This window comes from Megalobrama amblycephala, linkage group LG17 (genome assembly GCF_018812025.1).
Source record: "Megalobrama amblycephala isolate DHTTF-2021 linkage group LG17, ASM1881202v1, whole genome shotgun sequence".
NCBI classification, from domain to species: domain Eukaryota; kingdom Metazoa; phylum Chordata; class Actinopteri; order Cypriniformes; family Xenocyprididae; genus Megalobrama; species Megalobrama amblycephala.
In genome coordinates, this window is record NC_063060.1 from 6,584,788 (window position 1) to 6,647,340 (window position 62,553).

At 36.5% G+C, this 62,553-nt stretch overlaps 2 protein-coding genes across 3 annotated transcripts; both read left to right on the plus strand.

Moving 5' to 3' along the window:
* The first annotated feature begins 7,401 nt into the window (after positions 1-7,401).
* On the plus strand, positions 7,402-27,743 carry rorcb (RAR-related orphan receptor C b). The gene is made up of 10 exons (XM_048162981.1): positions 7,402-7,688; positions 14,771-14,856; positions 15,158-15,299; positions 15,569-16,045; positions 17,663-17,784; positions 17,880-18,012; positions 19,073-19,180; positions 20,588-20,698; positions 20,886-20,998; positions 24,643-27,743. The coding sequence occupies exons 1-10, from the start codon at positions 7,682-7,684 to the stop codon at positions 24,802-24,804; spliced, it is 1,461 nt and encodes a 486-aa protein (XP_048018938.1). The 5' UTR covers positions 7,402-7,681; the 3' UTR covers positions 24,805-27,743.
* Positions 27,744-29,354: 1,611 nt separating this feature from the next.
* sh3gl1a (SH3-domain GRB2-like 1a) lies at positions 29,355-59,730 on the plus strand. 2 transcript variants are annotated; one of them, XM_048163354.1, is made up of 10 exons: positions 29,357-29,589; positions 39,405-39,473; positions 43,022-43,094; positions 43,717-43,860; positions 44,199-44,332; positions 45,712-45,870; positions 51,347-51,450; positions 52,202-52,335; positions 55,015-55,059; positions 57,549-59,730. In XM_048163354.1, exons 1-10 carry the CDS (start codon positions 29,545-29,547, stop codon positions 57,740-57,742), a joined length of 1,101 nt encoding a protein of 366 aa, XP_048019311.1. In that variant the 5' UTR covers positions 29,357-29,544; the 3' UTR covers positions 57,743-59,730. The 2 variants fall into 2 exon arrangements, with proteins under 2 accessions (XP_048019312.1, XP_048019311.1); XM_048163355.1 differs by lacking the exon at positions 55,015-55,059 and having other exon boundaries at positions 29,355-29,589.
* Positions 59,731-62,553: the final 2,823 nt, after the last annotated feature.

A 62,553-nucleotide genomic window follows, 5' to 3' on the forward strand; every position in this document is an offset into this window, starting at 1 on the left:
TGTTTCTGATAAGTAGGTGTAGTTTTGTTTAAAGATCTTTCCTCAAAGGTGTGTCAAAGCTACATTGCTATGACTTTGTGTATGGACCAGTGTTGTTATTGATGACTAAATCTAAAAAATATTCAAATGGTTTTCATTAATTGAAATCAAATCAAATATAAATATTAGATTAAAAAAAAAACAATAAGATTTCTCCATAGGCTTTTGGATTATTGCAAAAAACAAGCTCTCTGATCAACAAAAGTTTATGATAATTACATGTTTTGTCCATCAAGATCATTTTAACAGATGAACACAACTTTTATGAATTTTGAAGCCTAAATGCAGTTGCCAGAAGTAAAAAGCTAAAGGTAGGCTATAAACTACACCACGGTCCCACAAGTTCAACATCACCACCACTAAGCTTCCGAAAACACTTTCAGTTTTTATATAAAAACATCTTTCCCAGAGACTTTGAGTTACAATAGTTTATAAGTGCACAATTAGAGGCTGTAAAAGCAGACTGACTTTACCTGATGGCGTGATGACATTTAATGTCTCCAACAGCCTCTGTAGTCCCATTTAGCTGCTTGTTAGCAGCCGCCTTTTTCAAGACGCATAACAGCTTAAAAAAAACATGAGTGGGATAATACTGATGTATTTTATGTCAAATAAGATGCATTTTGCTTTATCGGACCACAAATGGATGACGCTAAATACAGGTATACACGGGTCTAAAACGTTTTGAGTTTGTCTACTTTCAACCGCTTCCAGAGGTAGTCGAAAACGCATTTGACACGATTGCTTTCATAGTGGAAAGAATCATGTTGTCGAATGCATTCAAAGCAAAAGCCCGCCTATTCTCCACTGATATTATGAAAAGCGACGGGGTTTGAACTTTTTGTCGCTGAAGATTTTGGTTTGAAAAACGTATCAAGCACAATGTTCTCTCACTATTTCTTATTTCTAACACACACTCGCAGCGTTCAGTGTGGTCTTGTGGTTATCAGCGCAGAAACGAAAGCTGCTTTTTGTTTTTCCATCGTCTCTGTGGCCGTTCGTATGTAAATGACGTGAGCTTATTTTGTCCATTAGATTGAAAGATCTGAAAAAGCCCATACATTTACCCACCCACAGACCCTCCCCTCGAAGAAATCAGGACAGAAGTGGTCGAAAGTGGACAGAAGAGACGGATTAAAACACCAGGGCCCTAAATTCGTGTCGAGTCCCACAGGGTCGTGTACTTGGCCCTCTTTTGTTTTTATTATACAGTATACAGGTGCTGGTCATGTAATTAGAATATCATCAAAAAGTTCATTTTTTTTATTGTAAATTATTTTTAAAAATGAAACTTTCACATATTCTAGATTCCCTACATGTAAAGTAAAACATTTCAAAAGTTTTTTTTTTTGTTTTTTTTTAATTTTGATGATTAGAGCGTACAGCTCATGAAAGTCCAAAATCCAGTATCTCAAAATATTAGAATATTTCCTAAGATCAATCAAAAAATGGATTTTCAAAACAGAAAAGTTCAAGTTCTTTAAAGTATGTTCATTTGTGCACTCAATACTTGGTCGGCAGCACATATTACAGCAAATGACTTGCTCCTAGCACAAATTACAGCATCAGTGAAGTGTGGCATGGAAGTGATCAGCCTGTGGCACTGCTGAGGCACTATTGAGCCTTCAGATCATCTGTATATTGTTGTATCAACTGATTCTCATCTTTCTCTTAAAATGTTCCCATAGATTCAGGGGTCAGGCATGTTGGCTGGCCAATAAAGCACAGTAATATCATGGTCAGCAAACCACTTGAAAGTGGTTTTTGCACTGTGGGCAGGTGCTAAAGTCCTGCTGGAAAAGGAAATCGGCATCTCCATAAAGCTTGTCAGCAGATGGAAGCATAAAGTGCTCCAAAATCTCCTGGAAGATGGCTGCATTGACTTTGCACTTGATAAAACACAATGGACCAACACCAGCAGACGTCACGGCCCCCCAAATCATTACTGACTTCAGAAACTTCCCACTAGACTTCAAGCAACTTGGATTCTGTGCCTGTCCAGTCTTCCTTCAGACTCTGGGACCATGATTTCAACATGAAATGCAAAATTTACTTTTATCTGAAAAGAGGACTTTCGACCACTGTTCACTGTCCAGTTCTTTTTCTCCTTAGCCCAGGTAAGAAGCTTCTGACGTTGTTTCTGTTTCAGAAGTGGCTTGGTAGTCCTTTTCCTGAAGATGTCTGAGTGTGGTGACTCTTGATGCGCTGACTCTGGCTTCATTCTACTCATTGTGAAGCTCTCCCAAGTGTTTGAATTGGATTTACTTGACAGTATTCTCAAGCTTGTGGTCATCCCTGTTGCTTGTGCACCTTTGCCTACCCAATTTCTTCCTTCTAGTCAACTTTGCATTTAATATGCTTTGATACATCACTCTGTAAACAGCCATCCCATTCAGTAATGACCTTTTGTGACTTACTCTCTTTGTGGAGGGTGTCAATGATTGTCTCCTGGACCATTGCCAAGTCAGCAGTCTTCCCCATTAGTGTGGTTTCAAAGAACAAGAGATACCCGTAATTTATACTGTAGGGATGGTCATTTAATGAAACTCAAATGTAAATATTCTAATATTTTGAGATACTGGATTTTGGACTTTCATTAGCTGTACGCTCTGTAAACCCCTCCTTTTGGAGAGCCTGCTCTGCTCTGACTGGTCAGATGGCCCATTCTGTTGTGATTGGTCTACCGCTTACAGTGTAAGTGGGAACTGAACTTCCCATTACCATATCTGAATATCCAGAGGCTTCCTTAGCACAAAGAGATACGAACAATGTCATTTTTTCCATATCAATTCCAGTGCGATTCCTCATCATTTGGAAGTGCATGCAAAATGGATTCGCTGTCACAAAACAAACTCCTTCAGGCGTCGGTTATATACAAGGGTGGGTCAAAGTAGACGCCATTCGCAGGCAGCCAATGAAGATCATAGGCTGGCATTATGCAAATTTGTTCCATTGTTACATAGGTATGTAACAGGAAGTGAGACTTGAATTGCTGACGACCCTTTTCAGCAGTTCAGAACCGATTCTTTCTTTTAGGAGACAATAACCACTGATCTTTAAAACTTTGCAGACCTTTTACATTTACAAATGGCTATATTACACGCTGCATGAAAGGTAATATTTGAAAAAGCATAATAGGGGCATTTTAAATTAAGGAATAGATTCTGATAGAAATATCTAAAGATACATTTAAATGTGGCCCAAGAGACAAAGAATGGGAGACGAGGGAGGGGGAGGAAGAGAGGAATAAGGACGAGAGAGAGAATGGAAGGTGAGAACAAGTAGGGAGGAGAGAACATAAGGTGAGAGTGTGTTTTCACTGACACACTGACCTGTAGTGTGTTGCCTGGAGTCACATCAGATAACCAGGCTCAAGCCAGTGGAGATTAGAGAGCTTTTGAAATCGCAGAAAAGCAAGGATTAGAGGGAGAGATGGAGGGAGGGAGGAAGGCATGGGATTATGGCGCCATGCGAACACAGGATCAAACATAATCCCTGTGAATGCTGAAACCTCCATCTTGGTTACTGGGAGAGCGAGAGTGAGGATTTATCCATCAGTCACCTCAACAGTCCATCATTCCCCAGTACAATGAGTTTATGATCGGTCCGTTCACTCTATTCATCAATGCTTCGGTTGCTATGTGTGTGTGTGTTTTTTAAATGCATTAATATTATTTACTTTAGTATGACATTATTAAACTAGTTTTTAAATGTGTTTTCAGGCCCAAATCAAAACAGCCCACCTCCACATCTCACATGATCGCAGCTCAAAGTGAATAAGCTTGCTAACCTCTAAGCCACACATGTGAATCGTTATGTTTAAGACCGGACCATTCACACTTTTCTTCAGTGGCTCTGTTGCAATGTGTTTTTTTTTAATGCAGTAATATTATTTGTGTTATTATAGCCTACTAGATTTTTCTCAAGAAAATATAAATGGTTGGCCATGTCAAACTCACTGCCACCAGCATGTTGCTATATGGTTGCTATGGTGTTCTGGGTGGTTGCTAGGTGACTGCTTACAGGCCCATGTCAAAATAGTTTACCTCCACATCTCTGTGGTATTCTGGTTCCTAAATGTGGGGTCCCTCCTTCAATGTAAGAGGCCGGGACACACCAAGCTGACAGTCGGCCGTCTGTCAATGTCGGGCTATTTTTGAACATCGGTCGGCTTAGTTTGTTTGGTGTGTTCCGCTATGGTGAGAAGTCTCCTTTAGGACCCCAAGTGATCCCATTGGTTAAACAGGCTTTTAATGGGTAATATTTTTAGCGCCTGATTATAATTCCTGCAAAATCAGCTCTTCATATTATACACACAGTACATCATTTCTGTAAGGTGTCCAACTGTGCAAGAACAAGCCCTGCTTTCATTGACCTTTTTTTAACCAAAATAGATTTTAATACATTGTTCATTTGCAGCCTCACATCTTTATTCATCTTGTTTTTTTTTTAAGTGTTTCATCCTCTAGACATTTTATTATTCTTAATATCCATCTGTCATGAATCATAACTGTATTCTCTCTCACTGTTTCTACAGATAAAACCTGATTTGCTCAGCCCTGCCCCCAACCCCTTTTGATTACTGCGTTTACGTAGGTTTAGGGTCAGAATGTCATGGCTGTTGCTATTAGTTACCGAACACGCATGAGGAAACACAGGAAAGGTTGAATGTAGAAAATCGAACGAGCTCAACAACAAGACAAAGGATGTAACAATGGCGTTTTATACACCTTTATAGTGTTTAATCAGAAAACAAAACTCTTCGATTTGTACTGAGACCGTATGGCTGGATTAGCTTCTGCAACCACGATGTTTATCGCATGAGAGAGACAGACAGATGAGCGGATGAGTGGAGAGATGAAAGACAGAGAGTAGCAGGGAGCGCAGCAGGCCAGTCTGCTGAACGAATGGAAATAAACAGATTGAGTCAGAAAAAAGGCAACAAGAAGAAAAGGAGAGGAGCAGATCCCCCAGGGCCGCAAGCCTCGAGATGGACGCGAGAAGCGGACAGGCATGAAACGGTCAGGAAGGAGGGATAGAGCGACAAGAGCAGCGGATGGGGGTGGAGGAGGCCAAACAGGGAGCCGCTTTGAGCGCAGCACTCTGTGTGCTCTCTGGTTGTTCCACTAACCTACTTACTGTAATCTTCTCTGTGTGTTTCATAAGAGCCCCTGCCAGAGAATTGCATCACCGAGCTTTCCACATGCAGTCAATGCTCGTCATTGTCATTTAGGAAGGTGCACAAATCATATGGAGGCACATGTGTATCTTTTTGTCTTACATATTGGCTCATCATTTGGTGCCCAGATGCTTGAAATGTGTTGATAGAGCATGGAACACAAAGATGTGTCAGGAATGAGTTTGTGCTCATCTCTACGCAACTATATTTCTTCTAAGAAGCTAACTATATATATATATATATATATATATATATATATATAGGGTTAATGTCCCCCCTCCCTGAATAAATAAATTAATGAATGATGAATAATTAGTCTGTTCAAGCCTCCAGCAGGCCTTCAAGGATTACATAACCATCTGCCATAACTACAGGACCAATTATTATTTATGACTGACGGATTTCTTTATCCTAGTATGATTAATAAAAGGGCCATTTTGCAGAACAATCCTCAAATGTCTCTTTAAAGGGTGTTTGGGGGTGTGCGCATAGGAAAGAACTGGCATTAAACACATCCACCATTTAAATGTGACATTTAGAATGTTTCCAGTTGTACACTGTAAAAGGACTCAGTGTAAAATACTTATATTACTTCATTCACATATAATTGACTGAAATATAAAAGAAAACATATCCTTTTGGATAGAATTTACCAAATTAATTATTTGTTGGTCCGCCAACATATTTTTTAAAACTCTAAATGCATATTTTAAAGGTGCCCTAGAATTGAAAATTGAATTTATAGTTAAATAATTAGAGTTCTGTACATTGAAATGACATACAGTGAGTCTCAAACACCATTGTTTCCTCCTTCTTATGTAAATTTGATTTGTGCAAAAGTCCTCCGAAGAACAGGCGAATCTCAACATAACACTGACTTAATATGTACGCCCCCAATATTTGCATATGCCAGCCCATGTTCAAGGCATTAGACAAGGGCAGCCAGTATTAACGTCTGGAGTTGCACAGCCGAATCAACAGACTTTATGCAGGTAAGCAAGCAAGGACAATAGCGAAAAATGGCAGATGGAGCAATAATAACTGACATGATCCATGATAACATGATATTTTTAGTGATATTTGTAAACTCTTTTTCTAAATGTTTCATTAGCATGTTGCTAATGTACTGTTAAATGTGGTTAAAGTTACCATCGTTTCTTACTGTATTCATGGAAACAAGAGCCGTCGTTATTTTCATTATTAAACACTTGCAGTCTGTATAATTCATAAACACAACTTCATTCTTTATAAATCTCTCCAACAGTGTGTAATGTTAGCTTTAGCCCGTTAGCCACACATAGGCTCAAACTCATTCAGAATCAAATGTAAACATCAAAATAAATACTATACTTACGAGATCTGATATGCTGCATCACGCACACTTTGTAAAGATCCATTTTGAAGATTATGTTAGCTATGTGAACTTTGTTTATGCAGTGTATTATGGAGTCGCGAGCTTGGGGGTGGGGAGCGTGAGCATTTAAAGGGGACATGCGCTGAATCTGCGCCTTTATAATGATGCCCCAAAATAGGCAGTTAAAAAACGGAATAAAAAAAATCTAGGGGGTATTTTAAGCTGAAACTTCACAGACACATTCAGGGGACACCTTAGATTTATATTACATCTTGTGAAAAAGCATTCTATGGCACCTTTAAATCCCATTTTCTTCCTGTTTAAAAATGTACTGTCAACATGAAGAGCTTTGTATTATGCATTTAAACTTTCATAATAAATAATGTTTTTGAATAAAACTAATTACCACATGATGCATATTTTTAGATAACCTCTGGGGAAAACATTTGATAGTGTAACCAGATCACACTCCATTGTGAAATCTTACAAAGTACAGTAGAAATACCCATAAGCCCTTGCACTTGCATAAATGAATTAAAAGTTTGGACAATGTATCAAGGACTTGTGTGGAGACGTGTACGAAAGTTGTTAATCTTTAAAGATCTTTTTAGCTCTGTTTACTATTGGATACCACGATTTTCAGAGTTTAACTGGATTATTTGAAACTTTTTTTACAGTGCAGTTGTTATTTGTACTTTGGGACCTTGTTTACTTTAAATTCATTCCATTAATTAGTATGCTGTTCAGAATTAAGTGTGAATTCTAGTCCCACCTTAAGCGCTGACTGGGTGCGCGTCCCCGTGAGTAGTGCGCGGCAGTGAGATCATGTGAGAGTCCACGCTTCTGAAAGTAGGTTAGCAGGGTAGAGTGAGAGAAGAGGGAGGAGGACGACGTTTCATACCGCGCCATAACACACATCGAATACGACTTGAATTTTTTTGTTGAAAGTGAAGACCTTTAGAGACGCAAATTTACTTCTGTTTTATTTTCTTAATAATGCTCACAGTCGGAGCTGAAAAGTTTAATTCGGGTAGCTGTCTCAAGTTAGCTATTTCGACAATATTGCTTCGCACCCAGTGAACTTTGGAGAATCAAGAAACTGCATCAAAATGAGAGGTAAGATGTTTGTAGCACTGTATGACTAGTACGTTGACATTGCATATTACTTCTAAATGGTCTCTAAACATTTAGCCATATAATAATGCACGTATGTTTTCATGCACATATTTTTGCTCTGCGTTCCTGTGACATTTGCCACGCGGGCACTTGTTACTTTGTAACGCGTTTAAATGTTCTTTGGCGTTCCATTCTTTCTCAGATGTTACGATGATTCTTATTAGTCAGATGTCAAAAATGAGTCTGGAATTCTGACGCAGAATGATGAAGCTTTCAGCGGCAGTTCGTGATGCTGGCTTGTGTGACAGGTTTTTATTACATAACGAGTGTTAAAAAAAAAAAAAAAAAATCCCTGTATGAGCTTTAATAATATCCTCTAAAAATATAGATACAACTTGAATTTGGTGAATAAAATGTCTCCAACACATTTATTCTCTGAAAACAAAAATATTTCTGCTGAACACACTTTGTTATTTCTGTCAGTTTTATCCTCGCCTTATTTGGTTATCGTGATACTGTTGTGTGTAAATGCTGGAGATAGAGTTTTCTATCTCTTGCATGTCGGCTGCGTGTTGTTGTTTTCGCAGGGCAGCATGGCCGGCTGTGTGAGCAGCGCACAAACCTGCTGTTCTACTGACCTAGTTATGTCACTGAGCATTACACAGCATTCACAGGAGGGAATGAGGGAAAGATAGAGCGCGAGAGAGGGGGAGGCGCTTTGCAGGAGTCGTGCAGACCCATGCGGTCTGTTAAGAGATAGATGGCCACGGCACCGCGCCTTTATCTCCATCATGAACTTGAGTTGAACTTGAACTCCGATCTTGATGTAGACAATGAACATTTATTAGAGCAGTCTCACCAATTTATGTAACATGCATGCTTGAGGGTGACATACTGTTATTTCTTATTGATCAACATCAGTTGAAAACATGAAAAATTTAATTAATTAATTAATTTAAATTAATTAATATTTTATTTACAATCTGTTTCGCATGTATATACTTACTGTAGTAATTACAATAACTAGGTACTAACCCTGAATCTACCCCTAAACCTAATCTTAATCCACCTTTTGTTATTCAGTACTTTCTTGGTAAGTACACTGTAAGTACTTACCAAGAACATACTGTAAAATAAATAAAATAACTGTAAAATACCTGCTTTCTCACATTTAAAATATATAAACTAAAAATATAAAACTAAAAAATAATGTGTTGGCTCCACAACAACAACAAAAACTTAACAGTTTGCATCATTTTTTTTTTTTTTTTTTTTTTTTTGAGTTATGACAACTGAGTGAATTTACATTCAGCCAACAAGCTACACTGAGTTAGAGGAACTTAATAATTTGTAGCATAAACACAATTTTTTTTAGTTGATTACTCAAAAAAATTAAGTCACTCCAACTACCAGATTTGTAGCCCTGAAAGCAATTAATCTTATCTATTTCAGTTAAAATCAACAGCTATCATAGCACATGCTATTTAACATGTATAATTAGTGAAAAAGTAAGATATTACTTGTCACTGGCATTAGCGCATAGAGAAAAATGTAGTTTACCTTCATGTATCTACTCTTCTGCACAATAGTAACCACAAAAACTTCACCAATTAAAGAAACTGTTTCAAATGTCTTTCCCTTCATTAAACATTTATTCTCCTTATCCAGTTTCATTAAGTTGCTAAAACCTAATTTTAAAAAAAACAACATAAATTTGAGTTTAAATTACAGACGATATTAAGTTGATGTAATTATGTCATCAGAACTCAAAAACATAATGTTTGCAACTTAAAAGGTTTAATCAAAACAATAAATTAGAATTTTTAACTTGCAACCATGCATTTATTTAAGTTGTGGTAACAAGTCCTCTGAATTACTTTTTAGAGTGTAAGCAGTCAGAAAATTTCCACTCTGCACTCAGTTTCTTCTCACATAGTTAAATAATGTAAAATCTGGTGCAAAGTATATTACACAATTATTTATTTAGAAGTGAAATATAATATTACATGATTATAAGCACTATTACAATAATTTACCATGACAATGACGTTTCCACCTTAATATTGTTAAATGAATTACCATTACTATTGTCATCTAAATTAGATGAGTAAATGAGTCGACATTCTTGATTGTCTTGTCATCTACTCGATTTGTGCTTATAGGTGAAAGTGCAATAATTCTGATGAAATGTAAAAAGAAATTTCTCAAATGACAACAATCAATTTTGAGCAATTTGTTAATTCCTTCAAAAAGAGATTTTCACAATATGTCTGTGCTTGTGAAGTATTAACAAAAAGAGTGTTCTTTAGAAAGTTGAGTAAATAGTAAATCTTTACATTTAACTAGTGCCCCAGACTCTTTGTCTGTAAGTACAAAGTGAGGATTTTGTCTCAACCATTTTGTTTGCTCTCTGGACACATGTTAAAGCCAGTTGCAGTCGTACGTGTCCGGACATACTGTCGTGAGGTGGGGCTGTGTTTAAATATACACAGCGTGGCTCATGTTCACAGGGTAGCTGAGGACAGGAGAGCTGTAGAGGATGATATATACTGAAAAAGAGCAGATCTGCACTCTGTCAGGAATATTTTTTTAATGTAAATACCATGTAAGTTTTGTGTGGTCTGTCTTGTGTCATTGCCGGTCTTAATGTACCTCTAATTTAAGATTTAAGTCTCTCTTTTTGTGTAATCAACACTAAAATGATGATAACCGATGCATGCATAAATTAAGCTGTTTTCCCATTGAGAGCCATTAGATGAGTGGGTCTTATTTTGGAGCGTGGCTGTTTGCCTCTCCTACTGCTTTGGTGACCGTGCAGTGTATGACCTTGGTTTTATGATGACCAGACAGCAGGAACATTTGGCATGAGTCTCATCAAAAGTGACTTACTGACACACTCAATCAGCTGTCTTATCAGAAACTACAGTGTGATTCTGTTTTATCTGCATGAAGCCGTCTGGATTTTACGTCACTTGGGTGAGACTCGGAATGTATTGTGTAAAATAGGTGAGGTGTCAAATCATTGTTCTTTACTCTGGCCCACATATACCAGAAACCCTTCTGCTCATCACCGTGATGAGAGACACACCGTTGCGGAAACGGCGTCTTGGAATATTTGCGTCATTTGTGATTAGAGACGTGGCTACACCTCATGACATGAGCTTGTCAAAATGAAAAATTACATGTTTGCCTAAATTTAAATGACTGTTTTTTACTTTTCACTAAGGTTTTTCCCCTTGCATTATCCTGAACGCTTACGGTTAAAATCTGTTATGCTCTACTGCTTAATCTAATCTGCTGGCTTGTGTTATGTCACAACCACGATAGACTTAACTGCTTAACGCAGTGTTCTGTACTCAAAGATGATTGCATTATGGCACCTGTACGCAAACACAGATAACAGCGGCTGCCACTCAAAGTAGATTTGAACCATTTTCCTGAATTGCTCTTCACGTAAATGATTACATTTTTCGTCTGGCTATAATTTCACACAAATGGCATTTAGAACATAAGGGACTGTGGAACAACAATGTATCATGATCCCTCAGTGATGCTAATATGAAACACATGAGTTTATTAGGTATTCTGGGGTCATATTATACTTCTGCAAATCTTCTGTACACAGGACTTGTTCTTGCTTTTGAAAACAGCTAAATGAAGTGCGGCAGAATGGAGAAAATCCAGGTCTCTTGAGAAATTATGCTATTTCAAAGGTTCCTAATTTTGTTTAGGAGGTCTCCTACAACAGATTTACATGCATCAAAGGTATATAAAAAATTTAAAAAACCCCCCACAAATTATACATTGCACATCACCTCGCTTGTCAAAGAGTCTGAAAATGGTTTGTTTGAAGATTCAGTCTCTCTAAACTCCTCCTTTCCGAGAGCCTGCTCTGCTCTGATTGGTCACAGGCCTCTTCTGTTGTGATTGGTCTACCACATGCAGCACGTTTCGGAAACTGAATGTCCATTACTATAACTGAATTTCACCTCTGGAGGCTTTCTCAGTGCTTGATACATAGTGATAAAAACAGTAACGATGGCGTTGGTTTTACCGTATCAATTCTAGCGTGAGTCCTCATCCTTTTGAAGTACATGCAATGTGCAAAATGTCGTCAACACAAACCAAACTCTTCCAGGCTGAGTTACAACTACAGTGTAGTCCCTCCATTGACAATCTATGCAAAGAGATCCATATGAACTGAGTGGTCAGAAAATATAAAGTTCAGCAAAATGCTTCTTGCTGGATTAGATGATCATTTCTCTGTACTCCCTTAGTTTGGAGAGGAGTGTATTCGCAATGTGTTTCATGTAAATTCCTGACTATCCAAAGCTGAGCTTGCAAGCTGCGCGTTTAAAAAAAAAAAAAGATTTGTGAGTTCTTATTTGAAGAGTTCAGATGCAAAAGCCTCTAAGTGCCATCTGAAATTGTCTTCTAAAATGAGCATTTTTATCAAGCTTGTATGTTTAGGTTCAGTAATTTCACTTTAATGTCAATTAATAGGTCATTTTCATTGCCATTAAATTGAATTAACTGAACATAAACATGCGAGCTTGATAAAAATGCTCATTTTAGAAGAAAATTTCAGATGGCACTTAGAGGCTTTTGCATCTGAACTCTTCATTTATTGTTTTTTATTTCTGATTATTTGTGAAACATAATGCACGGCTGTACTAAAATATGGACATAAAATGCATTTTATTGTCATAACTTGCCAGCGCAAATACCTTAAGCCCTAAGAAGTTGTGAATATGGATGCCGCGTTATTTGCGTTCATTTGTTTTAAGGCAGAAATTGTGTTATTTTCCCATCCCAAATTCTAAAATATAACAAAACCCAAGTCGAATCTGCAAACTAATTAGCATTAACTATGTAACTTACCTGCAAACTGGCCTCGTGGCTCCAGTCGGTGGTCTGCCGCATAATCTAAACAGAAATAACGTTAGCACTCCGACCATGTTGAGAAACTTACAAATATTATTCTAAATGTTGAGAAACATCAACTAAACATGGAAATTGGTAGAATTAAGTGGTTAAAAAAATATTATACCTGTTTGAACACTGTCCTTTCCTCGTGTTCGTCTGCTATGAATCAAATAGGAAATAATGTGCAAGGACCGAAAAATGGGATCAACTCATCAACGGTGTCAATTATGTCAACTCACTGTAATTACAGTGACTCCGACCACTGATTTACACTGCAAGTGTTGATGGGGCCACTTTAAAGTTGAACTGGTTTTACATAGCATCTTAAAAGGGCAAGACACTGAAAAAACAGTGACTTGTTGAAACCATTAAAAACAGTGCAGATGCATGCAAGAAAGCCCCTGAATGGCCACCTAGAAATGTTTTTAATTAGATTTATTAAATAATTATATAAAATAATAATATTATATAATATATATACTTGTCCATGCACATTTTTCATTAATATCAAGATTTTAGGTTAAACATTTCCTATTAAATATATAAAATATAAAATAATTTATTAATAATAATGATAATAGCAATAATAATGTAAATATTCATATACAATTTCATTTATTGTAAAAGTATTTTTTTTAAATTTTGAACTTTACTATGTATTGTGCCTGTTCTTATGTATCAAAATTAAGTGTTCCTGTTGAAACCAGTTCCACCTTAACAGAGAGAAGGGAAAGGCCTATTCAAATGACATGCGCTGGGGATCCGCCCACGGCCCCCCTCCTCTTTTCACTGAGAAAGTATGTCAGTAGGACAGCGAGTCCACATGGGCTTACAGCCAAGCCGAATTGAGCGACATTTAGAGCCGGCCAATCGCAGACTCATCTACCCATGCATCAACCAATAGGCTGTTAGAAGTGCCAGGGAGGCGGAACATCTGCATTATTAGACTGAGCAGCCCTGAATGGCGTGTTTGTGGAATGTTTGCAGACGAAGGTTATATAACACTACACAGAGAGCGGTACGGGAGGGGCACCCAAGGGCTTACAGATTTTTCCACTGCATGCCACAGTGTATCTTGGTCATTGCTTTCAGCTGACAGAGCTAGAAAGACAAAATGGAGGATGTTTTTTTTCCCTACTGAGCATGTTTTTACAAGCTTTGTTTTTTCCATGCAACCACTACATGCAGCATATGCTAGAAAATATTATTTTTATTGCATAATTATTGCGTAACTGTATACCTTGTACTGCACACTTATTTATTCATTCATTTATTCTTTTTGCCCTTCATTTGTTACTTCATGATTTATTAATAGAATTAATTGGATATATATATATGGGTAGTTGCAGGGTTGCCAGGTTTTCACAACAAAACCCACCCAATTGCTACTCAAAATTAGCCCAAAACTAGCCCAGTCACGTTTCAGGGTGGGTCCCCCAATAAAAAATCGCGTTCCAGGGGGTAAAATCTGCGTCTTTGGCAGGGTTCCCCTGGTAAAATTTGCATTCCAGGGGCTAAATATCATATTATTTCGGGTTGATTCAATCTGTGGACATGAAAAACAATCCGCGGCAACAGTGTTAGAGTAGCCCAATTCCGTGGGAAAACTACAGACTTGGCAACACTATTGTGATGTTCATTGTGGGTTTTTATATATATATATATATATATATATATATATATATATATATATATATATATATATTTTATGCTGTTATTGTATTTATTAAAAATGTTAATATAATTAAATATAAATATAAAAATAATTGTAAAACTGTCACATATTTATTTTGTTTATTTCATTATTAGTTTAAATACTTGTTTACATACTATTCACTTTTACTCAGGAGATATCAATTTAATATTTGTTTGTATATGGAAGCTAGGTATCTAGTTTCTAAAAGTCCCTACACTGTGTTCCACTGTCAGAACCTCTCATAAAAGCAGAGATATAATACACCCTTCAGTCGGAAAATCAATCCTCTGGCTATTTCTGTCCTTCATGCCATGTAGAGTGAGAGAGATCTCTGTATTGGTTGATATTATTTGTGGTGTATGTCAAAAATGTATTTGCGCGTATGTGCTTTTCTATGCGTTCAGGGACACGTTTTTGCTTTTAATGCTTAAAAAGATGTTGTGTGTTGTTTTTATTCCAGCTCAAATCGAGGTTATACCGTGTAAGATCTGTGGCGACAAATCCTCCGGGATTCACTATGGCGTTATTACGTGTGAAGGGTGCAAGGTAAGAATTCTACCATAATTCCCTAATGATCACTGTATTACATTTTCACCTTTTCTTACCGTAGATGTGCAATTCCCTGTTATTTATACAGACTGTTCAGTTCAATTAAATCCACAGAAGGAAAATGAGCCTTTTGTGCTCTATCCCTCCTTATCTTTTATCCCGATGTTTTTGTGCTCATCTGTTTTCTGGGTCAGTTTATATTCCTTTATGTCTGTCATTCGATGCCAGGTCACACCCATGCAAAGCCGCACCTGATATTAGCTATCCTGTACACTTTGTTTGTTTGTTTTTTTTGCAGGGTTTTTTCCGACGCAGCCAGCAGAACAATGCCATGTACTCATGTTCACGGCAGAGGAACTGCCTGATCGACCGAACTAACCGGAACCGCTGCCAGCACTGTCGTCTGCAGAAATGCCTGGCTCTCGGCATGAGCCGTGATGGTGAGCGCGAGTCTTAATGTCAAACTAACCCACCAGCAGAAAGAAAACGGGATAGGGACTTAAATTTAAGTGTTAGATGAGGAGGGCGGAGGGAGGGAGAGGGAGTTTTTTGCGACTACCCTTTGTTTGGTTTTAAAGTTTTAACTTAAGAAAAATCTGACCCCAAACTTTTATATAAATACTATAAATAAACAATATGAATGCAATTTAAATAATTAGTAATAGTAAGTCAGGTAAAAATAACTATTCCTCACTTTTGCTTTCTGTAGCGGTGAAGTTTGGCCGAATGTCAAAGAAACAGCGGGACAGCCTGTATGCGGAGGTGCAGCGGCACCAGCAGCTGTCTCAAGAGTGTCTGGCGGGTTTGGGTGGCGGTCTGACATCACGTGACCGTGAAGAGTCGGGCGAAGACAGCGCACACAGCCGGCCGTACAGCAGCGGAGGTTCCAGCTCCAATCTCAGTGACCTGGACGACATCGCCACGCTGCCCGACGGTTTGCTATTCGACCTGCCGCTCACCCCGGAGGAGGCTGGCGAGTACTGCGCTCTGGAGATGCTCGGGGGCAGCAGCGGGTTTGGGAGTGCAGGAAGTGGAAGTTCGTCAAATCAGAGCTCTCCAGAGCCCAGCGCTGTAGATTTGGCAGATGCAGTGAGGGTGAAGCATGAGTACATCCTGCCTGAAAACAGCCTACTTACACATTCTCTCCTGAGCTCTTTACCAGACAACTGCTCTCTACACGACATAGGTGAGCTGCCATTAATAGATTCACATTTTATAGTCATCATTATGCTAATATAAGTTTAGATTTAGATTCTGATATTATTTTTAATAACTATTTTCCCTTAAATTCCCATTACTGAAAATCCTCCTTTCCAGACACATTTACATTTTTTATTGCAATCAAATGAGAATAAATTAGTTTGGTCATACTTTAGATTAGGGTCCAATTCTCACTAACTAACTATTAACTATGACTTTTGTCTAAATAAACTCCTAATTACTGCTTATTAATATAGTTAGTAAGGTTACTAACTATAAAGTACTAAGTAAAGTACTAATAAATCCTAGTAATATGCATTCTAAAGGATTAGTTAACTTTAAAATGAAAATTACCCCAAGCTTTACTCACCCTCAAGCCATCCTAGGTGTATATGACTTTCTTCTTTCTGATGAACACAATGGGAGTTATGTTAATAAATATCCTGACGTATCCGAGCTTTATAATGGCAGTGAACGAGACCAACAAACGTTTTGAACTGCGAGAGGCGTTACACATTCTTCGTAATTTAAATACGGAAGGCGGTCTGGCGGAAGCTAGATATTTTACTTTATAACTTGTCAAATATGGATATTTTTCTTACACAAAAGCATTGATTCGCTTCAGAAGGCCTTTATTAACCCCTGGAGCCGAGTAGAGTACGTTTATGATGGATGGATGCACTTTCTCGAGCTTCATACTCGTTCCCTTTCACTGCCATTATAAAGATCAGATGCGTCAGGATATTTATTAATATAACTCCAATTGTGTTCATCAGAAAGAAGAAAGTCATATACACCTAGGATAACTTGAGGGTGAGTAAAGCTTGGGGTAATTTTCATTTTAAAGTGAACTAATCCATTCTAATATGCAACTACTTAATAATGAAAATTGGACCCTAAACTAAATTTTTGCATGAATTTATGGCATAATGAAAGAAAGAGAAAAAAAAACTGTGTATATGCCTATTTATTTATAACATTATGTATTTTATAATCTTTTTACAGTATGTATCTATTTATAGATAAATCAGTAACACTTTACAATAAGGTCTTATTTGTTAACCTTAATTGATGCATTAATTAACAATGAACAAAACATCTGTTATAGTATTTATTTATTCATCTTTGCTAATGTTAATACACACCACTGTGTGGTTTATTATTTGTTCATGTCAGCTCAGGTCCATTAATTAATGTTAACAAAACAGACACAACTTTTGATTTTAATAATGTATTAGTAAATACTGAAATTAACATTAACTAAGATTAATAAATGCTTTAGAAGTATTTCGTGTTAACTAGTTTTAACAAATAAATGTAAAGTGTTATTGATATATCTATATAAATATGCTTAATTTTCTATATATATATTTATTTTATGTATTTTTTATAAATGATATAATCTGTCTGTATTTAAATCCATCTATAGATGTTTATTTAAATATAATGGATCCATTTATATTTGTATCTATAGATGGATATATCTATATAACATATTCCTTATTTAGCTATGTATATTATTTCTGATTCTGCTTATATCTGTTTATATCTAGATAGACAGATACTGAAGGAAAATGTGCTAATGTGTTAAAATTATGTTCAGAGCGGATCACTCAAAACGTGGTGAAGTCTCACCTGGAGACGTGTCAGTACAGCCCAGAAGAGATGAAGAAAGTCACCTGGAACCTCTACACACCTGAAGAAACACGCAGCTTTCAGCTCAAGGTACAGCATCATCATACTAGATGGCGTCTCTTTTGATTGTGCTTGCTGATTTGTCTCTTTGTTAATGGCTGTATTATCAATCTCTGTGCTTTCAGTCTGCAGAATGGATGTGGCAGCAGTGTGCCCTGCACATTACAAACGCCATCCAGTACGTTGTGGAGTTCGCTAAGCGCATCTCTGGATTCATGGACCTTTGCCAGAATGACCAGATCATCCTGCTCAAAGCAGGTCAGTGCTGCTTTTGTCCCACATGGATTACAGATTACTAATCCCTGATTATACAACAGATTTCTCATTCGAATCACCTTATCCACTCACTGCCGTGATATGGCATTTCTGATGTGTTCAGAGTGGCCGCTCAATCTTATTAGTAGTTTAATCACAGTTACTAGTGTTATGATAACACCATTAGATCATTCCAGGGCACTCTCAGTTTCTTGAGCATTGTCTTTCATACTACATCTAGAATACTCTAAGGGCAGATATTGGCATGCAATTCAGGTAATGCCAAATCAAAACACGTCCACTAAATTAGTGTTGAGTGCAATTTGCAGAGAGCAGTTTTCAGTCTAGCTGAATGCTTGGATGTGGATGATGCATTTTGATCCAAACATCTGAAATGACTCTTTAAAATGCGCAATTTGTGCTTGACTGCATTGTGTTGAATATATGCCTGGATAAAATGCAATTCTACCATAGATATACCATCAATTGGGAATTTTCTGTTAAAAAAATACAATACAATAAACACTATTTCAGTGTATGTAGTGGCTGATTAAACTGGATTGTGAGTGGTTAGAGAATAAAACGCAGGTTTTTTTTTTTTTTGGGAATAACTGTTTTGTGAATTCGCCCCACGGGACTCTGTTCTGTCTCCACTCTGCTGTGTCTTAAATTTGAAACTTGTATTAACGTTTGTCTCCTCTTGTGTTTGTTTCTCCAACATTCTATCTACTTCTACACTTTGTGCTTACCGTATGAAAAAACCCTTCACTAAACAAAATTCAAAATCTCTAAATGTCATTTAAAACAATCACAAACACAATGACATTTCATTTTGATGGTGTTTGTTGTTCCCATATTTGGTAAAAAAAAAAATAATATATTTTTTTTCTGTCTGTATTTTTGCACGGTGGAGCATATTCCCACTTTTCCTTCCCCCTCCCCTGCACTCTTTTATCTGTTTTCTCTCTATCTTTCTCTTTCTGTCTCCATCTCTCTCTTTCTTTCTGCTTTTCCCCCCATCATGTTTTTTTTGCCGCTCTCTTTCTCTCTATTACTATTCCAGGATGTCTGGAAGTCCTGCTGATCCGAATGTGTCGCGCTTACAACTCTTCCAACAACACTATGTTTTTTGATGGCAAGTTTGCCAGCCCTCAGCTCTTCAAAGCTCTCGGTAAGTGTCTGGATATGTTCAGAATAGCATGCTACCATTTTATGCCTACTATTTCAGCAGTATACTGTGAGGAGTATGCATATAATACCTACGGTTGATCTGCTATATATGAGAAAATGTGTAATATACAACACATTCATACTGAATTCCGCATCCCACAATTTAATGAAATAAACTAGATGCAATCGCTAAAATCAAAATAGCATGTTAGGATACTACATACTATTTATGCCATATAGTAGTATGCTATTCCAAATTCAGCCAATGTCAACACCAGTTTTTAAAATATGCTTCTTGACTCATTGTTTAATCAGACTTTCAAGACTATTTTACACAAATTGGATTGTAAATGCAAAGTAACATTTTCTGTAGAATAACCTTTGCGGATTTAACCATGCACATAAGATTGCGTAGAGATAATCAAGTCATGTGATTACAATGTATCAGAATAATGATGTGAATTTTTTCAAAATGTGAAACTATGTAACACAATATACAGTGTACACTTTGCAGCAAGCAGTACGCTAGTATTCCATTTCAAACGCATCCTCTTTTACTTTATAATACACAACACCAGCATCCTCTTAAGAGCAAGAGTGGAGGCGTCATGAATCAATAAGGCACAAGAGTTAATGGGTTTTTAACCCAGTTAGTTAATACAAGTGATGCTCGGGTGAGTGATAGCTCATCAAAGTTAAATGGAAGCTTTGAAGAAAGCACTCAGTGCACAATATATTAAATATAGACTTTTATTTTTGGAATAAGTTAGAATGATTTGTAGATAATACCATTTCTTTATTTTATTGTCTTTTTGTCAAATTGCATATGTTTAAAGTCAGCATAAATTGAAAATTCACCCTATTTATTTTTAAATGGATCTTATTGTGAACAATATTGTGAACAATTTTTGACCTTGTAATGTTTAATCAAAATGTCATAACTGAACCTTCCGGTGAAAATGACAGACTTCTCTCTCTTGACCTATGCAGGACTTAAATCATTTAGTGCACTTAAACCCTACATTCATATGCCTCAACTGGCGCATAAAGCCAAGTCTCCACCCTACATTTTTGATTTTTTGATAATCTATTATACTCTGAAGTATATCACAGTAAGAAAGAAATTCCATTTCATTGCGAATTTAAATGCACAATACGGACATAGAGGCCAACTATTATATTCGCAATAAAGCAAAGCAAAGATAAATTACTCTGAAGCTCTGTGCCCAGAACCTCTTATAATTTCCTTTATAATTCATCTTTTACGCTAATGGAACCCAATAGATCCATTAAGTCATTTCATGCTAAACAAAAAGAGATTGGTTCAGGGTAAATTATGGACCTTAGTGGAAATGTAATTTATTTCTCCATCTTCAGCCTGGTAACTAGTATGTGTATGTGTTTATAGGGTGTGATGACCTGGTGAACACTGTCTTTGAATTGGCTAAAAGTCTGAGTCGTCTTCAGCTGAGCGAGGAAGAAATGGCTTTATTCAGCGCCGCGGTCTTGCTGGCTCCAGGTGAGACACTCACACCCATGTCTGCTACCAATTTAGTGACTCATTCGCTGAAGAAAAGGATTTTAAAGCTAGGTTTATGTGCTCTCAGAAAAGGTAATATGTGCCATGGTCAGATTTGCACAGTGACATAAAATGAGACAAATTCTCACAGTTTGAAACCCCTGCTCTGTGTTTGTGTGGCGCTCAGATCGGCCGTGGTTGACGGAGTCTCAGCAGGTTCAGAAGCTCCAAGAGAAGGTCTACGTGGCACTTCAGCACAGCCTGCACATGAATGGAGCCACTACTGAGAAACTGGACAAGGTGAGGAACCAGACACACATGGCTCTTTACAGATAAACGGTTAAACTTTGAGAATATTTAATGTATATACAACAGTTTGACGGCACAAGTGTGTAAATAAATAAGAAACAACAATGGAGTGTCTTTAAAAACTCTCTTGTGTGTGGAACTACTTCCTTCAAATCTCAAATTGACAGTTTAACAGATGAGCCCAAGCCTTTGTTATGAATTTGAAAATGCCACTTTAAAATTAGCAACGAAGGAGAGTAGAGTATTATGAGAGAGATATCGACAAAGTGAGTATATTATCTGCATCTGATATAGCATTTATTCTTCAGGTCAGTCTTATACTCCTAATAAAAATCAGTTTGAATGTCCACTGAGGAAAGTGATATCTTTGTCTTGGTATCCTTTTAACAGTTAAGGGGATTTCCCATGACAGCACTAGTCAATGCATTTGTTGGTTGCGTCTTATAAGGTGTTGTTTAAAGTAAAAATAATGCAGAGCACAAATTCTGAGTATGGGACACCATACTTGGCCACACGTCACGCCACTTTATTTATTGAACAATAATATTTAAATGAACAATAATAGCCATTATAAAAGTATAAGAATTTTGTACAATAGGAAATAAACACAAGCAAACAATTCAGTCAAAAGTACAAAAGCAGCACTCTAGTTTAGTACAGGCCTTATGTTAAATACAAATATGAAGTTATGAAACTTAACTTTGCCCTTAGCCAAATCGATTTGCTCTGGAACAAGTAATTGATCAATAAGACCAAAGATTGCCAATTGATATACCCAAAACAAATTATATCTCATGTTTAACCACTATCTACATCAGAGCCAGTGGCCACTGGTGGCCTGGAGCACACATCTCTGAAAAAAAAATTTAAAATAGGTGCTATGTTTATATATAAGTCACATATTTGAGGTATAGACCAGTGGTTCTCAACTGGTTTGGCCATGGGACCTACATTTTCCATTGGTCATTAAACCATGACCCAATTTTTTAGGAATTTGACCTAATTCCTAAAAAAAAAAAAAAAAAAAAAAAAAAAATATATATATATATATATATATATATATATATATATATATATATATATATATATATAATTTTAATAAATATAATTCGGCACAAAAATGGTTGATGCACACAAGTACCGTCACACTTTACTTAATGTTCACATAAATTGTAAGAATATGACTAATGAATGATGAATAATAAATGATGAATAAACACTACAAGGTAAGGCTATTAAATAGCAGTACCAAAAAAGTTTTTGTTAATACAATAAAGGTAGTAATTTGGTATGAGCAACCAGTCATTTAAAAATATACAAAATAACATAAAATGGTATTTTGTGGTTAAATAAAACAACAGTTACCCTGGTAAAAATACACAATACATGTCACAGATGGTTGTAGGCAAACAGACCAAGTTTAATGATAAAACAGGCAGGGCAACACACACTAAATGTAAGAGTGACCGGACAATGACTGACTGTGAAGGAAGAACTAAATAGTGACTCAAACAAAGATAATTAATGAGGTGCACCTGAACAGAGTGAACAAATAACAGTAACCAAAGAACAAAACAGTGGTGGGAAAATCAAACAAAGGAACACATGAGATGAATGAAAACAAACTAAAAGTCCATGATAACTACAAGTCCGTGAAAACTTAACATAATGGTGATATTACTCCCCCCTCCGGCAAGGCGCAACCTCATGCCGTAACTGATAAAAGACCAGAGGGAGGGATGGAGGGGGTTTTGGAGATCCCCTGGTGGCAATGGTGGAAATAATCCACTGGCACAGACCCAGAGCCAAACAGTGCCGACAGCCCAAGGAGGGAAGGAGGAGCCAAGATGGTGTCGTGGCTGACGACAACTGGGGGACAACCGCAGGAGACGAGGCCGATGGATCCATAGGCACAGACAGAGAGCCGATGGAAACGAGTGACATTGCTGGAACTAGAGATCTAGGCGATGCCACAGCGATGAGCGTCGGAGGAGGAGCCAGAGTATCCGAGGGCTGAGGCAGAGCCTTTGTGACAAAGGACAGAGGCGATGCCGAAGGGAAGGAGGACCCCGCAGCAGCCGTATGGGTGGAGGAACAGAGCGCAGCAGACGGCCCACAAGTCCGTGGCGGAAGTAGAGTGACGACTGGCCAAGGGGGAGCCGGTGGGACAAGGGAACCCGGTGGAGCCGCAAGGCAGAGGGTCTCCGGTGGAGCCGAAGGTGGGAGGAGCCAATGCGGAGCTGACAGGTCGATGGGCCGAGATGGAGCAAAGAGATCAGAGGCCTGAGTCAGAGTCGCACAGACGCTGCTGGTGGTAGCACAACCTGTGGCTCGATGTCACAGCAGGGCACGGGGCTGGAGGACTGGCTGAGCTTCGCAGTGATGGCGGCAACACAAAACTCAACAGAATAACGGTAAGTATAACACAGTCCAATAAATCATAGTTCATGCAGTCTTTAGTGCTGTCTAGAAACTGTGATGATGAAGGGGTGGGATAGGGTGGGAGTCAATACCTCCTCACTGAAGTCTCTCAGCCAGTCCTCATTGTCCATATTCACTATTCCCTCGTCCGAAGATGTCGCGGGCTCACGCCACTGGTGAGACTCACTATGGAGCTCCACTTCCGGGACGAGGGTCAGCACTGTCCTCTTCTCCTCGGGCTCTGGCTGACGCATCGCAGCAGGCGATAGCTCTCCGTCTGCAGGGGGCTCACACAAATTCGAAGTTACGACCCACCAGTTAAGAAACACTTGTCTAAACAACTACATACTCACTTAAAAAGTCTTAAAACTACATTCTGTGATACAATAACAGAAGTATTTGTAAAATTATAGTCAGTTTGCTCCTCCACCATTGACGCTCGCTGTGAGAAATGAGTGATACAAATTGTGAAACGGTTTCCGTCTGATATAAGTAGAATATTGCTTGACTGGAAAAGGCTATCAGCCAATCAGATTCAAGAACCAGAACTAACTGTTGTATAAAGATATATCTATACCACTGAATTGAACATAATAACTTTTGTTTTTCAGTCAATAGAATAATTTATGGGTCAAAAGGTTTAGCACAATTGTTTTTGACCTGTAAATGTTATGCGACAAAAACATGCCATGTTTTTTTATTTATTTTTTCTTGCATACATTCTGTCCATTCAATGCAAACTGTCACAATTTACGAAATATACACGGGCTTTCAAAAGTTTGGGGACACTGTGATTTTTTTTTTTTAATTCTTCTATTCAGCAAGGATGACAGTAAAGACTTTTACATTGTTACAATGTAAATGTTATAATGGTTTCCACAAAAAAATATTAAGCAGCACAACTGTTTTCAACACTGATGATAATGATAAGAAATGTTTCTTGAGCAGCATATTAGGATTTCTGAAGGATCATGTGACACTGAAGACTTGGAAATATATTTAAATAGAAAACAGTTATTTTAAATTGTAATAATATTTTACAGTATTGCAGTTTTTACTGTATTGTTGATAGAAAAAATGCAACCAGCCCCAAACTTTTGAATCAGTCATTTTTCTACTGTTAAATATCAATGCAAAAAAAGTGTTTGTGAGACTTTATCCAGTAGTTTTAGTTCTTTGTTGTGGAGTAACAACTCATTGTCTTGTGTTCACAGATGGTGTCCAAACTACCACAGATGAAGTCGATCTGTAACCTCCATATTGACAAGCTGGAGTTCTTCCGCCTGGTTCACCCGGAAACAGCCTACAGCTTCCCGCCTCTGTACAGGGAAGTGTTCGGCAGCGAGATCAACTTCCCTGACTCCACCAACAGTTAGAGTGAGGGAGATATTGAGGGAGAGAATGAGAGAGAGTGTGAAGGGGAAATTATAGGCTTGTGTTAAAGAGAGTCCATTACGTGTAAAAACAGCATTTCAAAGAAAAACATTTTAAAAACCTCCAGGGAGAATCCTCAGTCTATTGCAGCACTGTCAGCCTACATACAAACACAATACACCACACACACACTTAACCCGCTGCAAACACGTTCATGTGCACAAACACATGCTGCTACAGTACAGGGGCCAACAAAGTATTTCAGATTCGACAACACACACAAACACACTCATATATGGATTATTTCTGGAGTTGTGCTCTCAAATCTTTTATTATTTTACGGAAGCACTCCTAAATGATCTTTAAATGTACAGATGTATGCTTGCAAAGGCCCTTTGTTGATGTCTAAGCATGCTACTATTCCTTCTGCATCTGTACACGAAGAGCTATTTAAATGGGTTTTATAAAGGAGGTTTTATAAATATGATTTTAAGAATTTTACAGGATCAAACTCTCTTCCACATGAACATTCAGGAGAGCACAACACCTTTTTTAATGAAGTGCATCCTACGTACTAGGTGACAGTCACACGTCCTTCCCCGACGAATCACTCTTTAAGCACTAATATCGCTTTTTTCCCCCTCCTTCTCCCCTCAAACGAATCATGAATGTATCCCAAAGCAAAGGCACTTATTTTGATTTGAGGCCGAATGTACACAATGCACTTTTGGTCTTGCATTTTGCTTTATGAGACTTTGACAATCCACTCAAAAAAAACCCTAATGTGCCCAGATTGTTCGTTAAAAATGAAGGGACCAATGTTACCAGTGCTACTTTAAATGAACATTTCATGTTAAATACAAGTTTGTAATAATAATAATATTAATTAAAATAAATGTTTAATTTAATTTAATGAAAATAATACATTAAGAAAAAAGGCTTTAGAAAATAATTCTTAAATAATCTTTCAGTTTGTGAAAACAAACATGCATTGACAGAAATGCACTTATAGTGGAAGTATATGGGGCAACTGTATGGTTATAAAACGATTGCCCCTTATAGTGCTTAACTTATCTGTTAGCATCTGAGTTGAACTTGTATTTAACCTGGAAGACATCCTTTAAAGCTATTTAAACGAACCAGAAATCATAAGTGTGCTAAACTCTTTTCTAATGTGCAATAGAACAACCTGATTATCACTACAAACGTGCAGTCATGACCAAGCGTTTGTGAATGCCTTGTTTTGTTACAATTACGCAAAGAAAACCACGCAATCCTCACTTTAACAGTTATTTACATGATCGCATACCTCATATTCAGCAGAACTTGACACATTCAGTATGGTATTAGACTTTAGCAAACAACTGCAAAAGCACACAATATTAAATGCAAAACAGATATATAAGGAGTTTGCAAACTTGGGCATGACTGTAAAGGATTGGCGAACACAACTTTCTAAGCAGTGATTCCATCCACACATGCTCTTATTTGCTCAGGCACATTTTGACAGTGTTTGGTGCTGCACCTTATTTTTTTGTTGTCATTTTAATGCAATGAGAAACCTCAGTCCCATGTCCCCTTCCCTTGTAAATGCCACTTTAGAATAAGAAACAATTAAATGTTCATTTCATTTATATGGACATTTCTAAAAGATTATTTTGAATAGGAATGTAAATAAATTAGTCTATTTAGTCAAGATAGCGAAGAGAGAGAGAGAGAGAGAGAGAGAGAAAGAAAGGTGGAGCGTGTAAGGAAGAGAGATGGGAATGTTAAAGAGCCAGGACTTTCATCAGCCGGCTTTTGAATTCTTCCGTCTTGTGCATGGAAGTACCGGACCAGAGAAACGAACTGGGTTTGGACTGACTTTTGCCCATTTTGTTCTGGAGCTGCTCCGGACAGAACGCTAACAAGAGAGCCAAGCTGGATGGTGTGCCGACATTGACATCTGCGGATCTGCGGATGTTATGTCTAAGCAAGAGAAAAGGAGATTCCATCAAAGCTCAGTCCTGTAGGTTTTGGGTACAGATACGCCAGTGAGCACGGCTGTGGTTTCTGTTGTATTATTTTGTAAATTGTCGATCACCTCTCCTTTTGTCCATTTCTGTGGTCCGGATCGCGTCCTTCCATCCTATTTTTCCTACTAGTACACCATAGTACAACAAAAACACAGTTTCAACAGAGTTCTCAGCTACTCCTTTGAGTCGAGGTTCACGGTATTGTTTATAGTACTACTATATATACTACACGACTGGTTTTAAGTGATTCGGATGAACGACTGATGTTGTATTCTGTATGAAAGAGAAAGATATGGTTTTGTATCTCAGTTTTTAATGAACAAGAGAAAATCTGTCTTCTTTTTGTGTGCCCAACATTACAAACCTCTCACGTCAAGGAGTGTAGCCTGCCCTTGGTTTAAGAATGAGAATTATGGGAAATATGTCTGTGCAATGTATTATTAAATGTGTTGTTTTGACAATCCCCACCTCTAGGCCTTTGATGCATGCCTTCCTGTTAAGACAAAACTGTCTCATTCAGTCTCCCTGTAAAGCAATTTCCATGTTTATTTTGTTTTTGTTTTTTGTAGAAGAAATGTTTCTGCTTCTGTGTGTTTCACACAAAAAAAGATTTATTCTCAGGGAGATAGCTGGTCTCTGTCTCACCAGTATCCTCTGCCGACAACACACACACACACACACACACACACACATACACACACACACTTTGCACCGAATAGGAGACCCGTATTCTTGATCACTGTGTCCTGTAGCTATATTTAAATATATATATATTTTTGTGAATGTCAATCACAAAGTGTCAAAAACCTTTCCTCTTTCTGCTGATGTACTATTACAGGTTCTTTCAGCCTGAATTATATGACAGAATATGACTACATGAAAAAATAAATAAAAACTAAAGATGGATCTTATTCTTTAAAAAGAAATGTTGTCCCTTGTGATTTGTCTACTTTGCTAAATTATCTTAGATTATACACACACACACACACACACTATATATATATTTATATATATATATATATATATATATATATATATATACACTACCGTTCAAAAGTTTGGGATCGGTAAGATTTTTAATGTCTTTAAAAGAAGTTTCGTCTGCTCACCAAGGTTGCATTTATTTAATTAAAAATACAGTAAAATCAGTAATATTGTGAAATATTATTACAATTTAAAATAACTGTTTTCTATTTGAAAATATTTGAAAATGTAATTTATTCTTGTGATGGCAAAGCTGAATTTTCAGCATCATTACTCCAGTCTTCAGTGTCACATGATCATTCAGAAATCATTTTAATATGATGATTTGCTGCTCAAGAAACATTTAATGTGTACAATTGTACAAAATATTTGTGTACAATATTTTTTTTCAGGATTATTTGATGAATAGAAAGTTCAAAATAAAAGCATTTATTTGAAATCTAATCTTTTGTTACATTTTAAATGTCTTTACTGTCACTTGATCGATTTAATGCATCCTTGCTGAATTTTTTTTTTAATTTCTTTAAATTCTTCTCAAAAAAATAAAAATAAAAATTCTTACTGACCCCAAACTTTTGAACGGTAGTGTATAATGCTACAGAAGCTTTGTATTTCAGATAAATGCTGTTCTTTTGAACTTTCTATTCATCAAGGAATCCTGGAAAAAAAAAGTATACAACTGTTTTTAACATTGATAATAATAATAAATGTTTCTTGAGCAGCAAATCATCATATTAAAATGATTTCTGAATGATCATGTGACACTGAAGACTGGAGAAATGATGCTGAAAATTCAGCTTTTCCAACACAGAAATAAATTACATTTTATATTATATTCCAATAGAAAATAGTTATTTTAAATTGTAATAATATTTCACAATATTACTGTTTTTACTGTATTTTTAATTAAATAAATGCAATTTTGGTGAGCAGACAAAAAAAATATATTAAAAATCTTACCGATCCCAAACTTGAACGGTAGTATATATATATATATATATATATATATATATATATATATATATATATATATATATATACACACACATGATGAGTTGATTGGGACAATTTCCAAGTCATCTTAAAGTGTAAAGTATATATAAACATTTTGTTTCAGCGTGTTACAGGTTTCTTTTTTAATGTAAAAATGTATTTATGGATTTTTGTGTATTCATGCTGTCTGACTGCTGTTTTTAGTAAAAACATAGTAACAAATTTAATGTATTAAGTGTGGTAAACATAGTAAACTGTTCACAGGCGAAAGTTTAACCCGGAAGCTGGAGAGTTTTCTGCACTCAGCTCTGTCGGCAAGCAACGCGACGCACTCAATCAGTTCAGATAGTTATGCTTCCATAATTATTTTGTTCTATTGTCAGAGACACATAACAAAGTACACGTTAAGTAATATAAAACACGTAATATTAATACATTACAAAACGAACTTAGAAGAAAATGACATTAATATTGAAATCTTTAGAAACGGGAACCCTGACGTCGGCAACCAGTTGACCAATCAGAACTCTCTTATTATACGCGACGCGTGTACGGGAGCGTTCTAGTTGCGTCGCGTCGCAGTGTAGAAGGGTTGTGACGTTCACTGCAGGTTCAAACTCTGGCCGAGCAGGAAGAAGGAGTTGTGATTGTTTTTTTTACAGCTCTATTGACGCCTATAGTTTAATTTTTAAATATTGGGTGAATTAAATAACATCTAAATTTGTCAGAGCGAAAGGATCCGACGCAAAGATGTCTGTTGCCGGACTGAAGAAACAGTTTTATAAAGCGAGTCAGGTGAGTGTTTCCACGTCAACTGGTGCACGAGCATAAACTCACAGACTAGATACAACAATAAACAAATAATATACCGTAAGTTATAAAGAAAGATTTGCGGCGTCTCTTCAACTTGTTTGAATTATTTCATCCGGGGTCGTCTCTGCTGTGGTGAAGTAAAAGTTAAAGTCTGGCTGTGTTTTAAAATCTAGTGAGAACCCTACATAGACAACATACTTGGCGATCACAAGTGCGTTTTGAACACGTCTGGATAGGCAGCTCAATACATTTTGAGACACTTTGTAGTTTATATATTTATATATACATACTTTTTATTTTCTTTTTTAAAGTTTATAATAGATTTTTATATCTAAAATTTAAATCTAATATTTATAGGGAAAACCTTTGTTTTACAGGAAACAGATGTAACCCAGAGAGTGACCTCAAAAGACAAGCGCTTTATGAATAAACCAAGCTCATATAATTTCAAATCACGTCTCTGAAGTTAGATCTATAAATATTTTACTATAAAGTTTTTTTTATAGTGAAGTATACAGATATGACACAATCAAAGTGATAACAGGTTGCTGTTAATGCACTGGGTGTATCATCATGACAAAAACATTGCAACACATTTTTTTGCACCACCTTGTCCTTGATAAACCTGTGGTCAACAGTTTATATGAAACTTGTACGCTGAGTGTTTTAAGCTGGAACCACATGTACTTTACTGACAGAGTACTTTAGCTGATGTGCACTAAGGAGCTGTCTGCAGGTGATGCACACAATATTACCACTAATGTGTGAAGAAAACATTATTCTCTATCGATACTGTACAAAAACATGTCCAGGTCACAGTAAAGAGGAGAAGTATAAGAAGTTCTATTTTGCATAAACAAAATTAAGCCTATTTTTTTAGGACTATTGCAACATTTTGCAATGTGATTCTCATGATGAATGTGCATATTTTACCCTCTAATTCTCTTTACTGTAGTGCAGAAAAATTACCATGATGCACATTTTTCTTTTGAAGCTTTTTTTTTTTTTATATGCAAACAAGTAACACAATAATTATTGTATTACACTTTAAAAATACTGCAATACGATGATTTATACAGTTTGCAGCCATAAATAATAGGCATTATAATAAATGCTGCTATAATGTTTAAATGATATTCAATATTATAATATTATATATCATTATTTCTTTGCATTCCAGTTCCATTATTTCTTTGCCAAAAATTTGCATTGTGTGTAAGTAATACCTCACAGAAAGTTATGACTAAAAATGCATTCGGATCAAATTACCTCACTTATTTTCTATTCAGTGTGAATAATGCTGCTTTATTTCATTGTGTGGTTGGTAAACAACCTTTCTCAGATACTTGTGAATCTTGTGTAGTGGTTTAAGTCCATGCCAGGCAGATAAACAAAGTGATTTTGAATGAGATTCTCAGATGATATATTTGTTTGGCTGGATTAGCTTTTAATCCGTCTTCTACTCCAAAACAGTCATAATGCATTTAATCAGAATGAAGCCTGTTTATGAAACACAGTGCTATTTCAGACAAGTGTTTGTCTAACAAGTTTTTGTCTAACAAGCCAGTCTAGCATTCCTTTACCCTTTTTGCTCACGCAAAACAAGTCTAACATGCACCTACATGTTGCAGAAGAATCATTTGAAAGCATCTTAATGTCAGATGGGAGATCTTGCAGCCACTGAGCCTCATTACAATAAAACCTAAAGCCTGCAGGGTTGAAAATGCAGAACTTCTTGATGTTCGTACGTAGTAAAGAGTAAAGTCATTAGTTAACTTTTTTCCTTATTGGCTTTTGTCAGTCAGAATAACAGAATGCATGTTCCATCTTGATCTTAATGTCATAGTTTAACATAGTCATTGTTCATGTTGAAAAGGATCATAGTGTCTGTTTACATAAAGTATAAATAAAACGGGGCTGAAGTTTGAATTATTTGTGGTAAGCTGAAATTTGGAGAGTCAAAAACATTCAAACTGATTCAACTCATAAATATTCTCACGGTATTTAGATGTTAGTACATTGACAAATTATTTGGTTTGTTGATTTTCTAAGGAGGCAGAGTCTCAAAAGTTGAACAGATATAACTTGACATGTTGTCTTAAAAATAAAACGGAAAGATATGATGCAACAGCTATAGATGACAGTTAAAAAACAGTGCAGACTGAATGTAAGAATGCTGTCCTTTGTTTGCTGACCAACATTGCCTGCTGTCCCGCTGTCAATTATTTATAACTGTTTCCAGCTGTGAAGATGTTATCACATCCTCCGCAGACAGCAAATTTAAAGGGATAGTTCACCCAAAAATGACAAATATCCCAAAATGTACTCACCCTCAAGCCATCCTAGGTGCATATGATTTTCTTCTTTCAGTCAAACACAGTCTGAGTTATATTAATAAATATCCTGGCTCTTACAAGCTTTATAATGGGAGTGAATGGTACCTTATATTTTGAGGCCCTAAAAAGTGCATTCATCCATCATAAATGTAATCCATAAGGCTCCACGGGGTTGATAAAGGCCTTCTGAAGCGAAGCGGTGCAGTTTTGTAAGAAAATTATCCATATTTATAATTTTAAAAACTATAATCACTGGCTTCTGGTAATGGCCTTATATATGAGTCTAGTTCCAGCAGAAGAGTGACCTCTGACCCGATGTAGGATGTAGTAGGGCTGCACGATATATCGCATGAGATTGTCACGCGCATTTCGTAGATCACTGAAAAGCCACGCAATATCGCGTTCATACCGCAGATGAATCGCCTTCGATAATGAACACGATATTGCGTGGCTTTTCAGTGATCTACGGCTCTGTCTATTAAATGCCGCTCCATTTGAAAGCAGGTGATGGCGATTTAGTGGTAATTAGGGAACCGGCTTTACTGATGAAATGCACGTGACAATCTCATGTGATATATCGTGCAGCCCTAGGATGTAGAAGTAGACGCATCTCGTGGTTCAAACAAATACAGCTGGGCAACAAACTCAAGCTCCTCTTCTCTTATATCGAAATCCTCCAACATTTCTCTTTAAAAATGTTCACTTTTGGCTTCTAATTCATGACTGGTGTTTTGTTTTACTCTATTCTCTGCGCTTCCGCGTTCATCGTTACGTCATCCGTCTGTTCAGAAGTCACTCTTCTGCCAGAACTCGCGTATGCGTATTACCGGAAGCCAGTGAGTATAGTTTATAAAGTTATAAATATGTATATTTTTCTTACAAACATGCATCGCTTTGCTTCAGAAGGCCTTTATTAACCCCGTTTCCCATTATAAAGCTCGGATTTATTTTTTAACATAACACCGATTGTGTTTGACTGAAAGAAGAAAGTTAAATACACCTATGACTTGAGGGTGAGTAAATCATGGAATTCTTGGTGAACTAATCCTTTAAATTTGTGGATTAAATAATGAATCTCAGGAGTAAAAATGAGGCATTTTGGTGTTGTGAAATAGAGATCCCTGCTTTGATGTCACCTGTTAGCCTTGGAAAAATCCAGCTATGTATTCGTGCAAAAGATTTATAAGAGGTGTGTGAAGAATTCAGTGTTTTAATTTAGCTGTCAGACTGGATTCTTGTACACAGCAAGTATAGTACCTGCCCGCCAAATAGAACAGGTGTTTTCTTTCAGACTTTTCCCTCCCTCCCCTTTCTTTCTTTATCACCTGCTCTTTTTTTGTTCTAGGTGGCATTTACTTGTACAGCTTGACGAGAAGTGTTTATTTAAAACTGAAGCGTATTTCCATGTGGGCTAAGTTGTGTATTTCATATTGTAATGTGTAAAGCTGATGCTTTTGTTCCTGTATGCTAGAAAAAAAAGTTGTCAGATTTGCCTTAGGGTAGAGATAACTATGCAAACTATATGACTTCCCTTTCATATGAAAGCGTGCAGCATTATAAAAATGTTTTTAATCCTAAACCATACAGTGGCTTGAATGTTGGCGTGTAAATTTATTTATTTATTTTCTAAATGATCAGTATCAATCTGTTAAAGATGATATTAGGAGCAGAGGGTTGTTTTTTCCTCTTTAGATTTTGATCTAAACCTCTCTGCTTAAATGCTTGAAGTTAGTTTTCCTGACAAATATAAATTGTGCCTATGTATGATTTTCTTTACAGAAGTATTTCAATTTCACTTTTAATTATATGGATTAGTTGCACCAGATAGTGAAAGATAATCAGCAGCAATATTATCATATATATGTTGATACCATTGGTTATCATATCAGGTATCAGCCATTACAAAAAAGTAATTATTGTAGTTCATCAGGATTGGTCAAAAATTTCAGTATTTGTGCATAACTATGAAATCATATTGATAATGTGCATCACAAAATCACCTCAGTTTTGATTGCTTTACATGAATACAAGCACTTTAAGATTAGATTAATTTGAGATGGAGTGTTTTGTGCAACTGTATTTTATTCATATCATATTCTAGAAAAGTGATCTGTGATCAGTGTCTATGTCCACACCTCCATCTGAATCATAATAGGACACTAGCAGCTCAGAGCTATACAATAGAGCCACTGTATGAAGGGCTGTCAATAAAACATGCATGCACACGTGTTACATCTCTCTGAAGACTGGGTGTGTGTTTTACAAACATTTGTCTGTATGAGATTCAAAGAGCCGTGAAAATCTGTAGTGGCATTCACCCTATAGGGAGAGAAGTTTTGAATGTTTTACTGTGATATTTCTTCACTAATTAACTCCCAACTTTTAGTCTTAGCTGTTGACTTGTTTCCAAAGCTATCTGTTAAAATTAGCTCTCACAAACACTACTTTGTTGTTTTTGCAGTTCAAGCACGACCAATTCTGTTTTATAATTTGACATGGAAATCCTGGTTCTTTAAAACAATTAATGGCTAGTCAAGAACTAAACAGTAACAATAATTCACAATAATGATGATGACTAAAAGCTGGAATACTCGATTTGTCATTTTGTGTAAAGCAAAACACTAGGCATCATACACTTGCCAACTTTGTAAATGGTTACAGAGAAAAACTTGGCAACATAGACTAAACGACTGAGGATCACACACTATTACACTTTCAAGTCAACAAAACAAACTCCCTCAGAAACATGACAAATGAAAACAATATGTGTTCTAAAATCGGCTCAGAATATCAAATATGTTTGATCTCCTTTGAGTGAATAGAATTATTGGATGCATCTCAGTCAGATCACTAGTTCAGTAGTCAGGGCACTGATCAGGGAGTCGGCCATTTTGAGGGCTGTCTCAATCGCGAAATCCTTCTAGTGCACTGAAACGTTTGCTCCCTAAAAACTCCCACAATGCACTGTGAAAACCAGTGCACCGATGCTCACTATAGGTGCATCCCATTTGTATGCCAAAAGTGCACTTTAAATACCCGGATGAGGCAATTAATCAAAAAATCACCACTGGTTCCCAAACTTTTTAGAGTGGAGTACCCCCTGAAGCATTTAACATCCTTCTGCATACCCCCTTTCTTCCACAAAATCCTCGTTTCCACCGAAATTACCCGGAACTATTTGTCCCAGGAAAATTTTTTCCCCCCAGAATTTTTTTTTTGTTGTACTGCATTTCCATCGTGGTCTAAAGTACTGGTGATGTAGGACTTTGTGCGACCTTCCAGTTCCCACTGGATTTTGTGCTCCATATATAAGCTTAACTCCATCGGTCGTGTTTTTTAAACTCCATTGTTGATTCCAATAGCAAACAACTCTTACTGCGTGCTCTGCAACAGACTTTTAAAAAAAAAGTTTGGTTGAAATAAAATGCTGCATGGAGTCAACCGATCAAAATGCTGCGTGAACTCATCCAATCAGCTTGTTCAGCACCCAAGACCCACCTCCAAAAGTTCCTGAACTTTGAAAAAGTACTACCTCGTGAACGGGGACTTTTTGAGGGGGGCATTTTTACCCAGAGCTTTATTTAAAGGTGCCATTGAAAGTTTTTTTACAAGATGTAATATAAGTCTAAGGTGTCCCCTGAATGTGTCTGTGAAGTTTCAGCTCAAAATACCCCTAGATATTTTTTTATTAATTTTTTTAACTGCCTATTTTAGGGCATAATTAGAAATGCGCCAATTCATGCTGCGGCCCCTTTAAATGCTCATGCTCTCCGCCCCTGGAGCTCGCGCTTGCTTGTATTTATTTGGATGTTTACATTCGAATCTGAGTGAGTTTGAGGTTTTGCTCTGTGGCTAACGTTAACATTGCACACTGTTGGAGAGATTTATAAAGAATGAAGTTATGTTTATGAATTATACAGACTGCAAGTGTTTAAAAATGAAAATAGCGACGGCTCTTGGTAACTTGGTAACAATGGTAACTTTAACCACATTTAACAGTACATTAGCAACATGCTAACGAAACATTTAGAAAGACAATTTACAAATATCACTAAAAATATCATGATATCATGGATCATGTCAGTTATTATTGCTCCATCTGCCATTTTTCACTGTTGTTCTTACTTGCTTACCTAGTCTGATGATTCAGCTGTGCACATCCAGACGTTCTGCCCTTGTCTAATGGCTTGATCATGGGCTGGCATATGCAAATATTGACTGTTATGGAACAGTCGGTGTTATGTTGAGATTTGCCTTGTTATTTAAATATGCCAATATAAATTCAATTTTTAATTCTAGGGCACCTTTAAACCCTAGGTCCTGTGACAGAAACACACAGAGTACCACCCAAGTCCCTAGTTCTTTGAAAAAGTTCCTGCGGTGGAAATGGGGCTTTAGACAGCAGCCACACCTTTTCCATTATGGGAAAATATTTGCCCCCAGGTGCATTTTTCACCTTTATAAAGGCAACGATCTATAACCCTAATAAATGTATGTCACATGTTGTCAAATTCTGAGAATTCTATTCATTTAATTATTGATATAATAAATAAAGCAATAAATTAAACTAAATAATTTCAATCAAATGAAATCAGTCCACAAAAGCCATTTTTGCAGTGGCACAAGCTGCATCTAGATGTATTTACACACTGTTTAATGCTGCTCAGAGGTGGTATGAATGCAATTTAAATGGCATAAATAATGTTATGAGAGGATGTTTTAAATAAAAAATGTTCAATAGAGAAATATTGAATAATGATTAAAACTAAGGGTGTATAACGGTTCTCTGTAAAAAAAAAAAAAAAAAAAACGACCGTCTAGGGTTGTAACGATATACTGGTATGATATATCACGGTATGAACACGTACGGTTATCATATCGTGTACATTTGCTTACTTACGGCGCGGCGCTCTTATTGTTTTTTCAGTGTTTGCCGTCTCGTTATCAGAGGACATGAACACAAACATATCCACGGTTGCTCTGAGATAGCGCTTAATGAGCATTTCATCATTTTATTTGAGAAAAACCATTGTCAAATACACTGAAACTCAAAGCTCTTCACTATATCCCGTCAAAATAAAAGACCGTTTTTTAACTCGAAGAAATTGACAAATTTATTATGATTGTTAAATAGAATGTACTTCTCAAAATAATTATAAAAAAAGTTAATTTCATTTCCATCATTTTTGATAATATTTGTATTAAAAAAATAAAAGACAGAAGAATTAAGTCAAAGCAGAATTTCTGAATTTTAATTATTAATAAAAGTTGTTCAATTTCTAATCCATAATAATTTATTAAATGTATTTGATTGTTTTTGTTTATTGAAATCTGAATAGAGAAAACAAACATTTTAATTAATTTATTGGTCATTTTAATTGATGGTATAAATAAAAATTTATTGTTTAATACCGTATACCGTGATACCATGAAACCGTGATATTTACCCAGACGTTTATCATACCGTGGAAATCTCATACCGTTACAACCCTAGACCCGTCCTGTTCTCCACCCACGGTTCGGCACGCACTTGCACCGCGGTTCATCTCAAATCTGACGACTGCAAAATCTGTCAACTCTGACTGCCCAAAATCTGCAGACTGGCTCTGACTGGATCACACTACGATTTTGGCCACGATTTGGCTGTGTGAGACAAATTTGGTAAATACTGAAAGATTCCTCGGATCCTAGGCCAAAATCTTAAGGCTTTGATTGTTAGTTTGACATATTCACAGACAGCTGATTATTGACCATTGCAATCAAATTCTACCTCTAACAAAATTCTGTCAGTTAGAAGATTTGATACTCAGTCCTGCCGTGTGGCTTCTCTTATGACAACCATCAAATCAAAAACCAATAGGAGCGCAGAACCTGATGACACAGTTAGTGAGTGTTTGTTGTTAAACCTTAACTTGCTACGAACATATTTTTTTTTCTAGTTTTTAGTTTCATTTCATTTCAAATGCAGCTCACCGTGTGATGATGATGTAAATGTAAAACCACAAACCTCTTGCGTGCGTCAGATTTAACACATCTTGACTACAATTTGACATTAATGACAACTTAGATACTACAGTGTGAAATGGCATGTTCGTACAGTCTGACAACTTAGCAACAGTTGTAAAGGACCATTATAAATCGTACAGTGTGCACCCAGCTTTATCATCGTGACATATCTAGACTGAAAAACATGCACAGAAGTAGTGTATTCCAGCCTTAAGACACTTTTAGGGTAATTATTATTGGCTTGGATTATGCCACCCAGGCTGTGCTGTTTGGATTTGTTTGAATATTTTCCTTTTGGTATGATTTCAGTACACAAAACGCTTCCTGTTCACTGGAATACAATACTCCATACATACTTTCTGTGTTTGTGTTTGGAGAGAGTTCAGCTCATAAAGGGGGAGTGCTTGTTTGTGAAACTGAGTTTAAGTGTTTCTGCCACATACAGGAAGTATCATTGATGAACAACAGGAATAGCTCAGATGGGGAACTCCACAGGGGCCCTTAGAGACCATTCCTGAGTGAATTTCTTTCCTTCGCTGTTCTTATTTCTTTTCTCTCATCTTCACACATGTTTTATTAGTAGTGTTTACTAAGGCTGAGGAGAAGTATGCTATTATGTCTCTAAGTGATTGGACCTTTGATTTTCTCCTGGTGGTGAATAAAACTGAGCCACTTGTGGGTAGACTCTTTTCATGTTAATAATAAACAACCACTCAGAAACAACCACTTACAACACCCTAGAAAAATGCCACTCATATTTTCTGTGTAAAATGATTTCAGAGATTTGTTTTTAAAAAATAATTAATATTTACAATTTTTTTGAGATTTTACTTATTTTAATTAGATGGATATATAGTATAGTGCAGAGCGATGAGAAATTAATCGGAAAAGAGTGGGAATGAAATTGGGAAATGCTGCACAGACTCAAACCTGTAACGCCCACATGAGCACCAAAGCACAGGAACATGAGCTTTAATTTTATACTTTGTGACAAAGTAAGATTTTTACAGCACAAAGTCAGTTCTTATGTGAACACACTCACAAAAGGAACAATTTAATATCTGTTTGAAGTTCCTTGCATGCCAAACATCATTGCTCTTTCTCGCTCATTCTTTAATGCGAACTGAATGTGCAGCACGTATTTAGATGTAAGCCTGAGGCTTCAAAGTAAGAGATAAGAGCTGATCTCTTTTCCTGGACATTTGCAAACCAATGAATGTTTTTTTCTATTTGAATACTTTATCATGCAATCTCACAAATATGTTTTGTTGCACATGCATGTTTTCTGAAGGATAATATTCTATTAGTCCAACACTAAAACAAAGTTTTATTAAAAATGCTAAATGTTTCTGTAAAAGTTAGGGTTAGGGGATAGAAAATATCATTGGTTTAGGTAAAAACAAAGAAAAAAAGAACATCAGCCAGGTTGAAAATCCTTGTACCGATGCGTTTCAGATGGTGAGTGAGAAGGTGGGAGGAGCAGAAGGAACCAAACTGGATGAGGACTTCAAAGACTTGGAGAGGGTAACACATTTTTAACATTTCATACTGTGATGCCATTGTTCAAGTTCTCTTAATTATGATCAAGACTTCCTTCTTCCTACTTATTGAAAGTAATAAATTCAGCAATACAATTGGCCAGAAACATCCTCTACACAAATAAGCAGGAGCAATTTGCTGGCCAACAAAACTTCTCAGGCCTCATGTATAAAATGTTCAGTAGATTTGATCTTAAAAGTGTGCATATGCACAAAAGCTATAGATTTCACGTACGCACAAAAGTTTTCAGATGTATAAAATCATGTGTATGCAATAGGGGTGTAATGGAACATTTATTCATCCAAAACCATCGTGGTTTGGTGCAACCAGTCAGACAATGAATACAGTCAGTCACAGACGATCCACACTCCAATCCAGAAGGGGACGTGGGCTGCAATGCAACGCTATTTGCTAACCGCCACAACAGAAAAAAATGCAGATGAAGAACAGACGATTTATGCATATATATATATATTTACGTGAAATCTCTAAACCAGTGTTTCAACTGTGAAAAGACATCATTAAAACAGCTTGAGAATAATATCTCACTTAGCATTACATTTACCTCATGCAAGTCATTTAGTGTCCACAGCATGTTAGTTCACAAGAGAAATGAACTCTAAAGAGGAGCATTTCACTAAATATATGCAGTTGTACCTGTTAGTAATGTTTTAATTTAATATGTTTAAATAAATTCGTCATGAAAGCAAGTTCTGACAGTAACTGTGTAAATGTTTATATTTAAAAAAATTAGGGCTGTCTAAATAACACGTTAATTTCGATTAATTAATCTGAGAAAAAATAACACGTTAAAAAAAATAACGCAGATTAATCCATTCCGTATTGACCTTTGAACCCGGAGCCGCTCTAGCCACCATTCGACTGTAAAATGAAGGAGGGAGACGACTGCTGCGCTGACGGACAAGAACGAGCAGAGCTCCTCCCTCGTGCGCGCAAGCTCTCTTCAAAGTAAGCACCGTCTTTGCACTCTCTCTACCTCACACATAATAATCTAAATCAACTGACACAATGCTAAAAGTTCGTAAGACCGAATCCATGTTTCACGAGGCGGATTTCAGAGAATGTTTTTCCTGAATAACCGCTGGGTGTGAATAGTGCTCAAAAGAACGTCACCTCATCGTCACTGACAGGCGCCCTTGCACGTGCAGCTGACATAAACCACACTTTCAGTAAACAAAAAGAAAATCCTATGCAGTGGTGAAGTGTTTTCTGTGTTGACAAATCTTTTGCGATGTCCTAACGACAGTCGCGATTCGCATGAAAGGCGACAACGTTCGCTCATGTCCGATTCGGACCTAATGACTCATTTGAACGGATTAATTTTAATGAATCATGACAACAACTGATCTGTCCACACGGTCTATAATGAATCATTTACTCGAACAACTCTGAAATGAGAACATAAGCGTGCTTACCCCATTTAGCAAGAGTGGTTAGTAAAATTAGCCTTAATAATCCACAATATTTTCAGGTTATTTAAATGACAATGTGTAGTTAGTAAATTAGGCCTACCTATAAAATCAGTTTAGACTGGAGTGAGGTGAAACCAGAACAAAGCAAGTTGTTGTTAGCTAGGTGCATTCAATTGTATATGGTAGAAAATTATATTATTAGTTAATATAACTTCTAAATGCTACTTTTTAATACTTTTCAGGTTTAGCAAAAAAGCATCTTCTCTTACAAAGCTATAAAATCACTTTTTTTTTTTTCCTTTTTTTTTTTTTTTGCAAAGAGGGCAAGATAGAATTACAGTGAGAGTGACGGGTACTTTATTGTCAGTATCGGGCTCGCAGATCACGTGGGTAGGGCACTTTTTACTGTTTGTGTGGATGACAATGTCTGTCACCAACAAAGACCATTTTTGACCCAGGAAAAACCCTGCATTGATTCATTTGAATTGAAATATTTAATACTTTCACAGCAAAAATTATGTATGTGATTAATTTAGATTAATTAATCACAGAGTATGTAATTAATTAGATTATAATTTTTAATCGATTGACAGCCCTAAAAAAAATTAATTACGCAAAATTCCCTTTATAAAACCCAGTCAGCGGAAGATTATGCGTACGTGCATCTCCACCCCGTCTCTTTGAAATAACCATGGAGCTTATTATGCCTAGTTTTACTATGCATATTCCCATCCACGTGATACAAGAAATTAGGAAAATGTGAGATATGGACTATAAATGCTATTTGTTTATCAGAATTATAATATCAGAGTCAAGTGCACGTCATGAATCATTGTTCTCGAAAAAATATTTTCTCTTCTGCAATTTAGTTTAAAGAGGAATTATCATGCGCCTAGTACTCCTCGCTGTCATTAAAACATTAGAATGTCACACGCCACAGGAAAAGTGTTCAAAAGCAGAGCATCCACTACAAATATTTATCTAAATTCATATACTTTTTTTTTAAGTGCTTAATTCCTTTAAAGAGAGAGTTCACCTCAAACTTCAAATTTTGTTATCATTTACTCACCCTCAAGTTGTTCCAAACCTGAATTTCTTTCTTTTGCTGAAGCCAAAAGAAGATATTTTAAAGAATGTCGGTAACCAAACATTTGATGGACCCCATTGACTTCCATAGTATTTTTTTCCATACTGTGGAAGTCAACTGTTTATATGAAATATCTTCTTTTGTGTAAATATTTTGTATAAAAAAGAAAGAAAAAATTTGGATATCAAAATGAAAACAGTTTAAAATCATTCTGTTTATTTTATTTCTTTGCTCACTCCGGTAAAAGAGTGCGTACACGTGGTCTTTTTATTTTTATAAATTCGGATATGTGTGTGGAAAATTGCAACATTTATACATCAGGCCCGTGAACTGTGTTAGCAAATAATTGTGTAGAATATAAACTATGTCTACTTCCTGTATATGAGAAACAAACACAGAGGTTTTGTAATTCTCAGTTTATTTAACGGTGGCTTTCAAATATATTGTTAAATTCCAATGATTACCCATTTTAGCTTTAGAAATCACAAGTTTTTGGTTAAATGTTGACAATACTGGTTTTAATAGTGCTTGGCATTAGACTGAAAAGAAAAAGTGGTTAATACCCTTTCCGCCCACAGGAATTACGTCAGTAATGCATAATCAAAAGATCTTCCACTAAGAGAAGTTGCCCCACCTCAAAATGACAAATTTAAAGCTCATAGCTCACATTTTTTCAGAGGAATTCATGTAAGAGCTTTAACACAAATGCAAGCCTCACATTTTTGCTTTTAAACACATAATTTGCATTTTCTTTTTCTGTGGTAAACCACAGTAGACCACAAAAGCAGTCTGTCAAGCTCACATTTTAAAGAACACGGAATATTCATTTAACTTACCTTATCAGTCTACTTCCTGAATGGCTGTTGTTTTAGTAGGTGTGACCACTGCTGATTGTTTCAGGTCCATCTCGCTTGTTTGTCTGTGAGAGCAGTAAATGAGTGTTTAATGAGCCATCTCTGTTGACCGTGTGATGTAAAGACATACACCTGTTCTCTGACGTTTATGCTTTACAGAAGGCTGACATCACCAGTAAAGCCATATCAGATGTGCTCTGCAAAACTACTGAATACCTGCAGCCCAACCCAGGTAAAAAATGGACAAAATATTCCTCATGTGCTGAGTTTTTAATAGTTACATGTTAAGTATTTTTGTCATGTTTTCGAGTGCAAATATCTAAACATTGTTAAAGTTAAAGGTTAAAGGTTAGTTCACCCAAAAATGAAAATTCTGTCATTTATTACTCACCCTCATGCCGTTCCACACCTGTAAAACCTTTGTTAATCTTCGGAACACAAATTAAGATATTTTAGTTGAAATCCAATGGCTCTGTGAGGCCTCCATAGGGAGCAATGACACTTCCTCTCTCAAGATCCATATAGGTACTAAAAACATATTTAAATCAGTTCATGTGAGTACAGTGGTTCAATATTAATATTATAAAGCGACGAGAATATTTTTGGAGCGACAAAAAAAACAAAATAACGGCTTATTTAGTGATGGACGATTTCAAAACACTGCTTCAGGTAGATTCAGAGCACAAATGAATCTTATTTTCCTTTTAAATTTCTCATGTAAATGTAAATTTAAGAATGTTTAGATATCTATACTAGAAAACAAGACAAAAATACTGAGTAAGACCTTTTCTTTTTTTGCAGTGTATATTTCTTTGTGTTCATTTGCCTGCTTCTCTCTATGTCTTATACTATAGCATCGAGAGCGAGGCTGACCATGGTGAATACCATGTCTAAGATGCGTGGGCAGGTGAAGAGCCCAGGTTATCCTCAGGCAGAGGGACTTCTGGGAGAGTGTATGCTCAAATACGGCCGAGACTTGGGAGAGGACACCAACTTTGGTAAGAGGAATGTTCTTTCTCCTAAGCATTTACAAAAAAAAAAAAAAAAAACTGTAATAGGAAAGAAACTACAGCATATTTCATTCATATTATTTGCCCTAAGTATGAAATATTACTCTAACAGTAACATGTACCAGCAGAAAAAAAAAAAAAATCTCAGCAAAACATGAAACAAAAATCTATTCAGATTCTCAGCATCTCATTATTAAAGACCTGTCGAGCATCTATGTGTAAGCATATTATATTTCTCTGTTTAAACAGCTATTCTAGGATCTTTCTATTTATTTTTTACATAATACATAATAACTAAATATTTTTGTTCTTCACCTGAACCGTAGGTGGTGCTTTAGTGGAGATGGGAGAGGCCATGAAGAGACTGGCAGAAGTGAAAGACTCTCTAGACATTGACGTCAAACAGAACTTCATCGACCCTTTCCAAACTATAATCGACAAGGACCTGAAAGACATACAGGTGGAAAACTGCAATCAATTGCTCTCTAAGATCAAATCAGAGTTTATAGATGTCAGATTGTAATGACGCTTAGTTACAGTGGGTACGGAAAGTATTCAGACCCCCTTACATTTTTCACTCTTTGTTATATTGCAGCCATTTGCTAAAATCATTTAAGTTCTTTTTTTTTTTTTTTTTTTTTTTTCATTTTTTCATTTCACTTTTTTTCTCATTAATGTACACACAGCACCCCATATTGGCATAAAAACACAGAATTGTTGACATTTTTGCAGATTTATTAAAAAAGAAAAACTGAAATATCACATGGTCCTAAGTATTCAGACCCTTTGCTGTGACACTCATATATTTAACTCAGGTGCTGTCCATTTCTTCTGATCATCCTTGAGATGGTTCTACACCTTCATTTGAGTCCAGCTGTGTTTGATTATACTGATTGGACTTGATTAGGAAAGCCACACACCTGTCTATATAAGACCTTACAGCTCACAGTGCATGTCAGAGCAAATGAGAATCATGAGGTCAAAGGAACTGCCTGAAGAGCTCAGAGACAGAATTGTGGCAAGGCACAGATCTGGCCAAGGTTACAAAAAAAATTCTGCTGCACTTAAGGTTCCTAAGAGCACAGCGGCCTCCATGAACCTTAAATGGAAGACGTTTGGGACAACCAGAACCCTTCCTAGAGCTGGCCGTCCGGCCAAACTGCACTATCGGGGGAGAAGAGCCTTGGTGAGAGAGGTAAAGAAGAACCCAAAGATCACTGTGACTGAGCTCCAGAGATGCAGTCGGGAGATGGGAGAAAGTTGTAGAAAGTCAACCATCTTGTTGCATCTTTCCCAAAAAGACTCATGGCTGTATTAGATCAAAAGGGTGCTTCTACTAAATACTGAGCAAAGGGTCTGAATACTTAGGACCATGTGATATTTCAGTTTTTCTTTTTTAATAAATCTGCAAAAATGTCAACAATTCTGTGTTTTTATGCTAATATAGGGTGCTGTGTGTACATTAATGAAAAAAAAATTGAAATGAAAAAATGAAAAAAAAAAAAAAAAGAACTTAAATGATTTTAGCAAATGGCTGCAATATTACAAAGAGTGAAAAATTTAAGGGGGTCTGAATACTTTCCTTACCCACTGTATAAAGGATAAGGTTTCTGCGCTGCAAAAAGTCTTACTTTAGTTTTAATGGCCATTTTCCAACCTCTTTGACCATTTAGTTTAAATAAGTCATTTTTTTTCTGTACATTCAAGACATGTAAATTAACTGTTATAATTGGCTAACCTCTGCATATTGTTATCAGAAATTATTAGTGTAAATTTATCTTTTAAAACCTCTAGGTCTGTTAATAATAATTATAATAATATACTCTGGTTTAACCTTAGCATCACCTGAAGAAACTCGAGGGCCGTCGACTGGATTATGACTACAAGAAGAAGCGTCAAGGGAAGATTGCAGATGAGGAGCTCAGGCTGGCGGTGGAAAAGTTCGAAGAGTCCAAAGATGCAGCCGAAACCAGCATGCAGAACCTTCTGGATACTGACGTAAGCTCACTTCAGCCTCTGAACTTTTCAAAAACTCTTGCTGAAAAATATATCTTGCACTGTGGTGGCGTTCTTGTATGACACTTAGTATGCGGTTTATTTTTAGCTGTTTTAAAAGTGCTGTATGTATTTCTTTTGACTGTACTAAAGCATAAAAATACCTTAATATTTTTGCAGAGATTTAGGAAAAATGCTAAGTTCAAATACTTGTTTCTCTGAAAACTGGCTACAGCCATTTATTCTACTTTGAAATGTGTGTTCCGTGTCAAAATGTCTGTTTTTGTTTTGGTCCGTGTGATCCTGCTCACTGCCAATTTACTGTACCTAATAGTATTTCAACACCCCGGGTTGCCAGTTGGTGGAAAACACACCGTATTGCAGCCATGGAAGGCAATAAAAACATTGCAAACGTATACATTACCTGATTAACTTATAGTGACATGTTGCTTTACATTGTCAGTTGCGCTTGTTCCTGTTCCGTGGCCTCAAACCTTTTGAATTTGGACTGCAGCACCCTTTTCAACCTTTGTCTGTCAATATTACATACAGCACCTTGTAACCAGTCACAAATCAATTTTGTAAAAAGTGCCTACCAAAACAAAGTAAATATTGAGGTACTAACGTGTTTTGCAAACTGAAATTTGAAATGTTGTCTTTCCATTTTGGAAAACCTTACAAATTAGATTCATAGCTATGATTTTAAAATAGCAAAACACTCAAAAATAAAATTGAAAATAAAGGAATACAGTAATTTCAGTTTTACCATCCAAAAACACAAGTTTTAAGTCAAGTCAAGTCAAGTCAAATTTATTTATATAGTGCTTTTTACAATTGGTAATTGTTTCAAAGCAGCTTTACATATTAGAAGCACAGAAAAAAGAGAAGTGGTTAAAAATAAGATGTACAAGCAAGCGTGGTAATATGTAACATATACAAGATGGTGCTACATTAAGCCAATGTCGGCTGACTCCCAGGGGTGGAAAAAAACCCCTAGGAGAAAAACCCAGCGTGCTAACACTGGGAAAAAAGTCCTAGGAGGGAAAAAACCCCTTGGAAGATATATATAATATATGTAAATGGATATGGAGATCAAAATCTGAATTATACATTTTTATTATAGAGATTAAAAATAGATTATAAATATATGTAGATTATTTACATATATAAATATATGTAAAGATTATTACATATATAAATATATGTAAGCGGATACGGAGATTTAAAAATCTGAATTATAGATGCAGCCAGAACTGGATCTGTAGGCCCATTGTCTCCTGGGCTACGTTGTAGTCAGGTCTAGACACAGGTTCTCCATCTGATCTGGATACGGCCTGGATCCAGCACCCGGCAAACCTCAGGATAAGCAGAGAGACTGATATTAGCGTAGATGCCATTCTTATTCTGATGTACAGGTATATCTAGTGTTATAGGAAATGTTCTCGGTTCCGGCCGACCTAATTATTGCAGCGTAACAATCCTTTAACGGATTTGAAAATATGTTAATGTATTGATAATGTGTTATGTGTATGCAAGAGCAAAGAGATGTGTTTTTAGTCTAGATTTAAACTGACAGAGTGTGTCTGCTTCCCGAACAATGCTAGGAAGATTGTTCCAGAGTTTAGGTGCTAAATAGGAAAAGGATCTGCCGCCTTCAGTTGATTTTGATATTCTGGGTATTATCAACTGGCCTGAATTCTGAGATCGCAATAGACGTGAAGGACTATAATGCACCAAGAGCTCGCTTAGATATTGGGGAGCTAAACCATTTAGAGCTTTATAAGTAAGTAGCAAGATTTTAAAATCTATACGATGTTTAATAGGGAGCCAATGTAATGTTGACAGAACTGGGCTAATATGGTCATACTTTCTGGTTCTAGTAAGAACTCTAGCTGCCGCATTTTGGACCAACTGTAGTCTGTTTAAAAGCCAAGCAGAACAACCACCCAGTAGAGCGTTACAGTAATCTAGTCTTGAGGTCATGAACCAACTGTTCCGCATTTGTCATTGAGAGCATATGTCGTAATTTAGATATATTTTTTAGATGGAAGAAGGCGGTTTTACAGATACTAGAAACATGACTTTCAAATGAAAGATTGGTATCAAAGAGCACACCCAGGTTCCTAACTGAGGACGAAGATTTAATGTAAATTTAATGTAAAGATTTAAAGTAATAGCACATCTCTCCTAATAAGCCACACGATTTGAGGAATCATTCATATCCATTCATAGTTTTCACGTGACGTCACACACTTAAAGGAACGCCCACCTAGAGGGCAAAACAAGGCTTTCCTCCATTGCCCACCAGTCATTTTTACCAGGTTTGTAGTAATATCTAATGTAGTAAGACAGTGATATTAAAAGACCAAATTCAATATACACCCTATTGATTATGCATACTTTCTACAGGCAAACAAATAAACACAGAATATTAATGCAACACATTAAGCACTTTTTCCATCGAAAACCATTATAAAGAAAACGCTTTGCATTCATATTCTGGGCTCATCTGCTCGCCTGTATATAGTATGCATCTTCAAAAAGGGTTAACTTGAATTTGATCTTTTGATATCACAATTTTACTACATTAAGGCACTTTAAGGGAGGTTTGCACTAAGGATTCTTTAGCCTGGTGTCAGTTCACCCTCCACCTATGCTGCTTGATCAGCCCTTTAATTCTAACGATCTTTCTGCGTAGTTAATTTGTGTTTAAGTGGTGCAACACAACTCGATTTAAAACAAAACCCAGATCAACAAATCCTTGATTAGTGTTAAATTTTGCTTAAAGGTGCCCTAGAACGCGTTTTCACAAGATGTAATATAAGTCTAAAGTGTTCCCTGAATGTGTCTATGAAGTTTCAGTTCAAAATGCCCCATAGATTTTTTTTATTATTCCATTTTTTTAACTGCCTATTTTGGGGCATCATTAAATATGCCCCGATTCAGGCTGCTGCCCCTTTAAATCCTCGCGCTCCCCGCCCCCGAGCTCGTGACTCTATGAATACATTGCATAAACAAAGTTCACACAGCTAATATAACCCTCAAAATGGATCTTTACAAAATGTTCGTCATGCATGCTGCATGCATACATCGGATCATGTAAGTACAGTATTTATTTGGATGTTTACATTTGATTCTGAATGAGTTTCATAGTGCTCCGTGGCTAACGGGCTAAAGCTAACATTACACACTGTTGGAGAGATTTATAAAGAATGAAGTTGTGTTTATGAATTATACAGACTGCAAGCGTTTAATAATGAAAATAGCGACGGCTCTTGTCTCCGTGAATACAGTAATAAACGATGGTAACTTTAACCAAATTTAACATTACATTAGCAACATGTTAATGAAACATTTAGAAAGACAATTTATAATATCACTAAAATATCATGATATCATGGATCAAGTCAGTTATTATTGCCCCTTCTGTTCTTGCTTGCTTACCTAGTCTGATGATTCAGCTGTGCACAGATCCAGACGTTAATACTGGCTGCCCTTGTGTAATGCCTTGAACATGGCATATGCAAATATTGGGGGCGTACATATTAATGATCCCGACTGTTGCGTAACAGTCGGTGTTATGTTGAGATTCACCTGTTCTTCAGAGGTCTTTTAAACAAATGAGATTTACATAAGGAGGAAACAATGGTGTTTGAGACTCACTGTATGTCATTTCCAAGTACAATCATGTTATTCAACTATGCCAAGGTAAATTCAATTTTACATTCTATGGCACCTTTAATTTAATCCTTATTGGTGCAACCCACCCTAGTGTTTTTCACGTTAGCTTTTTAAAAAATCGTCCTGCTGTTTTTAGTGATTGAAATCACTGCATGTGCTGTATATGGATCAAAAGTGCCCAAAACTTGCATCTTGTTCACATATTTTTGTTTTTAAGATGGAAAATTGACAGGCTTGTGCTGCAGTTACATGGCTGTTTTGCCCTCCAGGGCTCCGCGACAGTCACGTGACTAAAAACTATGAATAGCACAAACAGTGCAGGACAGGTTACACGCTGAAATGTAATATCACTAATCCCAAGTGATGCTTGCCTCAGAAAACTCTACTTAAAATCAAATGATCCCCTGTTGGAAAGTTTTTATAGTCCAGGACCATGCAGAGTCATATAATTGTAATCTTGCTACAGTGATCCACATCAACGAGTGCTGGATATTTTCCAGACAGTCTGCTGAGCCAGCACATTTATCAGTCTGTTTTATCGACACTGGACTGCAGCCCAGAGAACTGTGAAAACTTCGGGATATTTCTGATTCTTTGCCACACTGATCTTAAGCGTAGTAAACCCCTGTAAATAAACAAAGTTATGGATGTCAGTTAACAGAAGGTTTTTCAGTGTGCCATGTGAGTACCACTTGTCATTGGAATGACATGAAGGTGAGTAATTATTGACAATTTTCATTTTTGGGTGAACTAACCCTTTAAGTAAGACTGATTAACCTTAACTAAGTGCTAGTTGGTCAGACTAGTTCTCGACATAGCGGCTATGTTTATGCAACTGGCCCAGATGTATGACATTTAAACTGTCGTATGAATCATTTAGGTCATCATGGGAATGTTCACTATCACATCTTTATTTTATAAAACTCAATTTTATAATTTATGATTTGGAAATAAATCATAAATCATCTATGTGCGTATTATGATTTTTTTTTTTTTTTCTCATATAAGAGTACTTACCCAAAGTAAATTGCATGCTGTTCTTGAAGCATTTAAAGTACGCCCTAAAAAATGCTGGGTTAAAAACAACCCAAGTTGGATTGAAAAATGGACAATCCCAGTAATTGGGTTATTTTAACCCAAATGTTTGCCCAATCTGCTGGGTAGTTTTATTTACCTCAACTATTGTTTAAAAAAATACTGTATTGCTTGCTTAAAATGAACCCAGGGTATGTTGGAAATTATTAAATTGCTTATTAATTAGATTTTTTTTTTTTGTTGCCTCTAGTAATTATGTGTCTGATTTTTAATTTCCAACCTATTTTGGGTTCATTTTAAGCCAGCAATATAGTAATTTTTATACATTAGTTGTGTTAAATAAAACTGCCCAGCATGTTGGGCAAACATTTAACCCAACCGCTGGGTTTGTCCATTTTCAACCCAACTTGGGTTGTTTTTAACCCAGCATTTTTTAGAGTGTATATGCATGGTTTTGGTCTCTTTTGAAAGATATGTGTACTGTGGGCAGTACAGTGGAAGGCTAACAGGTTAAAACAAGAAAAAACTGTTTACCAATGCTGTAAAGAAAAATAAACTTGACTATTGAGATATATTTCCTGAAAACCTCTTTGTCGCATGTAATTTTGCTTCTGAAGAAAACGCATTTTCTCTCAAGGACGTTTAGGTATTTTTAGAAGACAGAAATACTGATTCATTTTTTATTTAGCTTGCAGATTGCAGCTCTTTTTGCTAAAGCAATAACCTCTTTTCATACTTTGTACCTGTCTGTGTCTGTTTGCAGGTGGAGCAGGTGAGTCAGCTCGCAGCTCTGGTCGAATCTCAGCTGCAGTTTCACAGACAGTCTATGGAGGTCCTGGAGGAGCTGGCAGAGAGGATGAGAGAAAGGTTAGACATGAACATCCATCGTTCCACCTGAATATCTTTCTGTATTCATCACATAAATTAAAATTCCTACCAAACCCATTTGAGAATATTATTTTTCTGGAACACGCTAGGAGACATTCTGAATCACGTATTTGGTCACTTTTTCTTATGCAGTTACAATGAATGGGAACAAAAGCTTAAAAGCTTTTTCTGAAGCACACAGGCAGCAACCTCATTGCACCTTTTGAGGTCCAGAAAGGTAGTAAAAACAGTCAACATGTCTACAGTGATTCAACCTTAATGTTATGAAGGGACAAGAATACTTTTTGCACGTAAAAATGAAAAAATAACGACTTTATTTAACAATTTGAACTGCTGTCATACGCACTTGACATAGTGAACCCAGTGCAGGCTTCCGTGTTTACGTCTGAACGCCGGCTCCTGCGTCAACACATGCATGCGTAGTGCTGCTCACGTGTACAGTCTTGGACAATACGGAGCTGGCGTGCAATGAAGTTGCAGCCTATGTGTGGTTCATTTCACCCAGAAATTTTTAACTCTTTAAGAGAATGTATTTTAACATAAAAAAAATCGTACATACTTCCTTTAACCTACCGTATGACCTATATTCCAAGTGTTCTAAACATTAAATTCATTTTTGGGGGAACTATTTTCAGGCCCTGATAGATGGTTTACCTGGTTGCAACCTGTGTGTGTTTGTGTGGGTTTACGTGACTTTGTGTTCATGTTTGTGTGTGTGTGTGCTCTGCAGAGTAAACAAGGCCCAGTCTCAGCCGCGCCAGAAACGGGTGCCTGTGTCCAGACCCAGTTCTGATAACTCGGAGCCGGAAGACTCCAACGGAGGCTGGAGTCCATCAGCTGCGCCGCCCTCGTACTCATCCGCAGGTGAGCTTGTCCTGTTCATTTACATAAGGCTTCGTATAAAAACGTGATTCAACACAGAGCCAATGTGATTTCACACAGCCTTTACTGTAAATTTAACAGCGTTTTTGAGGTGGCTACATTTGATTTTAAATTTGATTTCATCAGGCAGTCACAACCTGAATGTTAATGGTTGATATGAAACACGGAAAGCCATCAACACTGTGTGTGTGTGTGTACCTTCAGGAAAGGTTAATCATGCAATTTCCTTTATCAAAGTGGCTAATGATGCTTTTGGTCACACATTACAGCTTTTAAAAAATCTTCTGAAAATAATTTTAACCAAGACCAAGGATTAATTGAAATCAGTCTAATGGGTCATATTTATCGATTCATTTAACAAAAAGCTCAGCAGATCTCCACATGCTCCACAAGACAAGTTTTTACCACTGAGACAAGAGAAGACGATGCAATTGCTGTACAGAGTATATACTGTGTAATACTTAATATTTTAAAATGTCTGTCCAAAACCTTCACCTGCCTGGCTGTCCAAACTGGCAGTGACTTGCTTTTGTGTATAATGGAACCTTCTAAGGAAACAGACTGTCTGAGGTCTCAAACTGCCTTCCAAGGCACTATAAAGTCATGTCTCAAGATCTAGAAAAAATTGAAATGAGCTTTAGTCATAGCCAAGCAAATATTTATTGACTACAATGCTTGTTTCTCATAGAAATTGAGTCATATGCTGAAAAAAATTATTAAAAGCTACTTTCAATTGCTCAATCAGACACCTATATATTAGGGGTGTGACGAGACCAGTATCTCACGAGACGAGACGAGACTCGAGATTGAGTTCACGAGACGAGACAAGATGGCGAAATACATGACTAGAAAAAATATTCTGCAGGTGTATTTGAAATGTTTTAACTAATCATTTTGTAATGAATGTCATTTCAGTTCTACTTTCTGAGTATGAATTATCATATGCAGTAAAAGACAACAATACTCAAGTAATGTAAAAGGTTTTGCCACTAACTCAACTGACTGACTTCCCTCCTGTATGATTTCAGTCTCTTCAGATCTTACTGTACATGAATTATGAGCTTCTACAGCTTTTGACCTCCTAACTGAACTCCTCTCCACAATCTGATCACAGAAATAAAAACAGTATAAATAAAAATGGTAACACTTTACAATAAGGTCTCATTTATTAACATTAATGTATTAACCAACATCAACTAACAACGAGCAATATATTTGCTACAGTATTTATTAATCTTTGTTAGTTGATAAAAATAGTCATTCATTGTTAGTTCATGATAGTTCACAGTGCATTAACTAATGTTAACAAATGAAACCTTATTGTTTGTACTAGTAAATAATAAGAAGAGAAAACTGTTATTCATTTTTATGGTAACACTTTACAATAAGTGCAACCATAATTGCACTCTCTCAATATTCAAAGATCAAATAAGACCAAATTTTTCTTTGATACAGAGCTGAGAGATGGTTACAACTACACTGCCCAGCCTAAAATAGCTTTCATATTGAGAGATATCTGTATTCATCAGTGAGCCGCTTTCAAAATGCGGGGTATTGAAATCACGTTTGAATGCGCGCGCGCGTTTACTTTCACTTTTAAACGGTCGCGCGTACTCTGTAAATATGGAGCGGCGGCGACCGTTATCCAACTGAATTAAATGTTTTTTTTTTATTTAAATACAAAGCAAAACGACAGTGGAGGCAAAATGTAAACGTAGCGGTGGCATATTCTTTCCTAATCATCCTAACACTCTGTCATGGCAACATCACGAGACTACTTTTCGCCTCGACGAGAAATATCGTCTCAGTTTAGTCTCGCGAGATCTCGTGCCACGAGATCTCGTCACACCCCTATATATATATATATATATATATATATATATATATATATATATATATATATATTAGTTTAAGTAATTGTAGTACTTGTAGTACTTCAAATCGACAATCGTCATTTCAAATCGGCCAAATCGACATTTCTGTTATTTGTTTTTTAAGTTTAGGGTTTATTTTATTTTATTTTATTTTTTTAATTAATGAAAATGATATTATTTGACTTTTATTTTTATATTTTCATTTTTTATTTTCATTTTAATTTAAGTTTTAGTAATTTTGTAATAGGCTTTTGTCATTTATTTCTATTTCTATTTTGATTTATTTCAGTTTTATGATTAGTAATTGTAGTAGTACTGTAGTTTATTTCAGATAGTTGCCAAGGCAATATTTCTAATTTTAGATAATATATATATAATATTATTTCAGCTTTATTTCAGTTACTGAAAACAATTGAATTGTTTCGGTTTTAGTTAACAGCACTGGTGTATTTCTCGCAGTGTTCTCTGTTGTATACATCACATTTTGGCAAAGGTCACAATATGTAGAAGGTCATCTATACATAAAGAAAATTCACAGTTATCACATATTTGTTTGTGCATGTTTGTGGTTTGTGTGGATGGATGTGTGTATTTGATGCCTGTGCCAGTTGATTTTCACTGTGAAAGACTGTGTTGATCACAGATCTGTGTGTGTGTGTGTGTGTGTGTGTGTGTGTGTGTGTGTGTGTGTGTGTGTGTGTGTGTGTGTGTGTGTGTGTGTGTGTGTGTGTGTGTGTGTGTGGAGCCACGCAGAGACTGACTATTGTTTTTCTTTCTTTTGCGTCAGCGGCCCCCGCCTTTAACAGGACATCTTCACGCCAAAAACGTAATTGTGAGTCACATGCAAACACACACTCGACATGGTGAAGGGCTTTTATCTTACTAGCTGGCCTCCGTTACATATGCCGTATTTTTCAGCCTCCATTCCTATTGAAAGTTAACAGTGTGAGTCACCCACAGCTAAATACACTCAGGTGAAACACACCCGCACACATATAACAAACCCGTGATGAGCACAGACAGTTCACTCATGTATATGAGATGTTTCCCTTCATAAGATGAATCAAAAGCGTGATTTGTTAAAACCTGCATGAACAGTTTTAGAATATCACACACATTACACAAACAAGCTAGTGATCTGCCTCACTGTCTACATAGGGTCTCTTCTTAGGCAGCATCCTAACCTAAATGGAACTTTCTAAGTGACTGATTTGGAACACACTACATAGGTAGCACAATTTCAATAGAGTTTGACGTTATGTGGTTTGATTTGAAGGGTTCAGACTTGAGTGGACGAGTGTTGTCTAGCATGTGGTGGGTTTGGATTGCTTGAGAACTAATATGATCCTTTTGTGACCTGCATGTTTGGAGGTAGCAGAACTAAACTATTATCTAACATAAAATTAACCCAGTTTGGAAGAAGCTAGTTTTAAATGCATCAACTCTCCATTTTTACACACATTTTCAAGCATTGCTGCCAAGATTATCATAAGAAAAATGTTCAAGCAAAAAAACATTCTATAATTTATGGGAAATATTATTAACTACAAACCAAGAACTTTCAACCTTGATACCCCTTCTACTTGATACGCATTTTATTTTATTATATTTATTAGTGCTGTCAAATCAATGAATCGTGATTAATCACACACACATATACATATATATATATACAGTACAGTCCAAAAGTTTGGAACCACTAACATTTTTAATGTTTTTAAAAGAAGTTTCGTCTGCTCACCAAGGCTACATTTATTTAATTAAAAATACAGTAAAAAACAGTAATATTGTGAAATATTATTACAATTTAAAATAACTGTGTACTATTTAAATATATTTGACAAAGTAATTTATTCCTGTGACGCAAAGCTGAATTTTCAGCATCATTACTCCAGTCTTCAGTGTCACATGATCCTTCAGAAATCATTCTAATATGCTGATTTGCTGCTCAATAAACATTTATGATTATTTTCAATGTTGAAAACAGTTGTGTACTTTTTTTTTTTTCAGTATTCCTTGATGAATAGAAAGTTCAAAAGAACAGCATTTATCTGAAATACAAAGCTTCTGTAGCATTATACACTACCGTTCAAAAGTTTGGGGTCAGTAAGAATTTTTATTTTTTTGAAAAGAAATTAAAGAAATGAATACTTTTATTCAGCAAGGATGCATTAAATCAATCAAAAGTGGCAGTAAAGACATTTATAATGTTACAAAAGATTAGATTTCAGATAAACACTGTTCTTTTGAACTTTCTATTCATCAAATAATCCTGAAAAAAAATATTGTACACAAATATTTTGTACAATTGTACACATTAAATGTTTCTTGAGCAGCAGATCAGCATATTAGAATGATTTCTGAAGGATCATGTGACACTGAAGACTGGAGTAATGATGCTGAAAATTCAGCTTTGCCATCACAGGAATAAATTACTTTGTGAAATATATTCAAATAGAAAACAGTTATTTTAAATTGTAATAATATTTCACAATATTACTGTTTTTTACTGTATTTTTAATTAAATAAATGTAGCCTTGGTGACCAGACGAAACTTCTTTTAAAAACATTAAAAATCTTAGTGGTTCCAAACTTTTGGACTGTACTGTATATAATTTGACAGCACTAATATTTATTATATTGTATTTTTATTTTATTATATTACAAATACAATTTACTAATCATTTTAAATTTGTATTAAAAAAATAGTATTTTAATAAATATTTTGATTAATCATTAATTTTATTTAATTTTATTACAGTCTATTATTATTATTATTATTAATCAAAAATTATTTTTATTATGTAATTTTGTTGTTACGATTACTTGATGTTTACTGCTAGAATTAAGAAAATGACACATCAGTATTTTAAAAATTAATTCATCTATTTATTGTTTATTATTATTTTATTTATTTGGTCATTTTGTCTTTATTTAACCTTTTTATTAAACTTGATTTCTTTATTATTAACAATGACAAAAATCAGTTTTTTTAAAAAATGTAGTTATATAACATGGTTGCAAAACTTCATAAAATATAGTTTTGCTAATACTTTATTTAAAAAAAATAAAGCACTTATTTTATTTCATTTTTTGTTTAAAGCCCTATTTTGTACCATATTGACTAAAAAAAACATCAGTTAAAGAATTTAATTTAATTTAATGTTCCTCATCTGTACTTACAATAATCAGTCTACTAATAGTTAATTTCCCTGTTTTAATTTTTTTTATCTTTCTCTGTTCATTTTTCCTCTTTCTCCTCTCTGTGTGCATCTTCACCCTTTATCCTCTCTATTATCAAACATTCTTTGGTCTCCATAGCAACAGATCAGCCGTGCTGCAAGGCTTTGTACGACTTTGAACCAGAGAACGAAGGAGAGCTTGGCTTCTACGAGGGCGACGTCATCACGCTGACCAATCAGATAGACGAGAACTGGTACGAGGGAAGCGTGCGCGGCCAGGCGGGATTGTTCCCCTGTAACTATGTCGAGGTGCTGGTGCCCCTGCGGCACTGATCACACACACACAGAAAAGAGCAAGAGAAAGTCAAGGTGTCAGGTACAGACAGACAGGGAAAAGGGGAAAATCTGTGACTTTTATTTCACTATGAGCACTTTGACCTCCTGAAAGAGATACAGTATGTATCTGGTTTATTATTTGTTACTTAGGGTTGAGGTCCAGCTTTGTAGTTCATCTTGGTAAAACACTACCATTCCCTAAAGTACAATAAACATCATTAAGAAGTGTGTCAAAGATAAATCCGTTTTGGGAGTGTTCATTCTAGAGTCAAATGGATATTATTTTCATATCAGTTTCCTATAATGATGTTACTAGCTTACAGATGCTCTCAGCAGCATCTTTACTGTATAAGAAATGTCTCTTGTTGGTAATCACTGTCCTCTAGTGGCCACATATGAGCTGCCCGGTCAATCTTGGCTCCGCTCTTTATGACTGGCAAAAAAAAGCTCAGTGTGTTGGAATAGAACTTATTTTGCTTCAAAATGCATTTGTTATGGTCATGGTAATTCATTTGTATCATATTAACTGATCCTTTCCCATTGGCTTTAGTTGAACTGAGTTTCTTTCATTTCTCTTAAAGGGATAGTTCACCCAAAAATGAAAATTCTGTCATCATTTACTCACCCTCAAGTTTTTCCAAATCTGTATGAATTTCTTTGTTCTGATGAACACAAAAAGTTATTTTGAAGATTATTGTTAGCCAAACGGTCGTTGAACCCCACTGACTTCCATAGTATGGAGAGAGAAAGAAAATACTGTAGAAGTCAAGAGTGCCCTAAAACTGTTCATACAGGTTTGGAACAACTTGAGGGTGAGTAAATGATGACAGAATTTTTTTTTGGCTGAACTATCCCTTTAAATGTTGTTGAGCTGTGCATTAATAATTTGCTCAGCACTGAGTTTAATGTAATGTTATGTTAATGATAAAAAGGGAGGTCATTAATAAATTCAGAAAAACAAAACGGTGTCTTTGCATGAGCATTAAGATATCAAGGATATCTTAATCAAGGATCAAGGATATGTTCACCTAAAAATAGAAATTAAGTTTCAATTTCTCACCCTCATGTTGTTCTAAACACATTGAGTTTCATTATATTGAAAAGTCATGTGGTTTTAGAATGACGTGAGGGTCAGTAAATAATGACAGAGCTATTCCTTTACATCCTGCTTGCAAATTCTATTTTTAAATGAGTATGTAAATGAGGTCAATCCAGCTGTTTGATAAACCAGAAGTACCAGTTTGTGCTTATGTAGACATTAGGTAATCATTTTTTCTTTTCTTTTCTTTTCTTCTTTTTTCTGCATGATTCCACCTGTTGCTCTTTTTTATGGAAAAAGGAACCTTTACAAATCCACTTCCTCACTGTACTCGTGAACTGTTGCGTCATTGATCTCTGTAGTAAGAGACATACAACTAAAGCCTCAGAGTGTTACTGCTGTGGTTTATAAAATACCTCTGATTACAGACATTACAGCTCCACTGGGATGTTGGGTTCTTGAAAAGGGAAATTATGTGCCTGAAGCGCTTTTTGTGATTCTGTTTTTAAGCCCAGATTGTTTGTCTTTTGGGTTTATATGGCTTTAAACTATTTCCCTTGCTCAAAGAGGGAATTCAGAAGTTCCCTTTAACCACTGACCCTGGTTCAGTTTCTGTCTCTCAGGAAAAGTTAAGTTTGCTTTAGTCCTATACTGTACAGCTAAACTCATTGGGACTTATTCATATTATTCAACATTGGCAGAGCAAATTTCTCTGTAAAAACATTCTTGCTTAAAGTGTTGAATTAAGAATGAATTTATAAACAGTTAATGCAAATTTGTTCTGCTCGTGAGTGTTATTGTCGCCGTGGATAAACTGTACCAAGCGAATGTTTACATATGTATTTAAAGTTATTGTCGATTTTGTGTTAGTCTTTTCATTACAATAATGATCTTATTAAACCATTTGTAGAATTATTTGATTTTGAAGATGCAGTCTATAATCACTGCAAATGTCAAGTTGTAGTTAGACAACAAAATTGAACAGCGACAGAGCCGTAAAAGAGACCTGGTGATGGAAAAAAAAAAATTTTTTTAAAGCTTTTGCATTCCCCCTAGAAACTTTGCGTTTGCTCGCAAAATGTTTGCGTTCCCCTGAGAAACTTTGCGTTTGGCCGCAAAACCTTTGCATTCCCCCAAGAAACTTTGCATTCGGCCTCAACCTTTGTGATCCCCCAAGAAACTATGTGTTCCACCGCAAAACCTCTGCTTTCCTACAAGACACTGCTTTCGGCCGCAAAACCTCTGCTTTCCTCCAAGAAACTGCTTTCAGCTGCAAAACCTTTGTGTTCCCTCAAGAAACTTTGCGTTCGGCCTCAAAACCTTTGCATTCCCCCAAGAAACTTTGCGTTCGGCCTCAAAACCTTTGCATTCCCCCAAGAAACTTTGCGTTCGGCCTCAAAACCTTTGCATTCCCCCAAGAAACTTTGCGTTCGGCCTCAAAACCTTTGCATTCCCCCAAGAAACTTTGCGTTCGGCCTCAAAACCTTTGCATTCCCCCAAGAAACTTTGCCTTTGGCCACAAAACCTTTGCACTCCCCCAAGAAACTTTGCGTTCGGCCTCAAAACCTTTGTATTCCCCCAAGAAACTTTGCCTTTGGCCACAAAACCTTTGCATTCCCCCAAGAAACTTTGCATTCGGACTCAAAACCTTTGCATTTCCCCAAGAAGCTTTGCCTTTGGCCACAAAACCTTTGCATTCCCCCAAGAAACTTTGTGTTCGGCCTCAAAAATGGTGATGGAAAAAAATATATTTTTTTAAAGCTTTTGCATTCCCCCTAGAAACTTTGCGTTTGCTTGCAAAATGTTTGCGTTCCCCTGAGAAACTTTGCGTTTGGCCTCAAAACCTTTGCATTCCCCCAAGAAACTTTGCGTTCGGCCTCAAAACCTTTGCATTCCCCCAAGAAACTTTGCGTTCGGCCTCAAAACCTTTGCATTCCCCCAAGAAACTTTGCGTTCGGCCTCAAAACCTTTGCATTCCCGCAAGAAACTTTGCGTTCGGCCTCAAAACCTTTGCATTCCCCCAAGAAACTTTGCGTTCGGCCTCAAAACCTTTGCATTTCCCCAAGAAACTTTGCCTTTGGCCACAAAACCTTTGCATTCCCCCAAGAAACTTTGCGTTCGGCCTCAAAACCTTTGCATTTCCCCAAGAAACTTTGCCTTTGGCCACAAAACCTTTGCATTCCCCCAAGAAACTTTGCGTTCGGCCTCAAAACCTTTGCATTTCCCCAAGAAACTTTGCCTTTGGCCACAAAACCTTTGCATTCCCCCAAGAAACTTTGCGTTCAGCCGCAAAACCTTTGCATTTCCCAAAGAAACTTTGCCTTTGGCCACAAAACCTTTGCATTCCCCCAAGAAACTTTGCGTTCGGCCTCAAAACCTTTGCATTCCCCCAAGAAACTTTGCCTTTGGCCACAAAACCTTTGCATCCCCCAAGAAACTTTGCGTTCGGCCTCAAAACCTTTGCATTCCCCCAAGAAACTTTGCGTTAGGCCTCAAAACCTTTGCATTCCCCAAGAAACTTTGCGTTCGGCCTCAAAACCTTTGCATTCCCGCAAGAAACTTTGCGTTCGGCCTCAAAACCTTTGCATTCCCCCAAGAAACTTTGCGTTCGGCCTCAAAACCTTTGCATTTCCCCAAGAAACTTTGCCTTTGGCCACAAAACCTTTGCATTCCCCCAAGAAACTTTGCGTTCGGCCTCAAAACCTTTGCATTCCCCAAGAAACTTTGCCTTTGGCCACAAAACCTTTGCATTCCCCCAAGAAACTTTGCGTTCGGCCTCAAAACCTTTGCATTTCCCCAAGAAACTTTGCCTTTGGCCACAAAACCTTTGCATTCCCCCAAGAAACTTTGCGTTCAGCCGCAAAACCTTTGCATTTCCCAAAGAAACTTTGCCTTTGGCCACAAAACCTTTGCATTCCCCCAAGAAACTTTGCGTTCGGCCTCAAAACCTTTGCATTCCCCCAAGAAACTTTGCCTTTGGCCACAAAACCTTTGCATTCCCCCAAGAAACTTTGCGTTCGGCCTCAAAACCTTTGTATTCCCCCAAGAAACTTTGCCTTTGGCCTCAAAAACTTTGTATTCCCCCAAGAAACTTTGCCTTTGGCCACAAAACCTTTGCATTCCCCCAAGAAACTTTGCGTTCGGCCTCAAAAATGGTGATGGAAAAAAATATATATTTTTAAAGCTTTTGCATTCCCCCTAGAAACTTTGTATTCGGCCTCAACCTTTGTGATCCCCCAAGAAACTGCTTTCGGCCGAAAAACTTTTTGGTTTCCCCCAAGAAACTTTAGATTCGGCCTCGACCTTTGTGATCCATCAAGAAACTGCTTTTGGCCGCAAAACCTTTGCGCTCCCCCAAGAAACTTTGTGTTCCGCCGCAAAACCTCTGCTTTCCTCCAAGAAACTGCTTTCAGCTGCAAAACCTTTGCGTTCCCTCAAGAAACTTTGCGTTCGGCCTCAAAACCTTTGCATTTCCCCAAGAAACTTTGCGTTCGGCCTCAAAACCTTTTCATTCCCCCAATAAACTTTGCATTCAGCCTCAAAACCTTTGCATTCATTTAAAGGGCATTCTTAGGATGACAATGATGCTCAGTATAGTTTTAGATAGTATCTTTGAACAACATGCCAAATAGAGAGACTTGGCCGGTTTAGATTATACACCATTTTCAGGGTATATTCATATTGATCATATTTTAGATTTCTTTTTCGCCACAAACCGTTACTGGAATCTTGACAAGAGGGACTGTAAACTGGACTCTGTGTCCATTGA

Excerpts from the sequence above, each read along its gene's own strand:
- sh3gl1a (XM_048163354.1), top strand. The coding sequence starts at position 29,545 with ATGTCTGTTGCCGGACTGAAGAAACAGTTTTATAAAGCGAGTCAG. Across the intron at positions 43,095-43,716 it reads ATACCTGCAGCCCAACCCAG|CATCGAGAGCGAGGCTGACC; the intron begins GTAAAAAATGGA and ends CTTATACTATAG. Across the intron at positions 45,871-51,346 it reads AGAACCTTCTGGATACTGAC|GTGGAGCAGGTGAGTCAGCT; the intron begins GTAAGCTCACTT and ends GTCTGTTTGCAG.
- rorcb (XM_048162981.1), top strand. Across the intron at positions 17,785-17,879 it reads CACGCAGCTTTCAGCTCAAG|TCTGCAGAATGGATGTGGCA; the intron begins GTACAGCATCAT and ends CTGTGCTTTCAG. Across the intron at positions 20,999-24,642 it reads CTACTGAGAAACTGGACAAG|ATGGTGTCCAAACTACCACA; the intron begins GTGAGGAACCAG and ends TTGTGTTCACAG.